Here is a 72,089-nt window from a genome sequence, read left to right as displayed (position 1 = left end):
GCAATCAAACACCACCAAAATAAATCTGTATTTGTGAGAAGAAAAGGAGGTAAAATTCATTTGGGTGCCAAGTTGCATGACCGAGCAATAAACGGTTAAAGTTGTGAAGTGCTGATTTGTAAAAAAAGGGCCTGGTCACTAGGGGGGGTATAAACCTGTGGTCCTTAAGTGGTTAATCAGATCCCAGATCAGATCCCCAATGTGAATGATCCCTAAAAAGACCTCAGATGAGACCCTCAATGTTTCTAAGACCCACATTCAGACCTTAGAACAGACCCCGATGCTAATGAGACCCTTGGGTTAAGCAGACCTCAGAGCAGACAAAAACAAAAAATATCAACTTACCTCTCCTGTGATCTAGTGCTCCTCCTGCCACACTGTGATCCTCTTGTACTAGTGGAAGTGCTCATTAGTATTCACCCCATAAGAGGCACTTACATTTTCTTCCCACTTTGGGGGAGTGGGTCTTATAGGGCGAAAAAAATGGTACTTAAATACATATAATAATAATAATAATAATAATGTAATTATTGGTGAAATATACCTTTAATACCCTGCTGTAATTTATTACTGTTTTATTTTCAGGCCCTGTATTCACAATTGTAATGCTTCTGGGAAACCTGAACAGCTGCGTCAACCCCTGGATATATATGTATTTCTGTGGTCACATTTCACATGGCATTAAAGAGTTAACACGTATCTCCAAATATAGCTCAAATCAACCGGCATTTCCAGTCTCAGGAAGCATCATCAACTGCAGACTTAGATTTTGTGAAGAGCCAGTTACCTATGTATAAGGAGTGCTTCACTCATATATAAGAAATGTATGTTCAGCCGGATGTCTTACGTACCTCTGCTATTAGGAGTTACAGTCATTACTCTAATACTAAGTGTGGTATGAATAGAAAGTCATTATACAGGTCACCTCCTAATGTTACATGTGCAGAGCCATGCAATCACACATTCCTACTGGCTTTCACACCTACTCATCTATTTCTATTTCACTCTGCTATATGCAGATATATAGAAATAGATTATAGGTGTACCTATCTATATATCTGTTTGCACTATTATGGTCTGCATGGATTTTAGAATTTTGAAGATCCAAAGACAGCAGCAGTCCATGCAGTAGGAATCTTCAGATGAAGGTAAACCTATATGATAATGCTAGAACATTGAAAACTTAAAGGGGTTCTCTCACTTTAGCAAACGGAATTTATCATGTCGAGGAAGTTAATACAAGGCACTTACTAATGTCCTGTAATTGTCCATATTGCCTCCTTTGCTGGCTGGATTCATTTTTCCATCACATTATACACTGCTCGTTTCCATGGTTATGACCGCGCTGTAATCCTGTAGTGGTGGCCGTGCTTGCACAATATAGTAAAAGTACGCTTTTTTCCTGTAGTGTGCGAACACGGCCACAGCTGCTGGATTACAGGGTGGCCGTAACCATGGAAACAATAAGGCCTCTTTCACACGGGCGTTGCAGGAAAATGTGCGGGTGCGTTGCGGGAACACACAAGATTTTTCCGCGCGAGTGCAAAACATTGTAATGCGTTTTGCACTTGCGTGAGAAAAATCGTGCATGTTTGGTACCCAAACCCGAACGTCTTCACAGAAGTTCGGGCTTGGGATCGGTGTTCTGTAGATTGTATTATTTTCCCTTATAACATGGTTATAAGAGAAAATAATAGCATTCTGAATACAGAATGCATAGTAAAATAGCACTGGAGGGGTTAAAAAATAATAATAATAATTTAACTCACCTTAATCCACTTGATCGCGCAGCCGGCATCGCCTTCTGTCTTCATCTTAGCTGTGTGCACTAACAGGACCTGTGGTGACGTCACTCCGGTCATCACATGAACCATCACATGATCTTTTACCATGGTGACGGACCATGTGATGACCGGAGTGACATCACCACAGGTCCTGTTACTGCACACAGCTAAGATGAAGACAGAAGAGAAGCCGGGCTGCGCGATCAAGTGGACTAAGGTGAGTTAAATTATTATTATTTTTTTAACCCCTCCATCCCTTTTTTACTATGCATTCTGTATTCAGAATGCTATTATTTTCCCTTATAACCATTTTATAAGGGAAAATAATAATGATCGAGTCTCCATACTGATCGTCTCTTAGCAACCGTGTGTGAGAATCGCACAGCATCCGCACTTGCTTGCGATTTTCACGCAACCCCATTAATTTCTATGGGGCCTGCGTTACGTGAAAACGCAGAATATAGAGCATGCTGCGATTTTTATGCAATGAACAAGTGATGCGTGAAAATCACCGCTCATGTGAACAGCTCCATAGAAATGAATGGGTCGGTATTCAGTGCGGGTGCAATGTGTTCAACTCACGCATCGCATCCGCGCGGAATACTCGCCCGTGTGAAAGGGGCCTAAGTGTATTATCTGAAGGAAAAATGAATCAAGCCAGCAAAGGAGGCAATATGGACAATCACAGTACATTAGTAGGTGCCCTATATTAACGTAGTCTACATGATAAATGGGATTTGCTGAAGTGAGAAAACCCCTTTAACTTTTAGGGTGTGACCACGCAGCATGGTCATGCTTTTATGGTGTGTTTTGCCTGTTATTTGAACTCTTGGGAATTTTTGTGGTTCTTTATCATTCTAGTTAACTTCAAATAATGATACATGTGGTTAGGCCGGGGGGTTACATTGACTGCAGATACTGTTCAATAGGTGCATCACAACTTGGAAGGTGTTGCATGTTAGTCAGTAGAAAATTACAAAATGCCCTACAAGCACTGCAATTTTTGTATTTTTTTTCTTCATAAAATTGCAGCATGCTCTTAATGTGGTGTGTTTTTTTTATTTTTTTTTGCATGAATTGTACAGAGTTGTCGCTTTTTTTTAGGTTTGTAAAAAAAAAAAAAAAAAGATTAAAGTAGTGTGGCAGCACCCCAAGCCTAATTTCACACATGTGAGTTTACCATCCATTCATCTAGATGCTAGACTCATTCATTTCAATGAGTCTGTGCACACGAGCTTTGTTTATCACTGATCATCTGTGTTCAGGAAAAATCTTAGCGCGTTGTGGCCCTGATCCCTTAGAAATTAATGGGGCTGCATGAAAAACGGAAGGTATCCAGATGCAATGCGTTATTCACTGATGGTTTCTAGGAGATGCTTAGTGTTATTCTTCCGCTTTTACTTCTTGTGCGTGCAAGATGAAAAAGAAAATGGAAACACTGCATGCAATCACAGATAACTGATTGAACTTACATGAAAAACCATCAGGTTGTTACCGAGCAGACCCTGACAAATTCTGTATCATATAGTAGAGGCCTAAGGGCACATGCACACAAGCGAGTTTAATGCGCTGAAACTGACCAATTGTCAATTGGTTTATGCACATGAACAGTTTTCTCATACAAGAAGAACCCCATAAATTGAATGGCTCTGCGTGAAAAATCTAACCAAATTCAAGTCAATCGGACACATTTGCTAAGACCGGCTTTTTAAGGCCCCCTGCAGACGAGCGTGTCCGAATAAGGCCTGGATGCATTGCGTCTGCGATCAGGGAAAATCGTGTGAGTAGGTACGCAATTGCAGTCAGTTTTGACTGCGATTGCGTTCTGATGTTCAGTTTTTATCATGCGGGTGCAATGCGTTTTGCACGCGTGTGATAAAAAAAAGACTGTGGTACCCAGACTTCTTCACTGAAGTTCGGGTTTGGGTTAGGTGCTCTGTATATTTTATTATTTTCCCTTATAACATGGGTATAAGGGAAAATAATAGCATTCTGAATACAGAATGCTTACTAAAATGGGGCTTTAGGGGTTACAAAAAATAATAATAATAATAATTACCTCATCCACTTGTTCGCGCAGTCGGCATCATCTTCTTTCTTCTTCTTTCAGGACCCGCAAAAGGACCTTTGATGACGTCAGCGCAGGTCCTGCTGAATGAAGATAGAAATCAAAGGTCCTTTTGCAGGTCCTGAAAGAAGATTATGCCGGCTACGCGAACAAGTGCATTGGATGAGGTAATTATTTTTTAACCCCTAAAGCCACATTTCAGTAAGCATTCTGTATTAAGAATGATATTATTTTCAAATAATACAGTAAATAGATTTTATTATCAATTTACTATCATCATCTCCTAGCAACCATGCATGAAAATCACACCGCATCCGCACTTGCTTGCGATTTTCACGCAGACCCCTTCATTCCTATGGGGCCTGCGTTGTGTTAAAAACGCAGTATATAAAACATGCTGCGATTTTCACGCAATGCACAAGTGATGCGTGAAAACCACCGCTCATCTGTACAGCCCCATTGAAGTGAATGGGTCCGGATTCAGTGCGGGTGCAATGCTTTCACCTCACGCATTGCACCCGCGCGGAAATCTCGCCCGTGTGAACGGGGCCTTACACAGCATCATAGATCACTATGGTATAGTAAGCTCAGGTCAGTTGAGCTGAAGTCAGTCCAGGAAATGCATCCATCACACAGACCGAACATACTTGTCTGAAACTGGCCTGAGGCTGTATCCACTCACAAAGTGTTGCAACGTGCATTTTGGAATGTTTTTTATTTGCACCCAGATTTACTTTACTTTAAAGTCTATGGGGGGAATTTATCATTCCCTCTATTTCTATTTTCTGGTGGAAAAAAGTTGCACACCCACTTTTTTAGACCTGGCGTGAGCAGAGGAAAAAAAAAAAGGACCTACCTAATATAGGCATATTTCTGTTTCATAAATGACCCCCACGGACTGCTGGAGGGTGCATCTAATTTATAATAAGGGGTATGCAGGTCTATAATAAAGTCCTCCCATATAACAAACTGAAAAATGAAATGCACTACATATTTGTGGATCACTGATGGTTTTTTAAAATGCAGAATACTCTAGGTATAGAATATTTCTTGTGTGTTTTTAGGCTTCTCTATAGAACTTGCAAAACACCAGAGTTCGCGGTTTTTCAGGATAAGTCACCAATAAGGGCCCTTGCACACAACCGTATGCCCTCCGAGATATACGGTCCGTGAGCGGGCCTTATGTCCCGGAGCGGCATTGATTGTGCGCACAGCACGTCGGGCCGCCCGCGGGACTATTGTCCCGCACTCATAAGATCGTATGAGTGAGGGACAATAGCACCGTGGGCGGCCCGATGTGCACAACATCATTGTAATCTGCGATGCCGTGTGCTCCTGTGCGCACGATCAATGCCGCTCCGGGACATAAGGCCCGCTCTTGGACCGTATATTTAGGAGGGCATACGGTCGTGTGCAAGGGCCCTAACAGACCAACAGGGACCCAACTCCTGACACCATCACAATCAGCTGTTTCTACTAGTTGCAATTCTGGAACGATTAGGTAATGTTCACATAACGGGTATCCCACCGCAGAAACTGTTGCGGCTTCTGCCATCCGGTTTTCATTTTGAATCAGACGGTCCAGCTCTTGATTTACCACCCTTGAATGGAGCTAAACCACGAGCAGGCTTCTAGAGGTGTCTGTGCCCAAAACAGATGTGTACATGTTTGGCATGGTCTGGAAAAATGCACAGGTAATATCGTCGGCCGCATGAACTGCAGCGCAGCCTCCCATTAAAAACAATGGTGTGTGAATATATCCTCAGGGTGTCTACACATGTAGAAATGTATGACTGAAAATCAGTTCCATTCCCCTGAATGATGAGGGTTACACTGTTGTGTAGAAATCAGTTCTAAAAGTTAGGAACCAGCAATAGGCTGTGTGTAAGCAAAGCTCTATAGATCCCTGAAGGCTGTATTACACAGGCGATTGTGAGGAAGGAATTGATCTGTTGCCTGCAAACGCATATTTTTTAACGTCAAAAGGTTTGGATTGCCCAATCATTGAGCACTGCAAGATCATTGCTAACAAGTGTTCATGCGAACGGTCATTAGTGATTATCTGCCCAAAATTGGGCAGTGTTATACAGGCTTTATGGAGGTTTTCCAGACTTTGTGCTGCGCCCCCTGCTGGCAGAAAGCTACGTGCACTGGTTTTATTGTCTCCTATATACCGCTCCCTGCCTGGGCCTTAGGGCTCTTTCACACCTGCGTTATTGTCTTCCGGCATAGAGTTCCGTCGTCGGGGCTCTATGCCGGAAGAATCCTGATCAGTTTTATCCTAATGCATTCTGAATGAAGTGAAATCCGTTCAGGATGCATCAGGATGTCTTCAGTTCCGGATCCGGAATTAATGCCCATTGAAAGGCATTGATCCGGATCCGGCCTTAAGCTAAACGTCGTTTCGGCGCATTGCCGGATCCGACGTTTAGCTTTTTTAGAGTGGTTACCATGGCTGCCGGGACGCTAAAGTCCTGGCAGCCATGGTAAAGTGTAGCGGGGGAGCAGCATACTTACCGTCCGTGCGGCTCCCGGGGGGCTCCTGAGTGACGTCAGGGCGCCCCAAGCGCATGGATCACGTGATCGCATGGCACGTCATCCATGCGCATGGGGCGCTCTGACGTCACTCTGGAGCGCCCCGGGAGCCGCGCGGACTGTAAGTATACCGCTCCCCGCTCCTACTATGGCAACCAGGACTTTAATAGCGTCCTGGGTGCCATAGTAACACTGAAAGCATTTTGAAGACGGATCCGTCTTCAAATGCTTTCAGTACACTTGCGTGTAATTCCTGCAAGTGGAGTACACGCCGGATCCGGACAACGCAAGTGTGAAAGAGGTCTAAGGCCTCATGCACACAAACTTATTTTCTTTCCCTGGCCGTTCCTTTTTTTTTTTTTTTTTTTGCGGACCGTATACGGAACTATTTCAATGGGTCCGCAAAAAAGGCCTCATGCACATGACCGTTGTGTGCATCCGTGTCCGTTGTTCCGTTTTCCGTGATTTTCTGCGGACCCATTGACTTTCAATGGGTCCGTTGAAAACTCGGAAAATGCACCGTTTGTCATCCGCGTCCGTGTGTTTCCTGTCCGTCAAAAAAATATGACCTGTCTAGGGCTGCAGTAAACGAATATTTTTGTAATCGAGTATTCTATCGATTATATTTCTCGATTCATCGAGTAATCTAATAAGAAAAAGCTACTTAAAATAACGTACGTAATTAGGTATGTATAAAGTTATTGGTTTGAAGGGGTTAATAACTTTATACATGCCTAATGCCAAGGTGCTTCCATTAACCCCTCCAAACCAATAACTTTATACATGCCCATTGGGTTTGGAGGGGTTAATGGAAGCACCTTGGCATTAGGCATGTATAAAGTTATTGGTCTGAAGAGGTTAATGAAAGCACCTTGGAGGTGCCTTCATTAACCCCTCTCTAAACCAATAACTTTATACATGCCAAGGTGGTGCTTGCAGCCTCCATTAACCACTCTCTCTCCATCTGCCTCCCCCCAGCCTCTGATCTGCTTGCCCCCGCCTCTGATCAGGCTCCCCCCCCCCCCAGCCTCTGATCTGGCTCCCCCCCCCCCCAGCCTCTGATCTGGCTTCCCCCCCCCCCCAGCCTCTGATCTGCCTCTGATCTGCCTCCCCCCAGCCTCTGATCTCCCTCCCTCCAGCTTCTGATCTGCCTCCCTCCAGCTTCTGATCTGCCTCCCCCCCCAGCTTCTGATCTGCCTCCCCCCCAGCCTCTGATCTCCCTCCCCCCAGCCTCTGATCTGCCTCCCCCCCAGCCTCTGATCTGCCTCCCCCCCAGCCTCTGATCTGCCTCCCCCCCAGCCTCTGATCTGCCTCCCCCCCCAGCCTCTGATCTGCCTCCCCCCCCCAGCCTCTGATCTGCCTCCCCCCCCAGCCTCTGATCTGCCTCCCCCCCCAGCCTCTGATCTGCCTCCCCCCCCAGCCTCTGATCTGCCTCCCCCCCCAGCCTCTGATCTGCCTCCCCCCCCAGCCTCTGATCTGCCTCCCCCCCCAGCCTCTGATCTGCCTCCCCCCCCAGCCTCTGATCTGCCTCCCCCCCCAGCCTCTGATCTGCCTCCCCCCCCAGCCTCTGATCTGCCTCCCCCCCCAGCCTCTGATCTGCCTCCCCCCCCCAGCCTCTGATCTGCCTCCCCCCCCCAGCCTCTGATCTGCCTCCCCCCCCCAGCCTCTGATCTGCCTCCCCCCCCCAGCCTCTGATCTGCCTCCCCCCCCAGCCTCTGATCTGCCTTCCCCCCCCCCCCCGCCTCTGATCTGCCTTCCCCCCCCCCCCCCGCCTCTGATCTGCCTCCCCCCCCCGCCTCTGATCTGCCTCCCCCCCCCCGCCTCTGATCTGCCTGCCCCCTCTGGTAATGCAACCCCGCCTCCCTCCCTCCCCAGTATTAATCATTGGTGGCAGTGGCCACAGGGTCCCCCCCCCCCATCATTGGTGGCAGTGTCAGTTCCGATCGGAGCCCCAGCAGTGTAATGCTGGGGCTCTGATCGGTTACCATGGGAGCCAGGACGCTGCTTAAGCCCTGGCTGCCATGGTATGTTAGTAGTGAGCAGAGAGCAGCGCATTATACTCACGTGCGCTGTGGCCGCCGGTCGCTCCTTCTTCTGTCTGTGCGGCGGATTGCTAATGCTTACAGCATTAGCAATGCGCCGCACAGACCTATGAGAAGGAGCGACCGCCGGCCACAGCGCACGTGAGTATAATGCGCTGCTCTCTGCTCGCTAACATACCATGGCAGCCAGGACTTAAGCAGCGTCCTGGCTCCCATGGTAACCGATCGGAGCCCCAGCATTACACTGCTGGGGCTCCGATCGGAACTGACACTGCCACCAATGATGGGGGGGAGGAGGGGGACCCTGTGGGATATGGCTGGCACATTCATTGGTGGCGCAGTGGCCACAGTCCCTCCCCTCCCCTCCTCCTCCGTCCCTCCCCTCCTCCTCCTACTTGGTCTTCAGCGGCAGCCGCGCACAGTGGGGAGGGAGAGACTCCCTCCTCCTCCCTCAGCTGTGCCGGCCGCTCAGTCCTGCCTCTCTGGCTCCGGAGGACACGGAAGCGGTGAGTGAGACGCTTAATTTCACTCCCGCTCCGTGATCACGTGATCTGAACGATTCCTCGATGCAGGGAAACTGCATCGATGAATTTTTAGACTCGATTTAATCGAGTTATTCGAATAATCGTTTCAGCCCTAGACCTGTCCTATTTTTTTGACGGACAACGGTTCGCGGACCCATTCAAGTCAATGGGTCTGTGAAAAAACACGGAGGCACACAAGATTGTCATCTGCGTCCGTGTCCGTTTTTTTTCCTATCATTTTCAAGGCAAACTTGACAGATTTTTTTTTCACTTTTCTGGTCTGGTGATCCTCCAAAAATCAAGGAAGACACACGGAAGAGAAAACAGACACAGATCACAGAACAACCGAACCCCGTTTTGCGGGCCGTGAAAAAATACTGTCGTGTGCATGAGGCCTTACTCTGTGTGCATTCCGTTTCCGTATTTCCATTCCGCAAAATAATAGAACAAGTCCTATTATTGTCCGTATTACGGACAAGGATAGGACTGTTCTATCAGGGGCCAGCTGGTCCATTCTGCAAAATACAGAATGAGCACGGACGTCATCCGTATTTTTTGCGGACCGCAAAATACATACAGTCGCGTGCAAGAGGCCTTCACACAAAGAGGGTTGCCATTCGACGCCTGTCACTGGGTGTTTTCTGTGAACACCTTTCTGTGTAGCCTGATGCTTGATGTCAATGACAGGACTCAGCTCCGTATGTTCCTCACTGGTTGGAGGCTCCCAGCCATCGAATGCATGAATGTCAGGGACCAAAAGGTGAATTTTCTAGTAACCATGACTACGGTTATGTCCAGTCTTCCCTAATTTATAATGAAAATGTCTCAACGGTCTATGCAACACCTGCAGTAGACAATTGGGGGAGGTTTATTAGAACTGGTGCAAACGAAAACTGCTTGTAGCAACCAATCAGACTTTACACCTTTCATTTTTCAAAGATCCTTTGGAAAATGAAAGTAACAATCTGATTGGTTGCCACGGACAACTAAGATAGTTTTCCTTTGCAACAACTTTGATAACTCTCCCCCAATGACTTTCAAGAAGACACTGGTGCTTATAGCGGTCTCTGATCTTACAAAAACCCTTTTCCTTAAAATAAGCCAATATTCATGACTTTGGCTTCTCTTATTTTCCAACTTTGCTTTTGTTGCAGATTTTGACTTGTATTACATTACTCTGGTATGAACATGTCTTTTTCTACTAGTATCTTGGTAACATGGCTTTTTTATTTTTTTATTTTTTTTACTTCATTTGGATCTCGCACATAAGAAGCGGGTAGTATGAGTCACAAACAGTAAATATATTTTTCTTACATAAGCACAATGAATAGTAATGTAGAGACTGCAGAATACACATCACTATGTGAGAATGGCTAAACAAATTGGGAACGGCAAATGTTGTGTAAGCAACGTAACCATCATTGGAGCGCCATCTGGTGTGGGTGACATGAAAGTACAGCTAAACCACATCAGTAATTATCAGCATGTAATTAGGTCATTCCAAACCCGCTGACTGTTGTGTAATACTGGGTGGTAACATGGTTTGTAAAAGCCTAAAATAAAGACTGAAGGATTTTTACCTGCGGTTTTGGATGCTGGAATATTGTTGTTTCACATCAGTAATATGATCTGCCCACAATAATTAACTACCTATTATATCAGATGGAATATTCAAAATTATTTTCTACAATTAAAGAGGTTTTTTGGTAATAACTTTTTATCTAATGCTCACAATCTGCCTCCATAAAACAGAAGACTCATACTTACCTGCTGCCCGCGCAATAGTCACCACTGATTGGCTGCAGCACTCACATGATTTATTTATATTTTTTAAATACCATTTCCCGAACCTACAACAATATCTTAAAATCACTGAGATCCCCTTATTCCAGCCTGCAGCTTTTATAACCTATCCACTAAATAGATGATAAATGATAGCTAGCCCTACCTCTGGGACCCAATCTCTTGCCAGAATAAGGGACCTCGGACTTCACAAAAGGAAACTAGAGGCTGGTGATCGGTGGGTAGGTGATGAATGCTTTAGGCTGAAAGGGGTTGGCCACTTTTTGGGTACTGCTAACTAATGTGTTTGTAAGATGATTATATGACACTTATTAATATAGACTTCAAATACTGTGATATTTCCTACACCTCATAAGAAATCTTGTCCATAAAATGGCTGCTGATGGAGGGTCATGTGACCAGCAAATCACCTTCATCACTGCACCTATCATCTGTACTTGCACTGTTGGGAGTTTAGTGCAGGGCAGTGTGTTAGAATGGAGCAGACTGTGATGTGTCTGGTCACGTGACCCATCATCAGCGGCCATCTTATGGGCAGGACCTCTATGCGGACAGCACAGAAGATTTGCCTAACGGGGCATGGCTTATGAAATATAGAGAACGGCACAGAATATCTATAAAGATTATATTAGTAAGTGCCATATAGTCATATTACCTACACATTGGTCACAAGTAGCCAGTAAGTGGCCAACTCCTTAAAATACCTCTTATAGCAGTTAGTAATAAGAGGTATTCTGGTTACAATAAGTGTAAGGTGCTGTGGAATGTTACAAAATAATAATAATATCCACTGGACAGGAAATAAATAAATGATCGGTGGGTATCCGACTGCTGGGACCCCACTAATTGGGGGTCTCTTCCCCTATCTTGACAAGGCAGATGCTCAAGCATGGGTCCTGCTGGAAACTGCTCTGTACTCCAGTGGATAGGAGATAACTTGTAGAAACCAGAACATCCCTTTAAGAGGTAGCATTTTTCCCCTGTTGGAAGCTTTGCTAATTTGAGAATTGGTTCACAATTTGCATGACTTTAGGATGCATTGGATAACTTAAATTATCAGGTGAGAAATTTAGGCCGCGTGCACATGGTAGAGCGGCTGCGGCACATACCGTATGTACAGTAGCTGCAGTGCATTCTGAGGTAAAATGCACAGGTTTTTATAAAGGCAAATTGTCTCCTCTCCGCTGTGAGGGCAGCACTTTAATTGCACCTGACATCCGCCCATGTGGTCATTGTCACGTGTGTGCGTGTAGTTACCTGTGTATATTTATCATGACTTCACACAGGGTTTGGAGCTGGTTGGTTGGTAGCTTCCAGCGCAAGGGTCTGCCATACCAGTCTTTGTGACATAGGAGAAATACATTGCAACTCAGAAGAATATCTATAGTAGTGAACCTGTTCTCCAAAGTCCCTTCCATCTCAGTACAGTATCAGCACTGCTGTAGAGGACCATAGTGGGAACCAGTACAATCTGGGGTATACATCAGGATCACCCTACATCCGTTCTGTCCTATATGGATGCTGTGCACCCGGCTAGAAAAGAACCATACTGCACTTCAGATACCAGAAACCATAAAATGTTATATCCTCTGCTATAACAGATAGTATCTGGTGAGCCACATTCAACCGAAACATGGAGGAGAGGCATTAAAGAGGTATTCCAGTTATAACAAGTTCCTCAGGATAGGGGATAACTATCGGATCAGTGGGAGTCCTACTGCTGGGAACCCAACAGTTCACGAGAATGGAGGTCCCGTACAGCCCCTTGAAATGGACACTGCTGCTTCATCAATTTCAATGGGCATGCTACCTCTGGCGCTCCCATACAAATCAATGGAGCGGCGGCCCCCTTTTCCGACCAGCCACTCCCATTTCTCGTGATTAGTGGGGGTCCCAGCGATAGGACCCACCGATCTGATAGTTATTCCCTATCCTGTGAATAGAGGATAACTTGTCATAACTGGAATACCCCTTTAAATGGGGAGAAACAAGAAATCCTTTTTTCCCCATTTACTGTACATTTCAATGTCAAATCTGACACTAGTGTTATAGCATCCAAATTGGCACTTGGACATGTCTGAAAGGACTCATGCACACACAAAAAAAAAAAAAAAAAGAAGGACATCACACAGATGTCATCCATGTGTCCGTTCAGTAACTTCTAGATCATGTCCTATTCTTGTCCATATTGCAGACAAGAATAGTAATTTCCAGTAATGGCAGAGGGAAAAGTGTGAATTGCACATGGAATAATGTCAATTGCCTATGAATCTGTGTATGCAGTAAGTCAGGAGTTCCATGGACTCTCGGGACTGAGAGCAATGATGTCACAGTGGAGAACTAGCGGGTAGGGGGGGAGCAGCATGTGTTTACCAGATAGAAGACATTCTGTTTTCCAAGCCTGAGGTCCCCCGAGATGTGGCCGAGTGTCAGAATCTGAGGCAACGATTGCATAGGACACTTACTATTCACCAGCTGCTATATTTTTTTTGCTGTATTCTGCATAGTGATCTGTATAGCATGGGTACACCACCAAGTGACAGGTACAAATACCCACGAATGTATACACCTAGAATGGAGAGCAGTCATTTATATATATGTTTAGAATGATTCCGTGTTCATATTCTCCACCTGTATTTTGGCATATAAAATGCTTTTTTTTTAAAAATATATTCCAACAACTTCTAGGGGGCAAATATAGAGCCTAAACAGACACAGAATACGGCATTTTTCAGACTATAAGATGCACCCACAGTTAGAAGGATAAAGGAAGAAAATACAATTTCAGTTGATGCGATACAGTATGAGCCAATGCCTCATCAAATTAGCAATCATAATGCCTTGTGACTAGTGATGGGCGAACATCGGCCGGGACGATTCGCAAACGCGATCGAATGTTTGCGAACCGCAAGTTCGCAGCGGGCCCCATTCACTTTAATGGAAGGCGAACCTGAAAAACCTTCAGGTCATATTTGCAGCCACCAAACACTTACAAGAAGTGCACAAATACTTCCACAACATGGACAGTGACATACCAGAGGGGGATCAATGGCAAAAATTCCCACAAAAAATATGTATTTTAATCAGGGGCCATTTATATGCATCTTAGGCTCCTTTCACACTAGCGTTCGTCGGTCCGCTCGTGAGCTCCGTTTGAAGGAGCTCACGAGCGGACCCGAACGCAGCCGTCCAGCCCTGATGCAGTCTGAATGGAGCGGATCCGCTCAGACTGCATCAGTCTGGCGGCGTTCAGCCTCCGCACGGACAGGCGGACAGCTGAACGCTGCTTGCAGCGTTCGGGTGTCCGCCTGGCCGTGCGGAGGCAAGCGGATCCGTTCAGACTTACAATGTAAGTCAATGGGAACGGATCCGCTTGAAGATGTCACCCTGTGGCTCAATCTTCAAGCGGATCCGTCCCCCATTGACTTTACATTGAAAGTCTGAACGGATCCGTCCGAGGCTATTTTCACACTTAGCTTTTATATGCCAATATAATGCAGACGGATCCGTACTGAACGGAGCCTCCGTCTGCATTAATATGATCGGATCCGTTCAGAACGGATCCGATCAAGCGCAAGTGTAAAAGTAGCCTTAAAGGGAAACTCTCAAAAATGTGCCCTGCTGGAGCCTAGAAGATGTTTATTTTAGGCGACAGGAGTACGGGCCCCAAAAATTAGGCATTCACCTGACAGAAAAGAACAAGTGATTATGTGGCTGGAGGTATATTAGATGGTCATTGGATATCAATTTTACTGCAGGCCAGTGGAGTACAGGCCCCAAACATTAGGCATTCACCGGACAGAAAACATCAAGCGATTATGTGGCTGGAGGTATATAACGCCAGGGCTTGACAAATTTCCTTGGAATCTAGGAGCCAGCTAAAAAAAAAACTTAGGAGCCGTTTTTAGTTTTTTTTAACCTTATAAAGCCTTATTTTCAGCGACAAAAATAACACCTCTTAAATTAACATATAAAGAAGTCTAGAACCAAACAACACGGGCATTGTTTATTATCACTGTACTGTGACGTCACTGTGTGCCGCATCTCTTCAGTGTTTATCAGTGTACTGTGACGTCACTGTGTGCAGCATCTCTTCAGTGTTTATCAGAGTACTGTGACGTCACTGTGTGCCGCATCTCTTCAGTGTTTATCAGTGTACTGTGACGTCACTGTGTGCAGCATCTCTTCAGTGTTTATCAGTGTACTGTGACGTCACTGTGTGCCGCATCTCTTCACATTGTTTATTATCACTGTACTGTGATGTCACTGTGTGCCGCATCTCTTAACATTATTATCACTGTACTGTGATGTCACTGTGTGCCACATCTCTTCAGTGTTTATCAGTGTACTGTGACGTCACTGTGTGCCGCATCTCTTCAGTGTTTATCAGTGTACTGTGACGTCACTGTGTGCAGCATCTCTTCAGTGTTTATCAGTGCACTGTGACGTCACTGTGTGCAGCATCTCTTCAGTGTTTATCAGAGTACTGTGACGTCACTGTGTGCCGCATCTCTTCAGTGTTTATCAGTGTACTGTGACGTCACTGTGTGCCGCATCTCTTCAGTGTTTATCAGTGTACTGTGACGTCACTGTGTGCCGCATCTCTTCAGTGTTTATCAGAGTACTGTGACGTCACTGTGTGCCGCATCTCTTCAGTGTTTATCAGTGTACTGTGACGTCACTGTGTGCAGCATCTCTTCAGTGTTTATCAGAGTACTGTGACGTCACTGTGTGCCGCATCTCTTCAGTGTTTATCAGTGTACTGTGACGTCACTGTGTGCAGCATCTCTTCAGTGTTTATCAGTGTACTGTGACGTCACTGTGTGCCGCATCTCTTCAGTGTTTATCAGTGTACTGTGACGTCACTGTGTGCCGCATCTCTTCAGTGTTTATCAGTGTACTGTGACGTCACTGTGTGCCGCATCTCTTCAGTGTTTATCAGTGCACTGTGACGTCACTGTGTGCAGCATCTCTTCAGTGTTTATCAGAGTACTGTGACGTCACTGTGTGCCGCATCTCTTCAGTGTTTATCAGTGTACTGTGACGTCACTGTGTGCCGCATCTCTTCAGTGTTTATCAGTGTACTGTGACGTCACTGTGTGCCGCATCTCTTCAGTGTTTATCAGAGTACTGTGACGTCACTGTGTGCCGCATCTCTTCAGTGTTTATCAGTGTACTGTGACGTCACTGTGTGCCGCATCTCTTCAGTGTTTATCAGAGTACTGTGACGTCACTGTGTGCCGCATCTCTTCAGTGTTTATCAGTGTACTGTGACGTCACTGTGTGCCGCATCTCTTCAGTGTTTATCAGTGTACTGTGACGTCACTGTGTGCCGAATCTCTTCAGTGTTTATCAGAGTACTGTGACGTCACTGTGTGCCGCATCTCTTCAGTGTTTATCAGTGTACTGTGACGTCACTGTGTGCCGCATCTCTTCAGTGTTTATCAGTGTACTGTGACGTCACTGTGTGCAGCATCTCTTCAGTGTTTATCTGAGTACTGTGACGTCACTGTGTGCAGCATCTCCTCAGTGTTTATCAGTGTACTGTGACGTCACTGTGTGCCACATCTCTTCATTGTTTATCAGTGTACTGTGACGTCACTGTGTGCAGAATCTCTTCAGTGTTTATCAGAGTACTGTGACGTCACTATGTGCAGCATCTCTTCAGTGTTTATCTGAGTACTGTGATGTCACTGTGTGCCGCATCTCCTCAGTGTTTATCAGTGTACTATGATGTCACTGTGTGCCGCATCTCCTCAGTGTTTATCAGTGTACTGTAACGTCACTGTGTGCCGCATCTCTTCAGTGTTTATCAGTGTACTGTGACGTCACTGTGTGCCGCATCTCTTCAGTGTTTATCAGTGTACTGTGACGTCACTGTGTGCAGCATCTCTTCAGTGTTTATCAGTGTACTGTAACGTCACTGTGTGCCACATCTCTTCATTGTTTATCAGTGTACTGTGACGTCACTGTGTGCAGCATCTCTTCAGTGTTTATCAGTGTACTGTGACGTCACTATGTGCAGCATCTCTTCAGTGTTTATCTGAATACTGTGATGTCACTGTGTACCGCATCTCTTCATTGTTTATCAGTGTACTGTGACGTCACTATGTGCAGCATCTCTTCAGTGTTTATCAGTGTACTGTGACGTCACTGTGTGCCGCATCTCTTCAGTGTTTATCAGTGTACTGTGACGTCACTGTGTGCAGCATCTCTTCAGTGTTTATCAGTGTACTTTGACGTCACTGTGTGCAGCATCTCTTCAGTGTTTATCAGTGTACTGTGACGTCACTGTGTGCAGCATCTCTTCAGTGTTTATCAGTGCACTGTGACGTCACTGTGTGCCACATCTCTTCAGTGTTTATCAGTGTACTGTGACGTCACTGTGTGCCGCATCTCTTCAGTGTTTATCAGTGTACTTTGACGTCACTGTGTGCCACATCTCTTCAGTGTTTATCAGTGTACTGTGACGTCACTGTGTGCCACATCTCTTCAGTGTTTATCAGTGTACTGTGAGGTCACTGTGTGCCGCATCTCTTCAGTGTTTATCAGTGTACCGTGACGTCACTATGTGCCACATCTCTTCAGTGTTTATCAGTGTACTGTAACGTCACTGTGTGCAGCATCTCTTCACATTGTTAATTATCACTGTACTGTGACGTCACTGTGTGCCGCATCTCTTCAGTGTTTATCAGTGTACTGTGACGTCACTGTGTGCCGCATCTCTTCAGTGTTTATCAGTGTACTGTGACGTCATTGTGTGCCACATCTCTTCAGTGTTTATCAGTGTACTGTAACGTCACTGTGTGCAGCATCTCTTCACATTGTTAATTATCACTGTACTGTGACGTCATTGTGTGCCGCATCTCTTCAGTGTTTATCAGTGTACTGTGACGTCACTGTGTGCCACATCTCTTCAGTGTTTATCAGAGTACTGTGACGTCACTGTGTGCAGCATCTCTTCAGTGTTTATCAGTGTACTGTAACGTCACTGTGTGCCACATCTCTTCAGTGTTTATCAGAGTACTCTGACGTCACAGTGTGCAGCATTTCTTCAGTGTTTATCAGTGTACTGTGACGTCACTGTGTGCAGCATCTCTTCAGTGTTTATCACTGTACTGTGACGTCACTGTGTGCCACATCTCTTCAGTGTTTATCAGTGTACTGTGACGTCACTGTGTGCAGCATCTCTTCACATTGTTAATTATCACTGTACTGTGACGTCACTGTGTGCCGCATCTCTTCAGTGTTTATCAGTGTACTGTGACGTCACTGTGTGCCACATCTCTTCAGTGTTTATCAGTGTACTGTAACGTCACTGTGTGCAGCATCTCTTCACATTGTTTATTATCACTGTACTGTGACGTCATTGTGTGCCGCATCTCTTCAGTGTTTATCAGTGTACTGTGACGTCACTGTGTGCAGCATCTCTTCAGTGTTTATCAGTGCACTGTGACGTCACTGTGTGCCACATCTCTTCAGTGTTTATCAGTGTACTGTAACATCACTGTGTGCAGCATCTCTTCACATTGTTTATTATCACTGTACTGTGACGTCACTGTGTGCAGCATCTCTTCACATTGTTTATTATCACTGTACTGTGACGTCACTGTGTGCCGCATCTCTTCAGTGTTTATCAGTGTACTGTGACGTCACTGTGTGCCACATCTCTTCAGTGTTTATCAGTGTACTGTAACGTCACTGTGTGCAGCATCTCTTCACATTGTTTATTATCACTGTACTGTGACGTCACTGTGTGCAGCATCTCTTCAGTGTTTATCAGTGTACTGTAACGTCACTGTGTGCAGCATCTCTTCACATTGTTTATTATCACTGTACTGTGACGTCACTGTGTGCAGCATCTCTTCACATTGTTTATTATCACTGTACTGTGATGTCACTGTGTGCAGCATCTCTTCACATTGTTTATTATCACTGTACTGTGATGTCACTGTGTGCCGCATCTCTTCAGTGTTTATCAGTGTACTGTGACGTCACTATGTGCAGCATCTCTTCAGTGTTTATCAGTGTACTGTGATGTCACTGTGGGCAGCATCTCTTCACATTGTTTATTATCACTGTACTGTGATGTCACTGTGTGCCACATCTCTTCAGTGTTTATCAGTGTACTGTGACGTCACTATGTGCAGCATCTCTTCAGTGTTTATCAGTGTACTGTGACGTCACTGTGTGCCGCATCTCTTCAGTGTTTATCAGTGTACTGTGACGTCACTGTGTGCAGCATCTCTTCAGTGTTTATCAGTGTACTTTGACGTCACTGTGTGCAGCATCTCTTCAGTGTTTATCAGTGTACTGTGACGTCACTGTGTGCAGCATCTCTTCAGTGTTTATCAGTGCACTGTGACGTCACTGTGTGCCACATCTCTTCAGTGTTTATCAGTGTACTGTGACGTCACTGTGTGCCGCATCTCTTCAGTGTTTATCAGTGTACTTTGATGTCACTGTGTGCAGCATCTCTTCAGTGTTTATCAGTGTACTGTGACGTCACTGTGTGCAGCATCTCTTCAGTGTTTATCAGAGTACTGTGACGTCACTGTGTGCAGCATCTCCTCAGTGTTTATCAGTGTACTGTGACGTCACTGTGTGCAGCATCTCTTCAGTGTTTATCAGTGCACTGTGACGTCACTGTGTGCAGCATCTCTTCACATTGTTAATTATCACTGTACTGTGACGTCACTGTGTGCCACATCTCTTCAGTGTTTATCAGTGTACTGTGACGTCACTGTGTGCCACATCTCTTCAGTGTTTATCAGTGTACTGTGAGGTCACTGTGTGCCGCATCTCTTCAGTGTTTATCAGTGTACCGTGACGTCACTATGTGCCACATCTCTTCAGTGTTTATCAGTGTACTGTAACGTCACTGTGTGCAGCATCTCTTCACATTGTTAATTATCACTGTACTGTGACGTCACTGTGTGCCGCATCTCTTCAGTGTTTATCAGTGTACTGTGACGTCACTGTGTGCCGCATCTCTTCAGTGTTTATCAGTGTACTGTGACGTCATTGTGTGCCACATCTCTTCAGTGTTTATCAGTGTACTGTAACGTCACTGTGTGCAGCATCTCTTCACATTGTTAATTATCACTGTACTGTGACGTCATTGTGTGCCGCATCTCTTCAGTGTTTATCAGTGTACTGTGACGTCACTGTGTGCCACATCTCTTCAGTGTTTATCAGAGTACTGTGACGTCACTGTGTGCAGCATCTCTTCAGTGTTTATCAGTGTACTGTAACGTCACTGTGTGCCACATCTCTTCAGTGTTTATCAGAGTACTCTGACGTCACAGTGTGCAGCATTTCTTCAGTGTTTATCAGTGTACTGTGACGTCACTGTGTGCAGCATCTCTTCAGTGTTTATCACTGTACTGTGACGTCACTGTGTGCCACATCTCTTCAGTGTTTATCAGTGTACTGTGACGTCACTGTGTGCAGCATCTCTTCACATTGTTAATTATCACTGTACTGTGACGTCACTGTGTGCCGCATCTCTTCAGTGTTTATCAGTGTACTGTGACGTCACTGTGTGCCACATCTCTTCAGTGTTTATCAGTGTACTGTAACGTCACTGTGTGCAGCATCTCTTCACATTGTTTATTATCACTGTACTGTGACGTCATTGTGTGCCGCATCTCTTCAGTGTTTATCAGTGTACTGTGACGTCACTGTGTGCAGCATCTCTTCAGTGTTTATCAGTGCACTGTGACGTCACTGTGTGCCACATCTCTTCAGTGTTTATCAGTGTACTGTAACATCACTGTGTGCAGCATCTCTTCACATTGTTTATTATCACTGTACTGTGACGTCACTGTGTGCAGCATCTCTTCACATTGTTTATTATCACTGTACTGTGACGTCACTGTGTGCCGCATCTCTTCAGTGTTTATCAGTGTACTGTGACGTCACTGTGTGCCACATCTCTTCAGTGTTTATCAGTGTACTGTAACGTCACTGTGTGCAGCATCTCTTCACATTGTTTATTATCACTGTACTGTGACGTCACTGTGTGCAGCATCTCTTCAGTGTACTGTAACGTCACTGTGTGCAGCATCTCTTCACATTGTTTATTATCACTGTACTGTGACGTCACTGTGTGCAGCATCTCTTCACATTGTTTATTATCACTGTACTGTGATGTCACTGTGTGCAGCATCTCTTCACATTGTTTATTATCACTGTACTGTGATGTCACTGTGTGCCGCATCTCTTCAGTGTTTATCAGTGTACTGTGACGTCACTATGTGCAGCATCTCTTCAGTGTTTATCAGTGTACTGTGATGTCACTGTGGGCAGCATCTCTTCACATTGTTTATTATCACTGTACTGTGATGTCACTGTGTGCCACATCTCTTCAGTGTTTATCAGTGTACTGTGACGTCACTGTGTGCAGCATCTCCTCAGTGTTAATCAGTGTACTGTAACGTCACTGTGTGCAGCATCTCTTCACATTGTTTATTATCATTGTACTGTGACGTCACTGTGTGCCGCATGTCTTCAGTGTTTATCAGTGTACTGTGACATCACTGTGTGCAGCATCTCTTCACATTGTTTATTATCACTGTACTGTGACGTCACTGTGTGCCGCATCTCTTCAGTGTTTATCAGTGTACTGTGACGTCACTGTGTGCCACATCTCTTCAGTGTTTATCAGTGTACTGTGATGTCACTGTGTGCCGCATCTCTTCAGTGTTTATCAGTGTACTGTGACGTCACTGTGTGCAGCATCTCTTTAGTGTTTATCAGTGTACTGTGACGTCACTGTGTGCCGCATCTCTTCAGTGTTTATCAAAGTACTGTGACGTCACTGTGTGCTGCATCTCTTCAGTGTTTATCAGTGTACTGTGAAGTCACTGTGTGCAGCATCTCCTCAGTGTTTATCAGTGTACTGTGACGTCACTGTGTGCCGCATCTCTTCAGTGTTTATCAGAGTACTGTGACGTCACTGTGTGCCGCATCTCTTCAGTGTTTATCACTGTACTGTGACGTCACTGTGTGCAGCATCTCTTCACATTGTTTATTATCACTGTACTGTGATGTCACTGTGTGCAGCATCTCTTCACATTGTTTATTATCACTGTACTGTGACGTCACTGTGTGCAGCATCTCTTCACATTGTTTATTATCACTGTACTGTGATGTCACTGTGTGCCGCATCTCTTCAGTGATAAAAGTTTTGGAACCGCGCTGCTTTAGACTAAATTCCCCGGACAATGGTGGATGGCGTTGGGCTCCAGCCCCTTTCCTCAGTGAGTGGTTTGATCTGGTGAGGACAAGGGCAGAAGCGGCGATACTGTCTGTGGAAGACCGGACCTTTTTGGGGTGATAAGGAAAGGGGCTGGAGCCCAACGCCATCCACCATTGTCCGGGGAATTTAGTCTAAAGCAGCGCGGTTCCAAAACTTTTATTACTTGTATCCAGTGTGAACGACCTACCACACTATCCCGGAGCCTGCAGCAGCGCAAGTATTTGCCTTTATTGGGACACAGGACTGACTTTCATTGTGCGCATCTCTTCAGTGTTTATCAGAGTACTGTGACGTCATTGTGTGCCACATCTCTTCAGTGTTTATCTGAGTACTGTGACGTCACTGTGTGCAGCATCTCTTCAGTGTTTATCAGTGTACTGTGATGTCACTGTGTGCCGCATCTCTTCAGTGTTTATCAGTGTACTGTGATGTCACTGTGTGCCGCATCTCTTCAGTGTTTATCAGTGTACTGTGACGTCACTGTGTGCCACATCTCTTCAGTGTTTATCAGTGTACTGTAACGTCACTGTGTGCAGCATCTCTTCACATTGTTTATTATCACTATACTGTGACGTCACTGTGTGCAGCATCTCTTCAGTGTTTATCTGAGTACTGTGACGTCACTGTGTGCCGCATCTCTTCAGTGTTTATCAGTGTACTGTGACGTCACTGTGTGCCACATCTCTTCAGTGTTTATCAGTGTACTGTGATGTCACTATGTGCAGCATCTCTTCAGTGTTTATCAGTGTACTGTAACGTCACTGTGTGCAGCATCTCTTCACATTGTTTATTATCACTATACTGTGACGTCACTGTGTGCAGCATCTCTTCAGTGTTTATCAGTGCACTGTGACGTCACTGTGTGCAGCATCTCTTCAGTGTTTATCAGTGTACTGTGATGTCACTGTGTGCAGCATCTCTTCACATTGTTTATTATCACTGTACTGTGATGTCACTGTGTGCAGCATCTCTTCACATTGTTTATTATCACTATACTGTGACGTCACTGTGTGCAGTATCTCTTTAGTGTTTATCAGTGTACTGTGATGTCACTGTGTGCCGCATCTCTTCAGTGTTTATCAGTGTACTGTGACGTCACTGTGTGCCGCATCTCTTCAGTGTTTATCATTGTACTGTGATGTCACTGTGTGCCGCATCTCTTCAGTGTTTATCAGTGTACTGTGACGTCACTGTGTGCCGCATCTCTTCAGTGTTTATCAGTGTACTGTGACGTCACTGTGTGCAGCATCTCTTCAGTGTTTATCAGTGTACTGTGACGTCACTATGTGCAGCATCTCTTCAGTGTTTATCTGAGTACTGTGACGTCACTATGTGCAGCATCTCTTCAGTGTTTATCTGAGTACTGTGACGTCACTGTGTGCAGCATCTCTTCACATTGTTTATTATCACTGTACTGTGACGTCACTATGTGCAGCATCTCTTCAGTGTTTATCTGAGTACTGTGATGTCACTGTGTGCAGCATCTCTTCAGTGTTTATCAGTGTACTGTGATGTCACTATGTGCAGCATCTCTTCAGTGTTTATCAGTGTACTGTGATGTCACTGTGTGCAGCATCTCTTCAGTGTTTATCAGTGTACTGTGATGTCACTGTGTGCAGCATCTCTTCACATTGTTTATTATCAGTGTACTGTGACGTCACTGTGTGCCGCATCTCTTCAGTGTTTATCAGTGTACTGTGACGTCACTGTGTGCCGCATCTCTTCAGTTTATCAGTGTACTGTGACGTCACTGTGTGCCACATCTCTTCAGTGTTTATCAGTGTACTGTGACGTCACTGTGTGCAGCATCTCCTCAGTGTTAATCAGTGTACTGTGATGTCACTGTGTGCAGCATCTCTTCACATTGTTTATTATCACTGTACTGTGACGTCACTATGTGCAGCATCTCTTCAGTGTTTATCTGAGTACTGTGATGTCACTGTGTGCAGCATCTCTTCAGTGTTTATCAGTGTACTCAGGGCCGATCCTACACGGGGTGCAGTGGGTGCCCCGCACCCCAGCGCTGTCACCCGAAAGGCGCCGAGCGCAGGGCCGGACTGGCCTGCCGGGATAGCGGGAAATTTCCCGGTGGGCCGGCAAGCCTGAGTGCCGCAAGGCCGCGGCCCTGGTGACAAGTGGGGGCGGCCGCGGCCGGCGGCAGGGCAGAGCAGGAGATGAGCGCCTCCATTGCGGAAGCGCTCATCTCCATAGTCATCTGTATTGCCGTCCTCAGGACGGCAATACAGATGCCTGTGCTGCGGCAGAGGAGGGAGAGGTGTGTCCCCTCCTGTTCCTCTGATAGGCTGCCGGCTTAGTGCTGGCAGCCTATCAGAGCTCAGGCCGGTACAGGCGGCGCGATGACGTCATCGCGTCGCCTGAGCCGTATAGCGAGGGACACAGACGGAAGAGGCGGCCTGCATCGCATCGCATTGCTGGAGGTAAGTATAAGTGTATTATTTTTTTTAATTTTTTTATATAGGTACAATACTGGGCTCGCACATGATAAGGGGGGCTACTGGGCTGGCACATAAGGGGGGCTACTGGGCTGGCACATAAGGGGGGACTACTGGGCTGGGCTGGCACATGATAAGGGGGGCTACTGGGCTGGCACATGATAAGGGGGGACTACTGGGCTGGCACATGATAAGGGGGGACTACTGGGCTGGCACATGATAATGGGGGCTACTGGCACATGATATGGGGGGGCTCTGGCTACTGGCATATGATATGGGGGGCTCTGGCTACTGGAACATGATGGTGGGGGGGCTCTTATTTCTGGCACATGATTGGGGGCACTCTGGCTACTGGCACATGATATGGGGGGCTCTGGCTACTGACACATGATATGGGGGGGCTCTGGCTACTGACATGATATGGGGGGGCTCTGGCTACTGGCACATGATGGTGGGGGGGCTCTTATTACTGGCACATGATTGGGGGCATCTATGGGGGCACATCTTACTGCAGATTATTGGGGGGCACTATAGGGGCATCTACTGAGGCTAAAAAAGAAGATATTTTATATGGGGGCTCTGTATAGGGGCATTTTATACTGGGACACATTATGGTGGGTACTATGGGGAAGGGGGGGGCACTATGGGGGTCATCTACGGGGGCACTGAGAAGGGGTATTTTATATTGGCACATTATGGGAACATTAGCTCAACTGGGGGCATTACAAATGTTTTGAATATTATAAGGAGAATTATTACTACTGGGGGGGCATTATGGTGGGCTTTATTACTCCCCCATGGTATGACCCCCTAGTAGCAGCACCAGCCTCTCCCTGCTCTGCTATCCCTCTGCCCCTTCTCCAAATCCTTATTATGAAATCTTTCTCATTAGGTTAAAGCACAACATCAGCTCCGCCGAGCCCCCGGCCAAAGTGTTGAAGTGGCGTCCGAGATCCCCAAGGGCCAAGTCAAGTAACTGTAAGTTTTTATGGGGGTTCTACAAAAGAGCTATCGTGGGGCAAAGTTCATATTCGTGTTTACACACGTGTTTTAAAATGAATGCTTTCTCCTATTATAAACAAGTAAATAATGATGCAATGCTGTGGGGCTGGTGTGCAACTTTTTCCAGGGATGGTTTTTATCCCCAGTCCGGCCCTGGCCGAGCGAGCCGCCGGGACTTTTTTTTTTTTTTTTTAAGCCGAGCCGCCGATTCGTGGGGCTGAAGTTGTTGCCATAGAAACATTGTAAAGGGGAGGAGTTAGTAAGATAACCACGCCCATGTGGGGGCGCCAGAAATATTTCTGCACCCAGGCGCCTGTGACCCTAGGATCGGCCCTGAGTGTACTGTGATGTCACTATGTGCAGCATCTCTTCAGTGTTTATCTGAGTACTGTGATGTCACTGTGTGCAGCATCTCTTCAGTGTTTATCAGTGTACTGTGATGTCACTGTGTGCAGCATCTCTTCAGTGTTTATCAGTGTACTGTGATGTCACTGTGTGCAGCATCTCTTCAGTGTTTATCAGTGTACTGTGATGTCACTGTGTGCAGCATCTCTTCAGTGTTTATCAGTGTACTGTGACATCACTGTGTGCAGCATCTCTTCAGTGTTTATCAGTGTACTGTGATGTCACTGTGTGCAGCATCTCTTCACATTGTTTATTATCACTGTACTGTGATGTCACTGTGTGCCGCATCTCTTCACATTATTATCACTGTACTGTGATGTCACTGTGTGCCACATCTCTTCAGTGTTTATCAGTGTACTGTGACGTCACTGTGTGCAGCATCTCCTCAGTGTTAATCAGTGTACTGTAACGTCACTGTGTGCAGCATCTCTTCACATTGTTTATTATCACTGTACTGTGATGTCACTGTGTGCCGCATCTCTTCAGTGTTTATCAGTGTACTGTGATGTCACTGTGTGCACCATCTCTTCAGTGTTTATCAGTGTACTGTGATGTCACTGTGTGCAGCATCTCTTCACATTGTTTATTATCACTGTACTGTGATGTCACTGTGTGCCGCATCTCTTCACATTATTATCACTGTACTGTGATGTCACTGTGTGCCACATCTCTTCAGTGTTTATCAGTGTACTGTGACGTCACTGTGTGCAGCATCTCCTCAGTGTTAATCAGTGTACTGTAACGTCACTGTGTGCAGCATCTCTTCACATTGTTTATTATCACTGTACTGTGATGTCACTGTGTGCAGCATCTCTTCACATTGTTTATTATCACTGTACTGTGATGTCACTGTGTGCCGCATCTCTTCACATTGTTTATTATCACTGTACTGTGATGTCACTATGTGCAGCATCTCTTCAGTGTTTATCAGAGTACTGTGACGTCACTGTGTGCCGCATCTCTTCAGTGTTTATCACTGTACTGTGACGTCACTGTGTGCAGCATCTCTTGAGTGTTTATCAGTGTACTGTAACGTCACTGTGTGCAGCATCTCTTCACATTGTTTATTATCACTGTACTGTGACGTCACTGTGTGCCGCATCTCTTCAGTGTTTATCAGTGTACTGTGACGTCACTATGTGCAGCATCTCTTCAGTGTTTATCAGTGTACTGTGATGTCACTGTGTGCAGCATCTCTTCACATTGTTTATTATCACTGTACTGTGATGTCACTGTGTGCCGCATCTCTTCAGTGTTTATCAGTGTACTGTGATGTCACTGTGTGCAGCATCTCTTCACATTGTTTATTATCACTGTACTGTGACGTCACTGTGTGCCGCATCTCTTCAGTGTTTATCAGTGTACTGTGATGTCACTGTGTGCAGCATCTCTTCACATTGTTTATTATCAGTGTACTGTGACGTCACTGTGTGCCGCATCTCTTCAGTGTTTATCACTGTACTGTGACGTCACTGTGTGCAGCATCTCTTCACATTGTTTATTATCACTGTACTGTGATGTCACTGTGTGCAGCATCTCCTCAGTGTTTATCAGTGTACTGTAACGTCACTGTGTGCAGCATCTCTTCACATTGTTTATTATCACTGTACTGTGATGTCACTGTGTGCCGCATCTCTTCAGTAATAAAAGTTTTGGAACCGCGCTGCTTTAGACTAAATTCCCCGGACAATGGTGGATGGCGTTGGGCTCCAGCCCCTTTCCTCAGTGAGTGGTTTGATCTGGTGAGGACAAGGGCAGAAGCGGCGATACTGTCTGTGGAAGACCGGACCTTTTTGGGGGGATAAGGAAAGGGGCTGGAGCCCAACGCCATCCACCATTGTCCGGGGAATTTAGTCTAAAGCAGCGCGGTTCCAAAACTTTTATTACTTGTATCCAGTGTGAACGACCTACCACACTATCCCGGAGCCTGCAGCAGCGCAAGTATTTGCCTTTATTGGGACACAGGACTGACTTTCATTGTGCGCATCTCTTCAGTGTTTATCAGTGTACTGTGACGTCACTGTGTGCCACATCTCTTCAGTGTTTATCTGAGTACTGTGACGTCACTGTGTGCAGCATCTCTTCAGTGTTTATCTGAGTACTGTGATGTCACTATGTGCAGCATCTCTTCAGTGTTTATCTGAGTACTGTGACGTCACTGTGTGCAGCATCTCTTCAGTGTTTATCTGAGTACTGTGATGTCACTGTGTGCAGCATCTCTTCACATTGTTTATTATCACTGTACTGTGACGTCACTGTGTGCCGCATCTCTTCAGTGTTTATCAGTGTACTGTGATGTCACTGTGTGCAGCATCTCTTCACATTGTTTATTATCACTGTACTGTGATGTCACTGTGTGCCGCATCTCTTCAGTGTTTATCAGTGTACTGTGACGTCACTATGTGCAGCATCTCTTCAGTGTTTATCAGTGTACTGTGATGTCACTGTGTGCAGCATCTCTTCACATTGTTTATTATCACTGTACTGTGATGTCACTGTGTGCCGCATCTCTTCAGTGTTTATCAGTGTACTGTGACGTCACTATGTGCAGCATCTCTTCAGTGTTTATCAGTGTACTGTGATGTCACTGTGTGCAGCATCTCTTCACATTGTTTATTATCACTGTACTGTGATGTCACTGTGTGCAGCATCTCTTCACATTGTTTATTATCACTGTACTGTGATGTCACTGTGTGCAGCATCTCTTCACATTGTTTATTATCACTGTACTGTGATGTCACTGTGTGCAGCATCTCTTCACATTGTTTATTATGACTGTACTGTGACGTCACTGTGTGCCACATCTCTTCAGTGTTTATCAGTGTACTGTGATGTCACTATGTGCAGCATCTCTTCAGTGTTTATCTGAGTACTGTGATGTCACTGTGTGCAGCATCTCTTCACATTGTTTATTATCACTGTACTGTGACATCACTATGTGCAGCATCTCTTCAGTGTTTATCAGTGTACTGTGATGTCACTGTGTGCAGCATCTCTTCACATTGTTTATTATCACTGTACTGTGACGTCACTGTGTGCAGCATCTCTTCAGTGTTTATCAGTGTACTGTGACGTCACTATGTGCAGCATCTCTTCAGTGTTTATCAGTGTACTGTGATGTCACTGCGTGCAGCATCTCTTCACATTGTTTATTATCACTGTACTGTGATGTCACTGTGTGCAGCATCTCTTCACATTGTTTATTATCACTGTACTGTGACGTCACTGTGTGCAGCATCTCTTCAGTGTTTATCAGTGTACTGTGACGTCACTGTGTGCCACATCTCTCCAGTGTTTATCAGTGTACTGTGACGTCACTGTGTGCAGCATCTCTTCACATTGTTTATTATCACTGTACTGTGACGTCACTGTGTGCCGCATCTCTTCAGTGTTTATCAGTGTACTGTGACGTCACTGTGTGCAGCATCTCCTCAGTGTTTATCAGTGTACTGTAACGTCACTGTGTGCAGCATCTCTTCACATTGTTTATTATCACTGTACTGTGATGTCACTGTGTGCCGCATCTCTTCAGTAATAAAAGTTTTGGAACCGCGCTGCTTTAGACTAAATTCCCCGGACAATGGTGGATGGCGTTGGGCTCCAGCCCCTTTCCTCAGTGAGTGGTTTGATCTGGTGAGGACAAGGGCAGAAGCGGCGATACTGTCTGTGGAAGACCGGACCTTTTTGGGGGGATAAGGAAAGGGGCTGGAGCCCAACGCCATCCACCATTGTCCGGGGAATTTAGTCTAAAGCAGCGCGGTTCCAAAACTTTTATTACTTGTATCCAGTGTGAACGACCTACCACACTATCCCGGAGCCTGCAGCAGCGCAAGTATTTGCCTTTATTGGGACACAGGACTGACTTTCATTGTGCGCATCTCTTCAGTGTTTATCAGTGTACTGTGATGTCACTGTGTGCAGCATCTCTTCAGTGTTTATCAGTGTACTGTGACGTCACTGTGTGCCGCATCTCTTCAGTGTTTATCTGAGTACTGTGACGTCACTGTGTGCAGCATCTCTTCAGTGTTTATCTGAGTACTGTGATGTCACTGTGTGCAGCATCTCTTCACATTGTTTATTATCACTGTACTGTGACGTCACTATGTGCAGCATCTCTTCAGTGTTTATCAGTGTACTGTGATGTCACTGTGTGCAGCATCTCTTCACATTGTTTATTATCACTGTGTGCCGCATCTCTTCAGTGTTTATCAGTGTACTGTGACGTCACATTGTTTATTATCACTGTACTGTGACGTCACTGTGTGCAGCATCTCTTCACATTGTTTATTATCACTGTACTGTGATGTCACTGTGTGCCGCATCTCTTCAGTGTTTATCAGTGTACTGTGACGTCACTGTGTGCAGCATCTCCTCAGTGTTAATCAGTGTACTGTGACGTCACTGTGTGCAGCATCTCTTCAGTGTTTATCAGTGTACTGTGACGTCACTGTGTGCAGCATCTCGTCACATTGTTTATCATCACTGTACTGTGACGTCACTGTGTGCAGCATCTCTTCAGTGTTTATCAGTGTACTGTGATGTCACTGTGTGCCACATCTCTCCAGTGTTTATCAGTGTACTGTGACGTCACTGTGTGCAGCATCTCTTCACATTGTTTATTATCACTGTACTGTGACGTCACTGTGTGCCGTCTCTTCAGTGTTTATCAGTGTACTGTGATGTCACTGTGTGCCACATCTCTCCAGTGTTTATCAGTGTACTGTGACGTCACTGTGTGCAGCATCTCTTCACATTGTTTATTATCACTGTACTGTGACGTCACTATGTGCAGCATCTCTTCAGTGTTTATCTGAGTACTGTGATGTCACTGTGTGCAGCATCTCGTCACATTATTATCACTGTACTGTGATGTCACTGTGTGCAGCATCTCTTCAGTGTTTATCAGTGTACTGTTAAATAAATATGTACTCTGCACACCTTGGATCCAGTGTGGGTGCCTGTGAGAGTGGTTGGAACAGTATAAAGTTAAGCCATGCCACTCCTAAAGATTTTTGTGAAAAATTAATTTTCTACCTCTCTACACTGCCACCAAACCCCGCTGAAGAAGGTCAAAATTGACCGAAACGTCCGGGAATTATGTCTCATGCGGCTATATACTTATGATGTACAAATGATCTACTCTGGATGTATACAAATGATAATCTGCATAAAAGAATAAAATGTGAAAATGTATTTTGCACAAAAGATCTTTTGAGTGACGTGGAATATCAGTGTACTGTGACATCACTGTGTGCCGCATCTCTTCATGTTTTTTTCAGGGTACTGTGACGTCACTGTGTGTATAATCCCTGTGCTGCAGCTGACAGAACTGAGATCCCTTCCCCAGGATGTTTGGTCCGGGCTCATCATTCATCTCATAGTTCTTCTCTTGTAAACTTATTTTATGACTAGATAAAACTGAAGCAGCGCTGGGTTTGAAGAGAAATGTCCCTCGTTGCCGCCTGTATCCGGCGTCACTGCGGGATCACTGCCCTTCTGCTGTCCCGGATTATTTGTCCTGTCCGGGGGATAATGGAGTCACTGTTGTCGGCGTCTCCGGGGCCATCCTTGTGCTCCCTCCGCTGTGGACGCGCACTGAGTCCAGGCCGGGATTTGGTTCCAGCTCTTGCCGGATCTACATCCCGTGCTGTGATGGGGAGGGGATGGGGCTGCGGTCCTGTTTGTCGGAGAAATCTCGGAGTCCTGTGAGCGCGTTAAGCCTCATGCACACGTCCGTGGACTGTGTGATACCGGCCTGGATTTCTTCTGAGTGGAATGATCTATACCAGTGTATTACTGTACTACGGCGGCAGCAGGAAGCGCACGGCGTCATAGCAACCAATGACGCCGTGCGCTTCTGCACTCAGAAGAAATCCAGGCCGGTATCACACGGTCCGTGTTCTAAGAGCGTGTGCATGAGGCTTTACGGTGATGAGACGGCTCCTCTCCGGGAAACGCTGTAAAAGTCTTTGTACAGGAAAACAGAAACCCTGCCGTAGTCACCTGCGCTGCTCCCGGGACATAAGGCGTGCGGTGGAGAGTGCCTAGCGGGCAGGTGAGCGCTGCCATGTACATTTTGTGTGTCATTCCGCGGCCAGCTAACACTGACAGCCAGCGAGGAGAGGAAGTGATGTCACTCGGCTTAACCCGTCATGTGTACCGCCTGTCACATTGTTAGCCTCGCGGTCTTAAAGAGGACCTTTCATCTGGCAAAAAAATTGTGAACTAACGATCATGATCTGTACAGCCCAGGGATCTCACTGCAGTTACTATTATCCCTGGGCGCCGCTCCGTTCTCCTGCCATGTCCTCCGGTATGTTCGGTCACTGGTGTGCTGGGCCTATTTTCAAGCAGGGGCCAATACCCAGACGCCAGGACAAAATTCCTGATCACCATGGCGACCTGGGATTTGTCGAGCCCTGCATTAGGCGTTCACCGTATAACAATTTACTGTTGGCCAGTTAGATTACAGGCCCCAAAAATTATGGATTCACCGTACATAAAAGATCAAGCGATTATGTGGCTGGAGGCATATTAAGACGGTCATTGGATAACAATTTTACTGCAGGCCAGTACAAATACATATGTATAAAAGAACAAAAAATATAAAATTGGATTAAAAACATGGCTAACGAAATAAACCCCAAATGATAATAGTTGAAATTCGATAACACATGGTCGTCACAGGTGTTGAATTCCTCTGAGGTCCCAAACATAAGGCAATCACCAGACAGAAAAGGCCTTTTATCTCGCTGTATTTACATAAGACAGGGACCATTATTTGTTCTGGGTTGTGGCAGATATTTGTGGGCTGGCATGAGGAAATTTAATTAAGCGTGGTCGTCACAGGTGTTGAATTCCTCCAAGATCCATGCCTCATTCATTTTTATAAATGTGAGGTAGTCCTCCACACTGTTGTGAGCTAGACGAGTGCGCTTATCGGTCATGATCCCCCCCTGCTGCGCTGAACGTCCTTTCGGACAGGACACTCGATGAGGGGCAAACCAAGCGTTCCATAGCAAATTATGCCAGCTTTAGACACAGGTCAAGCCTGCACACCCAGTAGTCAAGGGGTTCCTCGCTTCTCAAAGTGTCCACATTGGCCGTTAACCCGATGTAGTCAGACACCTGTCGGTCTAGGTGTTCCCCGAGGCTGGATACGGAGGGCGGCTGTTTATGGGTTGGCTGCAAGAATGATCTCATATCTAAAGTGACCAACACATCTTCAAACTGCCCTCTTCTTGCATGCACTGTAGGATTGGTACTCGCAACTGTTTTGATGGGTTGAAATTCTCCCTGCCAGCACCCGCAACAGCAGAATGCAGCATCTCTTAAAGCAAGGCCTGGAAATGCATTCCGACAGCCCTCTTTGATGCTGGTAACATGTCCGCCATTTTGTGTTTGTACCATCGGTCTAAGTACGTTGCCACCCAGTACTGGTTCTTGCCCTTTATGCTTTTTATACAGGGGTCCCTCTTCAAACACTAGAGCATGAAGGCCCCCCATTTGCACTAAATTGGAAGCAGTGGAGCGGCCTGGCTCCTGCTCATCGCCCAGGAGAATGTCGTCCTTATTCTCCCCCCATCCACGGACAACACCAGGGATCCCAGAAAAGTTTAAAGCCTGCTCTTCTTGCTCCTCCTCCTCCCCCCAGGCACCATCCTCCTCTGACTCCTGCTGACTTGTCTCAGATGGAGTAGCACCCCTGGGAACTCATTCAGCATTGCGACTTTCTCATCTTCCTGCTCCTTGATGGCTTTATCAATGACACAACGCAATGCACGCTCCAGAAAGAAGGTGTAAGGTATAATGTCACTGATGGCGCCCTGGCTGCGACTGACCAGTTTGGTGATCTCATCAATTGACTGCAGAAATCTGCACGCGTCATGCATGAGCAGCCACTGGCGCGGTGAAAAAAAAAAATATGAAAAAAAGCTCCACAGAACCTGTCCTGCCGCAGAGTTCGTACAGGTAGTAGTTAACGTTTCTGCTGGAGCAGCCTATCAAGCATATACAAGGTGGAGTTCCAGCGCGCCCAACAGTGACAAATCAGACGTCTGACGGGCAAGTGGTGTTGCTGCTGAACGTCAGCAAGGCAAGCCATGGCCGTGTAAGATCTTCTAAAATGGCCAGAGATTTTCCTGGCCTGCCGCAAGACATCCTGGACCCCGGGGTATTTGGCAACGAATTGCTGCATGACTAAGTTCAGGACGTGTGCCGTGCACGGCACGTGTGTCATTTTGCCCTGTTTCAGTGCGCTCAGCAGATTGGCACCGTTGTCGCACACCACTTTAACTGTCAAATTGAGCGGGGTTAGCCACTGATCGGCCTGTGACCGCAGAGCTGAAAGAAGTGCAGGACCGGTGTGGCTCATGGCTTCCAAGCACAACAGCCGCAGGACAGCATGGCAACGTCTCACCTGGCACGTCGAATAGGTTCTGGGGAGCTTGGGGGGTGCAGTGGAAGAGGCGGTAGCAGTGGAAAAGGAGTAGTCTGCCGAGGAGGAGATGGAGTAGGAGGAGGAGCAGAAGAGGCAGGCCTGCATGCAATCCGTGGCGGTAACACCAAATCCAAACGGGAGGCACGGGTTACATGCTTGACGGCTGTCAGAAGTTTCACCCAGTGGGCAGTAAAAGTTATGTACCTTCCCTGCCCATGTTTGCTAGACCACGTGTCTGTGGTCAGATGTATCTTGGCACCAACACTGTGTGCCAGAGATACAGTCACTTGCCGCTGAACATGGCCATATAGTTCTGGGATGCCCTTCTGGGAGAAATATTTCCTTCCGGGGACCTTTCATTGTTTGCCAATGGCAACAAATTTTCTAAAGGCCTCCCAGTCCACCAGTTTATAGGGCAGTAGTTGGCGGGCTAGCAATTCCTACCTTTTGCCAGATGAACACGACTACGCATGGTGGAGTGGAGGACAAATGGGAGGAGAGGGGAGAAGAGTCCGGACGTGGAGTGCCGGGAGTGTGGCTTTGTGGGTTCTGACTGTGTTGCTCCCATGGGGCTCGGCGATAGGCCAGGTTTCTTCTTAAGGCGGTTATCCCTAGGTGTTGGGCTTACCGCGACTTATGCGTTGACAACACAGGTCACAGATGGCAACACTATTGTCAGCAGCTGACACGTTAAAAAAAGCCCACATTGCGGAGCCATGTGCCGGTGTCTTGGGAGTGCCAGATGTGACCGTGCGTAGCTCGCTCCAGATACATTTGAAGTCTGCTTTTTGCCTCCTGTGCACTGCGAGTTCTGCCTGCTTCTCTGTCTCTCCCTCTCAACTCCCCTCCTCTTCCTCTCTTGTGGGCACCCACATGACGTCCTTCGACGCGACATCATCGTCACCTTCCCCAACACTGACATTAGAAATCTCGGAGTAGGCAGCAACAGCTGGGACCACCCTCCTTGAGCTGATCAGACAGCTGGGTGGCGGCCTTTGCTACCTCCTCTTCCTTATCCGATGCCAAGAATGGCTGCGCATCAGTAAGGTCTGGAAATTGACAGAAGCAGAAGGCTGAGTGAGCCACTCAACCAAATCTAGTGCGTCCTTTGACGTAACAACCTTCTCCAACTTCCCACTTAGGATCCGGCCTGGTGCACCTGCCCGACCCATACCACACCTGCGGAATGGCCTGCCTCTTCCTCTCCCTGTCAATTTCAAAATGACCGTGTGACAAAGTCCCTATAGAACAGCAGTATTTGCTGGAAGCAGGTATATAGAACCCCTTAATCCGTTTATTTTGGGGCAACAACAGGTATATCACACCAGTTACAATCATTTGTTCCAAATGTGTTTGTTCCTCTGTATAGCTGCAATATCTCAGCAGAACCGCACACAAATGCTGCACATGCACTATATATAAATTATATTATAGGTATATCACACCCTTGCCTCAATAATTTTTTGAGGGGGGGCAACTGGTATATCACACCAGTTGAAATTAGTTGTTCCAGTAGTGTTTGTCCCTCTGTATAGCTGCGGTATCGCAGCAGAACTGCACATGACTGCTGCACAATACAAATGCACTATAATCTACTTTCTATGTTAGAAAGTATATTATAAATTTATCACACCCCTCAGTAAGTCACACCTCTCAATAGCACACCTATACCAGTCCTTAAAAGGACTTTTGTGGCCCTATTAGCTACGTTTGGTGTCCCTAACAGTCTGTCCCTGCTCCACACAGCAACCTCTCCCTACACTGGCAAAACACTGAATGTAAAATGGCAGCCAGATCAGGTTTATTTATAGGGCGCGGGGGGGGGGGGGGGGGGGGGGGGGGTGTCCATGTGCTGAAACATCTCAATTGACTGTCCTGTCCTGTCCCACCTGATTGATGTGTCATGGGTCAAAGTTCGGCACAATGCAAAAGAATATGGCGCCGGCGGACATCGCCGCCTGTTCGGCGACCCGCAAACGAGCAAAGTTTGCTGCGAAACGACCGTAGGGGGAACCGCAAGGCCATCTCTACTTCTGACAATGCCAACCACAGTGCTTTATCACCTTAGCAACCATAATGCCCCTTGACAATGCCAGCCACAACACGTTATCACATTGCCAGTCACAGTGCCTTATAACATTAGCATCCATAATGCCCCCTGACTATACCAGCCACAGTGCCTCATCACATTAACATTCATAATGCTCCCTGACTATGCCAGTCTCAATGCCCCTCGCTATGCCAACCACAGTGTTTCAAAGGTCCTGGCAGGACAGACACTGCGCACATTTACTCTGCTGTATGAATGTGTTAGGTGCACACTAAACAGTCGCAATTTACAGAAATATGTGACGGTTCAGTGAGAGGACGATGTACACAGAGCACAGTCCATGCTGTGTCCTCACACCTGCACTGCCAGGACCTGTCCGTAATGGAGCGCAGTGTCTTGCTTCTAATGCCGGCATTTGGACTATTAGACGCACCAGAAGATGGCAGCACAAGATCGAGGAGAAAAAGTGTATCTAATAGTCTTAAATACTGTATATTGTAAATATGGTCTGTGAAATACTGATATATTAAAACTGGTTGTGTCAGGCGAGGTTTAGATCTTCGGTGAACATTTCCAGCAGAGAACAGCCTACCGAAGTTCACCAGATCCAACATTGCTGGATCCCTATTGACTATAATGTTATTCTGTGGTGGTCATTTTTCACCCCCTATAGAGAGAGATATGTTAATACATCACTTCTACCAAACACAAGGTGCAACAGCACACTACAAACCAAAAGTAGAGTACAAAAGTATATTACATTGCTAATATATACTATGCTAATAACTAAGAGATGCTTAGCAAATACATTTTGTAGAAAATCATTTGAGCCCGTCTGCCAAACGCCAAGACGACCTCTATAAGACGGATCCTAACACTAAAACGCACCTGTTGGGTGCCATAACTGCGACCATGAATCCAGAGAGTGCAGGTCCCAAATGCATGCTGGGCCCCCTTGATTTACGTCTGTGTGGAGCCAAAATGGCCTTCATTGAATCCAGGGGCTACAAGTACCAGCATGCATGCTGAGCAGACTATATACTCAGTCTAATTAAAATCAGCCTGCGAGGCATGGTCGCAGTTATGGACCCCCTTTGTGTTTCTAGTGTTATATATAAGAGTAGTGGCGGACTCCTGTATGCTGGGTCGTGCACTCCCTACTGCCCCTCCCCTGCCTCGCAGGCTGATTTTAATTAGGCTGAGTACATAGTCTGCTCAGCATGCATGCTGGTACTTGTAGCCCCTGGATTCAATGGCCATTTTGGCTCCACACAGACGTAAATCAAGGGGGCTCAGCATGCATGTGGGACCTGCACTCTCTGGATTCATGGTCGCAGTTATGGCACCCAACAGGTGCGTTTTAGTGTTAGGACCCGTCTTATAGAGGTCGCCTTAGCGTTTGGCATACGGGCTCAAATGATTTTGTACAAAATGTATTTGCTAAGCATCTCTAAGTTATTAGCATAGTATTTGCAATGTAATATACTTTTGTACTCTACTTTTGGTTTGTAGTGTGCTGTTGCACCTTGTGTTTGTCAGATGTATATTTGCAGCCACAAGCAACGTGCACCTGCGTATTGGGATGAGCTGACCCCCCCCCCCTTTTGTGTTTTTAATACATCACTTCTACAACATACTGTGATAAAAAAAGTGTGGGTGGTTTAAAGCCTTGGCCCCCTCCGAGAAGGGACATGTCTTTTCTCGGTGCGACCACTGGTTCCCACTGAAATGCATAAGAGGCAAAAATGGAACAGCTATGGCAGGATTTCGGCACAATTTCACAAAAAAATGTTAATTTTTTTTCCTTATATAAAAAGAACTGCCATGTTAATTCTTGCTGTGGTCTCCTCGCTGAAACCCCTGTTGATAGCTACACGCTTATTAGCTCCACTGAATTTTTGCTGCTGGATTCATGGCAAAAATACTGTATTTTTCACTGCATAAGACACTTTCCCGTCTGCCCCCCAAGTGAGGGAAACCGGCAGGATGGCTTATGAAGCAAACACTAATGTGCACTTCCATTATGGAAGCGCTCATAAGCACACAGTAGGACTGAGAAGCGTTGACTATATTGCTCCCTGGTCTTCAGCCCGTGCCACGCTGTGTCCTGACTGCATACAATGTCAGGTCACAATGCAGTGCTGCAGGAATCTGGATCTTTTATTTTTATGTCCGATTATGATTGGTGGTTTGATCTGAGGTCTGTGGGTTTGATGAAGATCGGAGGTCTGATAAACATTTGACATCTGATGAAAAACTTTTGTTTTCCCCCCTCTAAAACCTAGGTACGTCTTATAGAGTGAAAAATACTGTACATCGATTTTTTTCTCACAGTTTAATCATAGCCTTACTCTGAATCCAGCACACCCCTACAGCTGAGTGGATATACACGCACCTGAATGAGGCCATAGTGAGAAACTATTGGGAATTCTGTTTCAAGATGATGTTGCCATCTGCCTGTACAGTGAACGAGACACATGCATCATCCATTACCATATTCATACACAGCAATGACATTCAGAAACAAGTTTATTGTACAATTGCAAAATCAAAGCTGTTCTGACAATTATCAATGATTTTTAACTTTTCATCCGATAACAAGTTTTCTTGCTTTAATTGTCCAAAAAGCGCTTCCAACGATCTTAGACGGGCAAGAGTGACATTTTCCTGCACTTCTAGCAGCGCGACTTTGGACTGGAGTTTCGCAATGGTTTCCCAGAGCTGGTTCCGATCCAAATCAAGCCTGCAGTAGGAATGCTCCATTTCTGAACTCTCCTCAGCCCCGTCTGATTCATAACCGTGTTCCACCTCCAGATTTTCCTCTTCAGTGAACTGATGATCCTGTAGGATGGGCTGATTCGTCAGAAAAGCTTGTTTTCCTGAAAGGTCTTCTGGGACAATGATGGTTATGATGGATTCTTCAGCCGAGCCCAGTTGCTCTATGGCTTGTGTAACTGCGGTGAACACTATCGATTTGTCAGAGGTTTGTGGTTTGTTGCTGAAGTTATCTGCATGAAATCTATGTAGATTTTCTGAAACAATGTCACCTGTCCCTACTAATGGAGCCTCAAAAGACATCTTGGAGACCGATGAGGTGTTAAGTATATTTCCCAGGGAGGCATGATGCAACTCGTAAGTCATTGTCTGGCAGCTTGGCATTTCATGGCCCACGGAATGATGCTCTGCTCCCTGAAATGGTAATGTCATACATTATAGTGATAAGGGCATATTGTCACGCTCAAGAACCACTAGGGTTTTGGTGGGTTGAGGGCATCTACCATTAATATATGCACACTTACAGGTTTAAGATTGGAGCTGCTATGCTAACTTGTGCCAAATTATGAATGGTTGCATGGTTTTTATAAATTCATCGCAAGTCTATGTTGTTGCACCTATTTTCAGAGAAAGTACGCCTGGGGGGGTTACCTGGCTTGTGACATTTTAAAAGGTTAAGCTTTTTATGTGACTTAAAAGTGATCTGCTGGCAAAACCTGACCAACTTCTCACCCAACCTCTGAAAGTGGCATTAGAACAACAAAAGTCACAAAACGTGCAACATCGCTTGAGGCATTTTTAGGCCACAATTGGTATAGCAGATTTGGTAAATGTTCCCCTTAGCATGAAAACATTCATACTACATATTTTTCATGCTGGCATACATTTCCTAGGTTACACAAGATAAAAACTATGGAAATATAGTAGATAAGGACTCAAGTTATTTCAGATTTTATTTGGTCGGAAGTTTACACAGAGTAGGCAATAAGCATCAGATTGCGGGGAGTCCGACTGCCGGAACTCCCTGCAATTCGGAGAATGGCGTGTCCCTGGGTCTTCCATCTGAACAGGAGCTAGTGGACATGGCGGTCAACCACTCCATCCAACACTACTGCTCCAATCAGTTAGTGGACTAGAAGACACTCCATTCTGGGGACTGTGGGGATCCAACAGTCTGACTCATCGTGACACCATACGTATCACCTACCCTTTGGAAAGCGGACATACTTTTTGTTGGATGACCCCCTTTAACCTTCCTTCTGGCACAACAGCCTGTCAGGGCATAGTGACGGGGGGCTCTCTTAAAGGGTCATTCCCATCACAAACGGTGACCGCGTATAACTAGGATGTGCCATTACTTTCTGATTGGTGACCACTCCCTAGATTGCACAGGGACCTGTTAGGGCATACCACTTGTACGTTCCTTGTACAGTGTAACAGCTCCAGGCTTACGCATTTCTACTGCATACTGGCGGTAACTCATAGCATGCATTTAGGCAGTAGAGACACGTAATCGTGGAGCAGTTTTGCTTTTTCCTGGAGGACATTTTAATCTGCCTTGAATAATGTACATATTTCCAAACTCACTGGATCTAAACGGGTTGTCTATGTATTTTGAGTGTCCATATTGTCTCCTTGTAATAACTACATGATGAATGCCACTTGCTGAAGTGACAACCCCTGGAAACTCGAAGTGGATTGGTGCTGGGAGGCTGATACACAAGGCGGAGCGATGAGATGTTTTTTTTGTTTGTTGTGCACCATGCTACTTGTAGTCCAACTCCGCAGTCGTACTGCCTTTCCATCTGTGCCCCTACTATGTATGCTTAGTAGGTAAGTAGGAGTAAGACAGAAGAGAATATGACTGCAGAATCAGTCTACGCAGTCTCCCTGATGGAAGACCAAAAAGAACTAAAAAAACTTAAGCAACCAATTAGAGCTCAGCTTTCAGTCACTGAAATAAAAGCTGCGCAGTGATTGATTGCTATGGGTAACAAGACCATATGGAATTATAGCATAATGCACTAATTGATGGCTTGCGGTTATGATTTTGCAGTAAGGCCAAGATCAAACATCACCCTGCGCCCCGACATCACCCAGCACCCCGACATCACCCAGCAGCCCATCCCTGCGCCCTGACATCACCCAGCACCCCACCCCTGCGCCCCGACATCACCCAGCACCCCATCCCTGCGCCCTGACATCACCCAGCACCCCGCCCCTGCGCCCCGACATCACCCAGAACCCCGCCCCTGCGCCCTGACATCACTGCTGAATATGGTCATGGTGGAGCCCCCCTTGCCACAGTAACGAATCTCCTGTTCACACTATGATGATGTCTGCAGCCGTAATGCTGCGGATTGTATAGGAATCACACGGACTGCTCCTCTCCTGGTGGCAGGGGACACGTAGGATCACCACCACAATCACAGGATCATCGTCACAGATCAACTAGAGTAATAAAAGCGAAGCCTCGCATCCATACACACCTTCGTAAACTACCACTCCCGCTCTCCACTTCCAATAACTCCAGGTATCGGCCTAGGCTCGGAGGTGTCCGGGGCGCAGCAGGGTCATGCACGCTACACGAGGACTGTGGGGGTGTAAATAACCACAGGGCAGTGCGCCTGCTCTTCCGCATCCGAAATGCCAGCGCTCACCTGGCGCAAGCCGTCAGCATGAGCGGAGCGCCGAGCCGCCATTTTTGATGAGGGCAGAGCTGTGGTATATGACGGAGCCATAAACTCCTATTATTAACACCTTCCCCGACGCTCATTGATAAACCAGTGGCCGAGCGGACACACAGACAGGTAACCTCTGTACTGAAGTCACTATACAAAAAATGCTGCCCCACGGCACAGAACAGCTCCGCCCATCCCTTATTCCCGCGCTAATGACGCAGCGAAGCAGCCAGTGCACTTTACAGCGGAAGTGACGTCCACATTTTCTGTAAAACAACAGCATTCCACGTGCGTCTAAAATCACGTGAGGGTTGTGGGCCAATGGTAAAGCGTGTCGTGTAGCAGAGCGGCTGGCAGCGGAGGAGGCGGGGCGCCAGTGGCAGTACAGATAAGTCAGAGCTGCTGGCTGCTGGTTATCGGCGGAAGGCTGGTAAGTGGCTGCACGTGTGGAGGGGCAGTGGGTGAGGAGTGCTCGCCATGTGTGGCCCTGCACGGAGAACCGTCAGTGGTGGGGCATGGGCTTCTAGTTAATGCTGTGCCGGTATGGCCAGAGGATGATAGGGGTAGTAGTGCTCACTGTTCTCGTTCAGAGGGGCTGATGACTGGCAGCATAGGTTGTTAGAGCGCCCCCTGTCGTTAGTGGTTGGCTCAGGACGGTTTGGCTTTAGTTTCCTTATAACGGTTCTATTAGTCTCCCTCATGGGTCTCCTCTGCTGGTGACCTTACATGTCAACCTACTGAAGCCTGTGGGGGAAGGGAGGTGACAGCAGTCCTCAGCCCATCTGACGCAGGTACATAGTTGTCAGAGGACTGAAGTGTTTTTTCAAAAATGAGACCCATGCAGTGTATTTATTTTTATATATATATAGCTAAATACTCATGAAGACGTCTGACTTATTAGTGGGAAGGATGTGCTGTCCTTCATACCGAGTGGATGATGGGTGATGATGGTGTGAACATGCCCTTATATGCCTGCAGCCGTTAGCCCTGTTCATAGTGAAGCCTGTGGTCGGATGCTGGTCATCTCTGACAAGCTGTGAACTTTAGCGGATGATTTCAGTGCCTTTGGGAAGGTGTCGCTCTAATGGGTGGTGTCCCACAGCTTTTCATCGTTTCATTTTATTGTTGTAGGGGTAAGAGAAATATAGAGGTGTGTGTGTGATGCCCCTTTAGACACTTTGGGTAGAAGGAAGTTTGAGCTTGGTGCCCGTTTATCTGGGGTCAGTAAGTTTCCTTCATGCTGTACTGCCCAGAAATTCTGGTGGACGTTGGGTGCAGTGTTAGCGGTCGTTTCTAGCCTAAAGCATGTGGTGTCCTCAAAACTAACCCTTTATTGGTGTATTTAGTGTACTGACGCTTTCAGCTGACCTTTTATTAAAACTTATTCTGAATGTGATAAGACACTTTGAATTTTATTTTTTTTCTACTATACCTTTTTAAAATATTTCTGCTCCTGTGAAATCTGCACCAGGAGATCAGGTCTCTATAGCGCTTTGGACTCTGTACACCGCTGATGCGTACTAGTAGATGGATTCTGCTGGGACAGCAGTGAGCACCATCTCAGCTCGCTAGGGGCTCTGCATGGCACATTGCGTGGACCGCGTCCAAAACACTCTAGACTCCTGAATGGCGGGTGCCCATTTCATAAGAAAACCGTAAATGGTTTTTAAGGTATAGTACGAAAACTTCTTATCACATTCAGAATAAGTCTTAATCACGTTTAGGTAAATTTGAATGCCCCTGTTTAGAATGGCGCTCACTTGCATGTGGCTGTCTCAATGGGATTGAAATGGTTGTGCCATGAGGGATAGTGTTGACTCTGTAGGGCTATAGCACTTGTCGTGTTACACTTGTGCCAAGTTATGCCCGCTGTACTCTGGTACTCGGGGGTAGGACCCCCACGATCCAGTAGCTACCCCTATCCTGTGGACATAGCTCGTCACAACCAGATTATCCGTTTACTATGTTGATTCAGTCCAAAAGGGGCATACCCGTCATTTCATGTGTATACTGGGCTGAAATGGGAGTCTGTCTTGCTCTTCGTAGGCTGCAGATTTTTTCCATGCAGATTTGAAATCTGCGTCAATTAGGCTTGGTCTACACAATGACATGTGTCGTGCAACACATAGGGCACAACTACACTGTAACGTGTTGCACGGCAGGTTTTATAATGGTAGTGTAGGGTGCTGTGACTGCGACGCAACAGTTGTGGAAAAAGCCACCTTGAATTTTTTTTTGTGACATCATACACAGTTATTGTCGCGTGACACCTTTTTATAATGTTAAAAAAAAACTTTTAATCTTGACCTCTGCAAAGCTGTGTGTATGTGTATGTGTGTGTGTGTGTGTATATATATATATATATATATATATATATATATATATATATATATATATATATATATATATATATATATATATATATATATATATATATCTCTCTTTAGCCCCCTGTATACATGCCCTCATAGTGGGCATAATGACGTCCAGTAATGCCCCTCACACCTCTATTGTCTAAATGTGCCAACAAATTAAAACAAACAAAACCTGCCTGGTCCACTTGGCGGCGCAGAGACTCTTTTCACTGGAGGCACCAGGATCTGACGCTCCCAGCTAGGGATGAGCAAATTAACTTGGAACCGAAACAGTTCAGTTAAAGGTTTTTAACAGTAGAAATTAATTTCTGACGTTATTATGCAAGACTTCAAGAAGTAATAATGTCGGCTCCTCAGAGCCAGTACATTCTAATACTGTATGGAGAGCTCACTCCGTACAGTATTCAAAGTATTATCCGAATTGACTTTGGATGTTTCATCGGAAGTAGATTCGATCATCCCTACCCCCATCATAGTGGCGTTACCGCTGAGTGCATCATGTCCTGCTGCCTCTAGTAAGGAGTGTCCCTGCCCGTGCTAGTGGATGAACAGTTTTGTAATGTTTGTTTTTATTACTTTTTACAGTGAGTGTTTTTAAATGGCTGTGAGATGGGCGCAGTCCTGCTGAAACCGGCCCCGTATGGCTGTGTAAACGGTCAAAAATATTAATAAAAAATGGCTATGTGAATGTAGCCTTACTGTCTGCCTGTTATTTTATGTACTTTAGTGGCGTCATGTTACTCCTTTGATGTCCTTGCATCAGCCACAAGCAGGTAGACAAATTGCTGTGAATATAATTTAAGAACCCGTTTGCTAACGCTCTTAGCAATGACTGTCTTCTCCATAAGACCTTGTATTGCCTGTGGGCTTGCAGCAGATCTGATGCAATCCTTCTGACATCCCATAACAAGTTGCTTGTGTTTCTTACAGGGACCTCGGCGATGGCTTCTGCTCAGTCTGTGCTCACATTTGCTGTCTGTATATTATTAATATCTGAAGTCATATTAGCAGCCAAGACATATTATGACATCTTGGGGGTTCCGAAAAATGCCTCAGAGCGACAGATCAAAAAAGCTTTCCACAAGCTTGCCATGAAATATCATCCGGATAAAAATAAAAGTCCTGATGCTGAAGCCAAGTTCAGAGAAATAGCTGAAGGTAAGGGCATTTATCCCCTTAAAGGCTATGGACACCCTTTGTGCACTAAAAATCAATAACCCCATATCTTACCGTAACGCAGCACATAATAAAATTGCACTGTTTGTTTACTGGTATCACCTTTGCTTCACATGCTCTCAGAAATGCTCTTCTTAGAGTCACTCGCTATTCGGATGTCTCATCGGGCTCTGTGGGCGTTCCTCTGGATTTCACATGCACCAGCACAAGCTCTTCTGCCCCGCCCCCACATAGCACAGCTAGCAGCCACTTACATATAGGCTGCTGGAACTTGTAAGATTTCATTCCAATCCACAATATGGTGAGTCTTACATTTTGCTACAGCCTGTAATTGGCAGATCTATTTCTCTTTCCATTCTGTAGAAAGTCTATTTGTAGACAGTGGATATTCCTGCTAACGTCAGTGCAGCGTTCTACAGTCCAAACCATGGTGTTGTTCACAGGATATAGATCTGATTACTGACAGCTCCCACTACAAGCACTCTCTTCTAAACACAGTATTGTGTGCAGTCCGCACAGTGAGCGGTCACTAGTCCCAATCAGATTAGTACAGTGTGACAACACTCAATGCTATGTACACACAACTACACAGTGGGGGATTTTTATCAAAACTAGTGCAAAGGAAAACTGGCACAGTTGCCCATAGCATCCAATCAGATTCTTCCTCTCATGCGTTCTGCTACCATAGACCATAAGGGTCCATTCACACGTCCACAACTGTTTTGGTGTCTGCAAATTGCGTATCCGCAAAACACTGACATCGGCCATGTGCATTCCGCGTTTTGCGGACTGCATATGGCCGGCACTATGTTAGAAATGTCCTATTGGCTGTGGATACGTACCCCTAATGCGGATGTGTGAATGGACCCTTAGTTATGGTCCGTGGTAGCAGAATCCATAACTGAATTCTTACATAACCTGAACCTTGTACGCCAAACTTGAAACACAAGTTCGCTCATCTCTAGTTGCGACCACAGGGGTGAATAAAGTGTTTTTCTCCTCACTTTAAACTTTCATCCCAACCTCTACCAGCCTTCTGTACTGTAGCTTGCAGTACATGGCAGTCTCCCCTCTATGCTGGCTTTTCCACCATGTACTAGTGCTTATTATGGCACATATTTGGCAGAGTTGCATGCTTTATTACAGAAAGCTGACACGACCACAGTCAGACCAGTCCCTTCCATTCATCACTGTGCATGGGAAGCACAGCAGGCTGTAGAACAAAAGAATAATAAAGACAACCAACTGGAGATTTTTTTTTTTTTTTGTAACTGTGTTCATTGCACAGGGATTAATATTTTAATACTTCACAACTTTTCAAATGCGGCAATACCTGTTTTTATTAATATATTTTATGTAAAATTGGGAAAGGTGGTTAACTTTAAAATGTTTATTTGATAACTATTTACGCTGGTCCATACTACACTAACTTTATTTTTTTGTGTTGGGTTATTGTAGCTTTGTCCTATTTATTTGAAAGGGATAAAACTAAAAAGCCGATCAATGTAGTTTTGTGTTTCTGCAATACATAAGGTAGTAAAGGCTGCTTTCCCTGGGTGGTCGCATGGTGACCAAAAAACAGTTAATTTGCTGTGGTAGCCTCAGTCCCTCTGAAGGTTCTGAGGCTACTACAACGATGGTTCCTGTGGCGCCCTAAGTGTCATGCACGCTGGTATTAAGAAACTACTGATCACCCCACAGACAATGAGCTCTCAAACGGCTCTGTGAATGGAAATATGAAAAAGTTATGGAGGTCAGAATCTGGACGTGCATTGAGTTGAAAATGGAAAATCGCCCTGTCCTAAGAGTTAAATGGCACCACTAAAAGGTTGAACTCTCCCATCAAAAATAAAACGAAACAAAGAATCCCACCTACAGCTTTAGTAACAGAAAAATAGTTATGGCTCTTGGAAAGTGTGGACATGAGAATGAAACGCGCTCCTGGGGTTCCAAGGGGTTGTTATATTGTGCCTTTTCTAAACTAGTTTTAATGTGCTGTGCATTCCTTTTCATTACAGCTTATGAGATCCTATCTGATGACAATAAACGGAAGGAATATGATCTATCTGGCCATGATTCTTTCACCACTGGAGGAAGACCAGGCTCCGAAAAACATTTCCACCAGCATTTCAATTTTAACTTTGATGATCTATTCAAAGATTTTGACTTTTTTGGGGAGAGCCAAAATTCTAGATCAAAGAGGCACTTTGACAATACACACTTTAGGAGCCAACAAGACCCTTCTCATAGGCAAAGGCGCCATTTTGATGACTTTGGTTTTGGGGGAAGTTTATTTAATGACATGTTTGAAGATATGGAAAAGATGTTTACATTTGGTAGTTTTGGCAATGCGCAAAGGCACAACGTTGGAAGAGACAGCAGATTCCATGGATCGAGCAAGCACTGTAGAACTGTCACTCAGAGGCGAGGGAACATGGTTACCACCTATACAGATTGTTCCGGACAGTGACAGCCTGACCTACGAAAGCTGAGAGCCAGTGAACTGTACTAACGAAACCTTTCCTCCTAGAATCTAAAAAGAGCACAAAGAGCAGCTAGACAGAACGTTCAGCAAATGGTGGGACAAGCCCTGTCGCATGCATAGTGGCTCCTAGACCATTGTGTGATCTTGTGTAATGGGTGCTATTGAAATCCATTGTCCTACCATTAACTTATTCTAGGTTGTGTGTGAAACTGCTAACCCTGTGTCTAACCTTACTCTGCCGTTAGAACGGTAACCTCGCACTATGCATTGCATGCACTCAGTTTCCTTGGCCATGATTATACACGGCATAATCTGGGCTACAGCATCCTAGTTTTGGCTTTCAAACTGGTTTACACTGATCAAAAGCAATGCTTTCCCTTCCCTCCTAATCCTTGCACTTTGTCCTACTTTGCTTGGCTTACAAAGCATTGCAAGCTGTACTTATAATTTATATTTATTCTTACAGGCTAGTCAGTACATTAATAATTTGGCCCTTAAATTTAGTTACAGCCACCACCAATGATCGCAGCAAGATCTGTCTATGGTGTTCACAAATTTAGCAGAGTAACAACTTAGGCTACTTTCACACGAGCGTTCTGCTGTCCGCTCGTGAGCTCCGTTTAAAGGAGCTCACGAGCGGAGCAGAACGCTTCCGTCCAGCCCTGATGCAGTCTGAATGGATGCGGATCCGCTCAGACTGCATCAGTCTGGCGGCGTTCAGCCTACGCGCCGCTCGCCGCCAGGCGGACAGCTGAACGCTGCTTGCAGCGTTCAGCTGGTCGTGCGGATCCGTCCAGACTTACAATGTAAGTCAATGGGAACGGAGCCGCTTGAAGATGACACCATATGGCTCAATCTTCAAGCGGATCCGTCCCCCATTGACTTTACATTGAAAGTCTGAACGGATCCGCTCAGGCTACTTTCGCACTTAGACATTTTTCTAAGTTATTAATGCAGACGGATCCGTACTGAACGGAGCCTCCGTCTGCATTAATATGATCGGATCCGTTCAGAACGGATCCGATCAAGCGCAAGTGTGAAAGTAGCCTTAGTCTATAAAAAGCCAATTGGCTATCCCTTCAATTACCTGTGTGCCAATGTGACCATCTAAAACTGATTGCTCAGTCTTCCGATGATTAGCTTGTGTTCTACTCCAATTTTATTTTTATAGCAACTTCTTCTTCCTTCAAAAGGATTCCTCCATCTTCCTACGATAGCTTCCATGATTCTACAAGCAATACATCATTGACTTGGCCAGATGCAGCTCTTCAACACTTTTTTAAAATGTGCAATATTTCCAGTTTCCAATGTGTGTAGTTTATTTTGTGTGTGCATTTTCAGATGTTCTATTTTTGTTTTAATATTACTGCACTTTCCTTGGCATATTCCATATGACTATTAATCCTATGGATATTAATACATGCCATGTGTCTTCATTCATGTGATATGAGTGACGAATAAATGATTGCTTATATTGGACTCCTGTGTTCGTGTGTGTTTTAAAAAAAAAAAAGTCTTGGCATAAAAAAAAAAGCCTGTCCTCCAGTCTCATATTTCCCATGGAGCTTCAGCTAACCACTGGACCTGGTGTTCTTAAATTAAAAACACCATAAACGTACCCTTAAAGAGGTTGGCCAGATTATATTTCTAGCTGTACTTGTTCTGGTAACACATGCACAAAGCTAAAGTAAGCATTATTAAATTATCAGCATATTCGGGCCTACATTTTGCTCAGTCCTTTTGTACAACTTCACTTTTATGCATTCCTCAGTATATAAACCTCCTGGAGAAAGTAACTCTTCCGAAACCTTTCTGTCTGTACCCGCAAGTTGCAATATCTTGCCTGCCCTCACTAACGAGAACAAATTATGGTCTGGATGAGTAGGAACTCCATTAACGGGCTTGTGTCACTTCAGCTTTTTTTTTTTTTTTTTTTTTATAATGTAGAGAAAGTTAATACAAGCCAGTTACTAATGTATTGTGATTGTCTATTGCCTTCTTTGGTGGCTGGATTCATCTTTCAGTCACCTTATACGCTGCTTGTTTCCATGGTTACACCTAGGACTGCAGCTATTTGACTTTTTTATAATTGAGTATGCTACTGATTTAATCCAATGATAAAACTGATTAAAGTAATGTTTTCCTTTTTATGTTGTGCCATCAGCTGCCCCTCCAGTGCCATCAGGCTCCCCCCCTCCCAGGGCCATCAGCTGCTCCCTATGTCATAAGTTGCCATCAGACTCCCTTCCCCAGTGCCATCAGCTCCCACTGTGCCATTAGGCTCCCCTCGCCAGTGCAATCAGCTGCCCCCCCCAAGTACCATCAGCTGCACCCTATGTCATAAGCTGCCCCCATAGAGCCATCATCTGCCCCCCAGTGCCTCCATCTCCCCCTTGCCAATAAAATACTTACCTTCCCTGTAGGGGCTCTGCGAACACTCCAGAAATCTTCCATCCTCTTCTTCATGCGCTGCACTGTCGTCCTGATGTCACACGTGCACTACATCCTGAAGATGTGTGTATGTCAGGATACAGTGCAATGTGGTGCGGGCTGGCAGGGGACCACGGAGCAGTGAGTAATAGCAAGCGCTTCACTCACTTTCCATGGTCACAAGACGCAAACGAATCCTCATTGCAAAAAAATTGCATCGAGGATTTTTTTTCGAGGTGCTCTATTTAATCGAGTAATCATTTCAGCCCTTGTTACAACTACCCTGCAATCCAGTAGAGCGGTGGTTGTGCTTGGACACCATAGGAAAGAGCACTAGCCAATATGTGCTGCCCTAGTCCCGTCCACAAGAGAGGCTTTTTCCTATAATGTGCAAGCACTGGATTGCAGGGTGGTCATAACCATGTAAAGTAATGGAAAAATGAATCAAGCCATCAAAGGAAGCAATATGGACAATCATAATACATTAGTAAGTGCCTTGTATTAACTTTCTCTACATAATAAATGGCACTTGCTGAAGTGACACAACCCCTTTAACCCTTTCCTGACTTGTGACATACTATTACCTCACATGTCGCATCTTTAAAGATGGCGCCCGCTCCACTAAGTTTCTTACAGCAGACACACGTGGCTAATGTCCGGGACCGGCGGTAATGCTGGTCAAACCATCAAAGGAAGCAATATGTAAAATATCAAAATAAATTTGTACGTGCATTGTATTCACTTACTCTACGTAATACATTTCTCTTTAATGATAAATGGAGAGCAATCTCTAGTATATGATCTACTGAAATCCACCTTTTATTCCCTTTGTTTTCTCAACCTCTCCCTGAGTGTTATCAGCCTGGCACCATTTAACCAAGTTCACCACTTCCTGCAGATAAGGCCCCTAATATGAATCTGGGCCCCCACCATCACCATGTCATCAGCAAATGTTACCACCCTATTACAATTGCTACAAAGTGTATAGCAACAGGCGAAGTACACAGCTTGTACTTAAGAGTGACTGAGGTCGAAGATGTATTTCCCAATCTCACCACCTGAGGCCATCCAGAAGATCCTGTATCCAATTACAAATTCAAGAATTTATCCCAGGGGCATGGAGTTTTGCAACAAGCAAGTCAGAAACAATGGTATTAATGGAGGAACTATAATCCACAAACGGCATACACATAGGCCCTGATTTATCATGCTTTCAGTCCAGAATTCTGGCTACAAAAAGTAGCAAAATGGGGATTTTGCAACTTTTTGGACTTGCTTTAAAATTATTTTTTTTTTACTTTTTGCAAGGTAATGGGTTGATACCTGCACTCCAAAAAGATGTGGAATCACAGTACTACAAGGAACATACTGTACCATGGCATTTAAGTAAGCTTATTCAACTGTGAATGTTTTGTAGCACATCACTTCATAAAGACCAGAACAAAGCAAAAAAGTATTTGCCAATAATGCTCATATATATTGGATGTTTCTGTCTAAAGAGACCTTCCTCAACAATAGTTACCTAAAGGCCCTGTAGCGTTACATTACCCTACTTCGTGAGATTTCCCTACCTCCTGACTTCCCGTCGCACTGCTAATGACGTGACGAGGCGTTCCTGAGTTTTGACGATCTGCGCATATTTATGGAAAATCTCAGCGGATTTCAGCTTTACACCGCGACACTGCGCATGCGCCGGCCGGAGTTACCCGTGCTTGCGCACTGGGCCGTAATATTTCCCTACTGAGGCTCTCCTGTGCATGCGCAGTGTCCCGGTGTAAAGCTGAACTCCGCTGAGATTTTCCATAAACTGTCGGTTTGCACATGCGCAGATTGTCAAAACTCCAGAACGCCTCCTTACGTCATTAGCAGTGCGACAGGAAGTCAGGAGGTAGTTTATCTCACGAGGTAGGGTAGTATAACGCTACACCCCTTTCAGACGAGCTAGTTCCACACTCCAGACTTGCAGCGTGAGTATGTGGCAGCTCTCGCCCTGACCTCCCAACATTGCCGGGGTTACATAGCATTATATTGCTGTGAAGGTGTTCTCTGTGCCTCTCTGTGACCTCTTTACTACGAAATCACAGTGACAACTTTATCTCGCTGTGATTTTGTAGTAAAGAGATCACAGAGAGGCACGGAGCATTATCAATCATGTTACTGCTCTGTGTCTCTGCAGTCTGCATCGGGTCTTGGCTGTCATTCACGGAGCGGATGTCACGCGCGGCATCCGCTTGTGTGAAACAGCCCTAATAATGATCGGGTCTCCATCCCGATCGTCTCCTAGCAACCGTGCGTGAAAATCGCACTGCATCCGCACTTGCTTGCAGATGCTTGCGTTTTTCACGCAACCCCATTAATTTCTATGGGGCCTACGTTACGTGAAAAACGCACAAAATAGAGCATGCTGCGATTTTCACACAACGCATCCGCGCAGCATACTCACCCGTGTGAAAGGGGCTTTAGAGTTCTGAAATGTATTGGATAACAGTGACATAAGGCTGTAAGGGTTACATAGCACTGTTTGCGAGCTGCAGTATGGACACTTGCCTCACAAATTCGTGTCCATGAGCCCTAAATCTGATTGGTTGCTATGGACAACTATGCCAGTTTTCCCTTACACCAGTTCTGATAAATAATAATCTTATTACACACCCTGGGATCCCATCCGGGCCCCATGCGTTTCTCAGGTTCCCGCCTTTGAACACCCTGCGCACATCGTGTTTTGTAAAAGTAATTATGGCCTTACTATTCCGATCACTCAGCATATTGTTTACAGGACTCACAAATGGTTCTTCAGCCCCATCGTAGAGCCGAAGTCGATTTGTTTGTTTTAACGCTGTACGGAGACCTGCAGTTCAATATTGTGATCGCCATGAACGTTTTATTTTTATGTGTATGGTGCTGTGTGAGGGCTCATTTATTGTGGGACGATCTGTCATTTTAATTTATTCCATTTTGTGGGAGTTGATGCGACCAAAAACCGGCAAATCTGCCATTTTTGCTTCCCCCCCTCCCCCCCCCCCATTTAGCCATTTGCCACTTGCCACATAGAGGATGAATATTTTTATATTTTAATAGTACAGCCATTTTTCATGCGGCAATCCCCATGATGTTCATTTTTTTAAATTATTTATGTATTTTCATATTTGGAAAAGGGGGTGATTTAAATTTTCATATTCTTTTTTTAATATTTCTAAAAACTTTTTTAAAACTTTTTTTTAATAGTTCCCCTAGTTCATTAGCATTGGAGTCTATGGGGATTACACTGTATTCCTATGGAGTCCTGCCACCAGCAGGCCATCCATAGGGACTAATGTGTGACAGCCCTGTACTACTCCTGAGTACAGAGGCTGCCGCACACTACATCCGGCTCCCCAAATTCTCCCTAGGGGTAGTCGGACCACGGCATCTAAGGGGTTAAATGCATGTGCAGTGGCTGGGTTTGGGGTGGCTACGCGGGGTCCCCCAGACACTGTCGAGTTGTCACCACATCGTGTTGCTGCTCTTTGTAAGGGATGATAAGACGTGGTTTACCCTAATAGGAAATAAGTCCAGAGTCAGCGTCTGCAGTTAACCAGTGTGCTTCTTTACTGGAGGAATTCAGGTGCAAAACAATACAGGCAAGGCATAGGGCTGGCTTCTCCAATCTCGTCCCTGGCAGAAGAAGGGTTTGATGTTGAGTAAAGGCCTGAGCTAGCTGTCCCTCTCTCTCTTAATAACGTTGGTATCCAGGTCAAAGGCTGGTGGTCCAGGGTCTGTGGCAGAGTATCCTGGTCTCAGTGACTTCTGGTCACTCAGTAGACTGGCATGGTCTCCTCTTCCAAGCATTGTATGCTAACTGCAGAACACTAGGGGCTCTGACTGCTCTCCTTATATACAATTTCTAGCTAGACTGGAACCTTCTAGTGGAAGGGGTGGAGTGGAGAAACTCAATTCAAACAATTACAAAGTTACCACTCCCGTCTGGCATAAACCTACATTAGAGCTTCAATGATACTCAATGGCAATGATACATAAGTTTTTCCAGACAAAAACAAGTTTCCAGACATAACAACAGAGCTAAAACCAGACATTCAAAAGGTCAGTCTCTCTGGTATTGGTGATAAACAGGTCTGGCTTTTTTCCTCCGAAACATGCTCTTCTGTAAACCCTATGGCAGCTGTGGAAAATTACCAGCTTCTCATTCAAAGTCCCAAAAGTCTTTCAGTATTCCTTAACCCTTTCCACAGAGCCTCACAAATACAATGCAAATGAACAGGATATATATCACAACATACATATAAAATGCAGTGAAACAGTATTAGACAGTGCACGTTAACCCTTTCAAGTGAAGTAAAGTAGGAAGTTTATAACTTTGCATAGGGGAAATAGGCAAATGACCAAACATCAAAATACCCTTGCTTTAGGGCACTAAAGAAATTATGAATTAATTACTGACAGTGTGTAGTGAAGGTCTAGAAAGGTGTAACCAGTTGAGGCGGATGTCCCTGTACAAGATGACATTATTCAATCAATGCTGCGAGGCACATACCCACAACTGGTAACTTCCATCTGGACCTTCATTGCAAACTGCTTGCAAATTAAATAATACCATCTAGCAGAAATATTAAAGGAATTGCACAGCATATAATAATAAGAATAGATGTTCTGGAATTGTTATGACACAGTATATATGCAGGGCCCCCCAAGAGAGACGGAGTCCCAGTGATTTACATACATCACCAGCTAAGTAAGTTTAGTTCAGGCGCAGCCAGGAGAGGGAGTGGTCCCACTCCCATTGTTAGTGTGTGTCAGAGTTGTAAGCCGGACGTGGAGGTGAAGCTGCGCGCGTCTGATGCAGGGAGTGAGTGAGGAGAGACGGCGTGACCAGCAGAGCTCTACAGAGCGATGGTGTCGGGTGGGCAGGAATAGGGACTGACTGGGAGATAGCACAGCAGCCAGCATGAGCTTAAGGTCTCCAGCGCAGCGGAGGCCTGACTGATGTGGAAGGGCCGTCCACTCCTGCTACAGGCTGGTAGGCGGGCAGGACCAGGGGCCCAGGACCTAGTTGCTAGTAGTCTGTGTATAAAGTGGCCAGTTTTTACTGGTTTCCCCAGATTGTGCTGGCCTGGGATGGGGCTGGGTTCTACTGGGACTGGGTATAGTCACTGTGTGAGTGACACTGCTGTAATGTGGCTGTACAGCATGTCACCTCAGTTTGGGGGGTACACTGCCACTACCTTGCCTTTTAAAGTATCCCTGTTTTAGAATTGACTTAAAGTGTCAACTACATTCACATGGCTATGTTGCCGCAGGCACGGCAGCGCCATAGCCATGTGAACGTAGCAGCCTAACTTTAGGTCAATTATCCCTTTAAAGGGCTTGTCTTAAAATAGACAATGGGGGCATATCGCTAGGATATGCCCCAATTGTCTTATATGTGCGGGTCCCACTGCTGGGACCCGCACCTATATCGAGAACGGAGCCCCGCAAGGTGGTGGCTGGAAGACTCCGGTCCAGTCACCACCAAGCCGGCTCAACATAGAAGTGAATGGCAGCGTACTGCGCATGACCCGTTACTGCTCCCATTCACTTCTATGGGCTCGACGGAAATAGACCAGCCAGCGCTCGGCTATTTTCACCTGCCCCATAGAAAATGAATTGGGGGCAGCTGCGTATGCACTTATTGGATTAAAATGTATTTTCTCAGTGAGATTTTAGTTCTGCCATTAAGCATGGTGGGCGTGCAGGGGTCTGGTGATGTTAGGAAACGGTATTGAGGGTAGGGGGGCCGAAACTGAACTCTTGCACCAGGGCCCATGAGCCGATAGCTACGTTCCTGTATATATGGTAAACAGGACAGGATAAAGCCAGCTCCTCAAAGAGACCTGGTGCAAGGAAAGCTCTGAGATGGCGGAAAAAGACAAATGAAGGAATCTCCAGCCACCTGTAAAAAAGACTTTGGATCTTTATTTCTGTTACTTGACTAAAATCAACTGGACAAGACACATCACACACATGTAAGTATCATCTGATGTGTTTTGGATGTTAACCAGCTCAGGACCGCCACACGCAGGATTGCGTCCTGGCGGCGGCCCTGTTGTTCCTCCTAGACGCGCCGATGCGTCTTCTCGCGAGATGCGAGATTTTGGGCAGAGCCAGCCAGCACATGCGCAGTGCGGGCTGGGAATCGTTACATCAGAAGTTTGTCACCAGCCTGCCAGCCAATGATCAGCGCTGGCAGGTTGGTGACTTTAAAAAAATCGAATCAGAAGCCATTTAACACCTTATATTTATGAATATAAGGTGTTAAATGGCTTCTGTGCTCCTCTGCTGGTCCTTTTCGTCAGTTAGACCCAGCAGAGGAGCACACATCACAGTGAGTACACCAAACACTACACTTAGCCCCCAGATCACCCCCCATCATCCCAATTAACCCCTTGATCACCCCAAACAATCACTAGTGAAAGGGAAAAAAGTGATCAGTGTAAACTGTCAAATTTTTTTTTCCACTAGTATTGACGGTTAGGTTTTAGGATAGTTTAGGCCCCTTTGTTAGGTAGTTAGCGTTGGTTAGCGCCCAGGCCACCGCACCACAGTCACTGATTTGCTGATTAGCGTATCGCTAATCAGCATTGGTACTTTTATAGTATCTGTAAGTGATCAGAACTGATCACAGTCAGATCTATAATAGTATTAGCGTCACCTTAGTTCGCCCTCCACCCAATACACAGTGTTTGACCGATCAGGCCTGATCGGTCGCCCACACGTGCGTTCACCCACGCCCGCCCCGCCGCAGTGACAAGACAAATTGTGAGGTCCCTGATACCACCAGGCATACCCGGCCCCATGTTGCTAGACCACAGGTTGCGCAGGATCCGCTTCAAGAGCAGCAGAGTGGGGCTGGCGCTGTCGGATTACGTGGTGAGGCATACACCAGCAGTGCAGCCCATCCTGGACCTAATACCAGCACTGCCGTAGAACATGGTGAAGTGGCGGTCACGAGAAGGGCAGTTGAAGCTGGTACGGTGGCACGTGCAGTAGTTACCCCGTCGCAGCCACCGGTGGAAACCCGTCCAGTTTCCGAATTTAAAACCTTTCTGGGCCTTCTCCTCAACATGGGCCTGACAAAAAAGCATGAATTGCGGTCATATTGGTCCACGAACCCAATTCATCACATGCCCGTGTTCTCTGCTGCCATGTCCAGGACACGATTTGAGACCATCCTGCGTTTCCTGCACTTTAGTGACAACAGCACCTATGGTCCCAGAGGCCACCCAGCTTTTGACCGGCTCCACAAAATTCGGCCCCTCATAGACCACTTTAACACAAAATTTACAGATTTGTATACCCCTGAGCAAAACATCTGCGTAGACGAGTCCCTTATACATTTTACCGGGCGCCTTAGCTTCAAACAATACATCCCAAGCAAGCGCGCCCGGTATGGGGTCAAATTGTATAAGCTCTGTGAAAGGGTCACAGGCTATACGCACAAATTTCGAGTCTACGAGGGTAAAGATCAGACCCTGGAGCCGGTCGGTTGCCCTGACTACCTGGGGAGCAGTGGGAAGACAGTCTGGGACTTGGTGTCACCCTTATTTAGCAAGGGGTACCATCTTTATGTGGACATTTTTACACAAGTGTGCCCCTCTTCAGGCATATGTTTTTAGAACAGATTGGCTGCTGTGGCACCGCGCGACCTAGTCGCCGGGGCTTCCCCCAACGGCTCGTTACCACCCGTCTTGCAAGGGGGGAGAGAGCTGCCTTGTGTAATGAAGAACTGCTCCCGGTGAAATGGAGAGACAAGCGTGATGTTTAGATGCTCTCCTCCATTCACGCAGACACGACAATCGAAAATGAATGAGCAACTGGAGTCATTGAAAAGCCCCTCTGTGTCCACAACTATAATTCACTTATGGAAGGGATGGACTTCAATGACCAGATGTTGGCTCCCTATTTACTTTCCCGCAGGACCATACGCTGTTATAGGAAGGTGTCTGTATATTTAATTCAATTGGCACTGTATAATAGTTTTGTTCTCTACAGTAAGGCTGGGAGAACAAGATCCTTCCTCAAATTTCAGGAAGAGATCATCGAGAACCTCCTGTATCTAGGAGGTTCCGTGGCCCCAACCACCAGTGTAGTGAGCCGTCTACACGAGCGACATTTCCCCAATGTCGTTGCTGGTACCTCAATCCAACCGCCACCCTGAAAAAAATGTGTCTGTAGCAGGAGTGGAATAAGGCGTGACACCCTCTATTTCTGTCCTGACTGCCCTGACCATCCTGCCCTATGCTTAGGGGAGTGTTTCCGGAAGTACCACACACAGGTACACTATTAGCATAGGGATTGCGTCACACAGGGCTCTTAGGGCCATTTCACTCACAGCTGCTGCAAACTTCTCCTTTCACCTGGGACAAAGTGCATAATGCACTTTGACACATCTCTGGGCGATTTGCGCTTTGCACATTGTTCCATGGAGAAGGAGAGGTTTGTCCTATAAAGGTAAAAAAAGCAAAACAAAAAAAAAAAAACACCGGTAAGCAAAAAAGTTAATGTTCTGTTCCAAAAGTTCAATAAAGTTTATATAAGTTAATGTTCTGTTCAAATGTTATATAAAGTTAATGTTAATAAATTTATTGCAACACCGTTTCTCTCTGGTTTCTGAGAAATCCTCCATGACATCTTTTCTGTTTACGCCGCTTTTCAATGCTGGGTCAGAGGTGTCCTTTTTTAAACCTTGGTTTGCCAAGAAAATGTTTAGGTTTGCAGATATGATTGATTATAGGACGCTGCAATTACTGTCTTTAGATGAACTTCGAAGTTCTAGATCACTTACGGAAGTCACTAGGTATCAATACTTGCAAATCCAACATTTGTTTACTGCGTTGTTCCACTCAAGACAAGTATCTATCCCCACGTCTTTTGAGAAGATGTGTAAGCTCTCAGAGTCTACTAAGGGTCTTATATCCGAAATATATGTGCTTCTCTCCTCCCCGGCCTCTCTTGCATCAATCCGTCATTCGTATATGTCTAAATGGGAGTCCCTCCTGCACCGTTCCATTTCAGTAGAGGATTGGAGGATAATCTGGCAGAGGGCTGCGATGACATCTACTTGTGCCATTTATAGAGAGAACACTTATAAAATAATGATGTTCTGGTATCACACTCCACAGTTGTTACATAAGTTTAACCATGACATTTCGGATTGCTGTTGGAGATGCAACACGGAGGAGGGTTCACACATTCACATCTTCTGGGAATGCCAGATTCTAGCCCCATTCTGGACTATGGTACAGGAAATCCTGTATAGTCTGTTTGAGGTGAGGTTCCCCTTAGATCCTTATATATATCTGCTGAATATCCCACACATACCTCTGAAGAAACACCTATTAAAGTTAATGTTATACGTCTTGACTGCAGCTAGGCGTTTGTTAGCAAGATTTTGGAAAAGGACGGATTGCCCAACACGAACTGACCTCATACATAGTGTATTGGAAGTTAGACGCTTCGAGCACATGTCAGCTACACTGCTTGCCTCGGTAGATAAATTTGACCAAGTCTGGAAGCAATGGGACATGGTGTTTGATGTCTCAACTGACTGAGCTTTCACCTTACTCCCTTCATCCTAATCCTAATGTGTCTTGTCTTGTCATTCCCCACTGTACGACTATATCTTTATTACATTACATTTTGTATAACTTTGCATAGTTAATGCGAATACAGTCGCTTTGTTACTATAATAGCCTATAGACACTTCTTATAGTACATACTCATTCATGACTATGGTATATGTATTTTTTCAGTCTTATTCAATGTAAAGGTATGTCATTTTTCTACTCAATTACCATTGATTCTTTTTCTATACCATAAGTAATGTACTCTGAAGTCATGTTCTTTCATGTGTACGTGTTTATTTTTGAAAAAAATGTCAATAAAAAGACAATTGATAAAAATAAATTTATTGCGTTGCGGCCTGTTTTTTTTTTTACCTTCTAGGTGGACCAACCGATGAACCAGCTGCAGCACTGATGTGTATTCTGACAGAAGCATTGCGCTGCTGTCAGATTACACAAAAGTTGGTGTATGCGGCGCTGCAAGACGAGATTTCTCCTCTGCAGTAAAAAAAGATATGTTTGCCAAGGCTTATGAGCTGAGGGGTGGTGTTCATATGCTTTGGCAAACACTTTGTATATAAAAAAATAAAATCCTGGCAATTATTTATTTATCCACATCAATTGATGTGAAGGGAGAAATCGGGTTTGCCAGGGCATACAAGCTGAGTGGGTTTGGATGTTGGGCGGAGCTCCTATGTCCTGGCAGACGCCTTTCCCCTCCTTTTTTTTTTTTGGGCAGAAATTTTTTCATCCACATTGATCGATGCTAATGAAGAAATCTGTGCTGTTAATTTTTTCTTTCAGCCCAAAGGAGAATAGCAGAAACTCCTAATGCTGGCCATACATGTAATGATTGCGGAGACCCTCAAATGCCAGGGAAGTACAAACACCCCACAAATTACCCCATTTTGGAAAGAAGACACCCCAAGGTATTCGCTGAGGGGCATATTGAGTCCATGAAAGATTGAACTTTTTGTCCCAAGTTAGAGGAAAAGGGAGACTGAGAAAAAACAAAAAAAAATCTATTTCCGCTAACTTGTGCGAAAAAAAAAAATCTTCTATGAACTCTCCATTCCCCTCATGGAATACCTTGGGGTGTCTTCTTTCCAAAATGGGGTCAAATGTGGGGTATTTATACTGCCCTGGCATTTTAGGGGCCCTAAAGCGTGAGAAAAAGTCTGGAATCCAAATGTCTAAAAATGCCCTCCTAAAAGGAATTTGGGCCCCTTTGTGCACCTAGGCTGCAAAAAAGTGTCACACATGTGGTATCGCCGTACTCATAAGAAGTAGGGCAATGTGTTTTGGGGTGTATTTTTACATATACCCATGCTGGATGAGAGGAATATCTCTCTAAAAGTCAACTTTTCCCATTTTCTTTATACAAAGTTGTCATTTTAGAGAGATATTTCTCTCACCCAGCATGGGTATATGTAAAAAGACACCGCAAAACACATTGCCCAACTTCTCCTGAGTACGGCGATACCACATGTGTGACACTTTTTTGCAGCCTAGGTGGGCAAAGGGGACCAAATTCTAAAAAGGCACCTTTAGGATTTCACAGGGCAATTTTTACGCATTTGGATTTCAAACTACTTCTCACGCATTAGGGCCCCTAAAATGCCAGGGCAGTATAAATACCCCATTTTGGAGAGAAGACACCCCAAGGTATTTCGTGATGGGCATAGTGAGTTCATGGAAGTTTTTATTTTTTGTCACAAGTTAGTGGAATATGAGACTTTGTAAGAAATAAACAAAAAGAAATCATAATTTTCCGCTAACTTGTGACAAAAAATAAAAACTTCTATGAACTCACTATGCCCAACAGCGAATACCTTAGGGTGTCTACTTTCTGAAATGGGGTCATTTGTGGGTGTTTCTACTGTCTAGGCATTGTAGAACCTCAGGAAACATGACAGGTGCTCAGAAAGTCAGAGCTGCTTAAAAATGCGGAAATTCACATTTTTGTACCATAGTTTGCACAAACCAATAAATATACACTTATTGCATTTTTTTTATCAAAGACATGTAGAACAATAAATTTAGAGAAAAATTTATATAGAAATGTAGTTATATTTGAAAAAATTTACAAGTGAAAGTGAAAAATGTAATTTTTTTGCAAAAAATTCGGTAAATTTCGATTAATAAACAAAAAAGTAAAAATGTCAGCAGCAATGAAATACCACCAAATGAAAGCTCTATTAGTGAGAAGAAAAGGAGGTAAAATTCATTTGGGGGGTAAGTTGTATGACCGAGCAATAAAACGTGAAAGTAGTGTAGTGCAGAATTGTAAAAAGTGGTCTGGTCATTAAGGGGGTTTAAGCTAGGGGAGCTGAGGTGGTTAAACCACTGTTAATCATAGTGCTGCAATGAAGGGTGGTTTAACATCTGAAACACATCAGATGATACTTACATGTGCGTGATGTGTCTTGTCCTGTGGAATTTACTCAAGTGTCAGAAATAAAGATCCAAAGTCATTTTTACCAGTGGCTGGAGATTCCTTCATTTACAATATCCAGTTAGGTAAGTGTTTGGACAGTGACACAATCTTCATGATTTGGGCTCTGCATGCCACCACATTGGATTTGAAATGAAACAACTGAGATGCAATTGAAGTGTAGACTTCCAGGTTTAATTCAAATGGTTGAAAAAAAATATCCTGTGAAATATATGGGAATTGTAACAATTTTTCTACAAAGCCTCCTCATTTCAGGGGCTCAAAAGTAATTGGACAAATTAACATTATCATAAAATAACGATTTTAATACTTGGTAGAGAATTATTTTGGAGGCAATGACTGCCTGAAGTCTGGAATCCATGTACACCACCAAATGCTGGGTTTCCTCCTTGTAATGCTTTGCCAGATGTTTACTGCAGCTGTTTTCAGTTGTTGCTTGTTTGTGGGTCTTTCTGCTTTAAATGGGTTATGCCATGATTAATGTAAAAAATGAAAATCAGACATCATATAATATGTGACAATCTCTTTCTAACAAAGCTCACATGGATCCAGAGATCTCTCCATTCATTGCTCTGCTAGATTTATATCAAGCTGGCAGCTCAAGGGGAGTGTCTTTTCTGCTGCAGCTAAGGGGGCGTGTCCATGCTCTACCTATTACAGCTCAGGAGGCATGTCCATGCTCTCCCTATCACAGCTCAGGAGGCGTGTCAATGCTCTCCCTAATACAGCTCAGGAGCCAGTTGAAGGATGAAACTGAGCATGTGCGGCCTTCTCAGCGAGCCGGACAAAGGAATAAAAAAAAGAATAAAGAACAGGAGGCGCTATACAGATACATTTTATTAAATAACTCAGTGGCTATACAAAATTATTAATTACATGCAATTACAAAAGTATTCCAGAAGCTGGTTTCAAAACTAGAATATTTTTTGTGAGACAACCCCTTTAGGTTTTGTCTTAAGCAAGTGAAATGCATGCTCCATCAGGTTGAGAACTGATGACTGACTGGGCTATTACAGAATATTCAACTTCTTTGCTTTAAAAAAACTCCTGGGTTGTTTTCACAGTATATTTTGGTCATTGTCCATCTGTACTGTGAAACGCCATAAAATCCACCTAGCTGCATTTGGTTGAATCTGAGCAGAAATCATATCCCTGTACACTTCAGATTTCATCCGGCTGCTTCTGTCTTCAGTCACATCATCAATAAACACTAGTGACCCAGTGCCATTGGAAGCCATGCATGCCCATGCCATCACACTGCCTCCATCATGTTTTACAGAGGATGTGGTGTGCTTTTGATCTTGAGCCGTTCCAAAGCTACTCCATACTTTCTTCTTCCCATCATTCTGGTACAGATTGTTCTAAGTTTCATCTGTCCAGAGAATGCTTTTCCACAACTGAGCTGTCTTATTTAGATGTTTTTTTTTGGCAAAGTATAATCTGGCCCTTCTATTTTTGAGGCTGATTAATGGTTTGCACCTTGTAGTGATCCCTCTGTATTTGCTCTCATGAAGTCTTCTCTTAATTGTACTTAGATACTGATACACCTACTTCCTAGAGAGTGTTCTTCACTATAGTAGATGTTGTGAAGGGTGTTTTCTTCACCATGGAAAGGATTATGCGATCATCCCCCACTGTTGTCTTCTGTGGATGTCCAGGCCTTTTTGTTCCTGAGTTCACCAGTGTGCTCTTTGTTTACCAGAATGTACCAAACTTGGTACATTTGTGTACTCCTAGTTGATTTGGCCACTCCTAGCATTTTAGCTATCTCTCTGATGGATTTCTTTGTTTTGTCAACCTAATGATGGTCTGTTTCAGTTCTGTTGAGAGCCCCCTTGACTGCACATTGTGGGTTCACAACAACAGCATCCAAATGCAAATGCCACACCTGTAAACAGAGTTAAATAACCCCAAGACAATGAGCATGCTGCCCAGGAGTTATTATTGTACTACACACTGAAATGGAAATAGGTCTTAAGTAGGTTAGTAGATGGTGGAAGCACAAGCAGGCAGATTTTCTAAGACGTGTTGGTGTTGTGTTAGTTTGAAAAAAATAAATAAAACGCTCTGATAATAGGAGGTACATTTTCTGGCTGTCCCTGCACCAGGAACTGAAATCTACACCAGTTATGAGCTGATGTAGATTTCAGCTCTGATTTGCACCAGTTTCCAGGGTGAGCCAAGCTCCTCCCGCTGAGCAACAGATTTTTTTTATCCCAACTTTTGATAATTGGCAAGAAGTACAAAAAGTCACAAATTATGTGACATGCCATAATATGTGACTTTTTGCACTTCTCAACACATTTGGTAAATACTCTAATAAATCTGCCTCAAGAAGTTTGGGTTTTGAATGATTTTTTCATATAGTGAGCAGATGCTAGAGACTGCGGATCAGTATTATGTTACAAATAGATCAGGATATGTTGGTGGCTTGGCCAGAGAAATGGCAAATTAAGTTTATCACTGATAAAGTTAGGGTTATGCACATGGGTAGGAATAATGCAAGTCACCCGTACATACTAAATGGTAAAACACTGGGTAACACTGACATGGAAAAGGACTTAGGAATTTAGTTGATAATAAACTTAACCAGAGTCAGACAGCTAGAAAAAAGAATTGTGATGGCACACTCGCATTTGGTTTCAATTAAAAGGTATTTAATATTGTTAGTTAAAGTATTTGGTTGAAAATGTTATTTGTTTAGAAATGAATCATAAGAATAAATAAAAAATGAAAATGAAAAAGGGAAATGATAATTGCATTGGCAGCTGAATGATCTTTTGTTAACATTATTTATTTTGGGATGTAATGGAGGAAATAATGTATTGGAATTGTTTCATGCTGCAGATATAGATAAAATATGTTCCTATGTTGTGAGACTCAACAGTGAGTTGTAAGAGCTATTTCTATTATATTGAATGCAACGTGTAGTACTTGTGGTTTGTTGTGCGGTTTCAGTGCGTTTAAAAAAAAAAAAAAACGTTAGTTTGGGGTTAAATGCTTTATGTTACAGGTATAGGTATTACCAGTACTTGAAAGTATTTAAATTGTGCAAAAATGCATTATGCAGTGATTGCAACATTGTTATAAGATTTCTATGTGATTTTTTGGAATTAAAAATATAAAGTGCATATTTCATATTTTACTGTGAATTTCTTGGTTCCCATCTTGATTTGTTTGATGATGTACCTAACTTGTGTTTTTAGTCATCTCTCACTTCAAATTTTTAATCTCTCACTTCAGATTTTGGTTAGGTGAATCCCGTTATTTAGGAGTATATATACACTCACCTAAAGAATTATTAGGAACACCATACTAATACGGTGTTGGACCCCCTTTTGCCTTCAGAACTGCCTTAATTCTACGTGGCATTGATTCAACAAGGTGCTGATATCATTCTTTAGAAATGTTGGCCCATATTGATAGGATAGCATCTTGCAGTTGATGGAGATTTGAGGGATGCACATTCAGGGCGCGAAGCTCCCGTTCCACTATATCCCAAAGATGCTCTATTGGGTTCAGATCTGGTGACTGTGGGGGCCATTTTAGTACAGTGAGCTCATTGTCATGTTCAAGAAACCAATTTGAAATGATTCGAGCTTTGTGACATGGTGCATTATCCTGCTGGAAGTAGCCATCAGAGGATGGGTACATGGTGGTCATGAAGGGATGGACATGGTCAGGAACAATGCTCAGGTAGCCCGTGGCATTTAAACGATGGCCAATTGGCACTAAAGTGTGCCCAGAAAACATCCCCCACACCATTACACCATCACCACCAACCTGCACAGTGGTAACAAGGCATGATGGATACATGTTCTGATTCTGTTTACGCCAAATTTGGACTCTACCATTTTAATGTCTCAACAGAAATCGAGACTCATCAGACCAGGCAACATTTTCCCAGTCTTCAACAGTCAAATTTTGGTGAGCTCGTGCAAATTGTAGCCTCTTTTTCCTATTTGTAGTGGAGATGAGTGGTACCCGGTGGGGTCTTCTGCTGTTGTAGCCCATCCACCTCAAGGTTGTGCGTGTTGTGGCTTCACAAATGCATTGCTGCATACCTCGGTTGTAACGAGTGGTTATTTCAGTCAACGTTGCTCTTCTATCAGCTTGAATCAGTCGGCCCATTTTTCTCTGACCTCTAGCATCAACAAGGCATTTTCGCCCACAGGACTGCCGCATACTGGATGTTTTTCTCTTTTCACACCATTCTTTGTAAACCCTAGAAATGGTTGTGCGTGAAAATCCCAGTAACTGAGCAGATTGTGAAATACTCAGACCGGCCCGTCTGGCACCAACAACCATGCCACGCTCAAAATTGCTTAAATCACCTTTCTTTCCCATTCTGACATTCAGTTAGGAGTTCAGGAGATTGTCTTGACCAGGACCACAACCCTACACGCATTGAAGCAACTGCCATGTGATTGGTTGACTAGATAATCGCATTAATGAGAAATAGAACAGATGTTCCTAAAAAAATTTTAGGTGAGTGTATATCTGTGTGCATTACGTGCTTCATTGTTGGTATTTAAACATTCCATGCATTTGTTGTGCGGTTTCCGTAATTTTTTTTTATTATGAATTTTTTATGAAGACGGGGTTGTTTTAGAGGTTTTTTTTTAGAGAAATTTCTTTTCTTTCTTATTCTAGATTTGGGTGTTTGTCATTCTGTTGGTATTTGGTGTTAACTTCAGATTTTGGTTTTTAATTTTTATTAGCCTGATAGATAGTGTGTGACATTTGTTTTTATTCATTAGCGGAGTCCCATTGTTTAAGAATATGTATGTATCTGTGCACACTACGTGCTTCATTGTTGATATTTAAACGGTCCATGCGTTTGTTGTGCGGTTTCCATGCGTTTTAAAAAATATATAAATTTTAATGGGTTGTTTCAGGGTTAGAATTTCCTTTTCCTTCTTATTCTAGATTTGGGTGTTTGTCAGTCTGTTGGTACTTGGTGTTATATTGATATTTTGCTTGGGAGTTTTCTTGTTTACTAATGAATGGGATGAGAGGGATGCATATGTGTGTAAGGGAGAGGGGCCTTAATAGGAGAGGAGATAGAGGTGCTGGTAAAACAGCCGGACCTCTATTTCTCTTTCCCAAAAAGGCACCACCCCATATTATAAAAATCCAAAAATTTCTAATTCTGCTTTTAAACCTGCAGGTAATAGGGTGTCGAGTTCATAGATTCTCTTGGATTTGTTTCATGACATGTTGTTTATATGGTTTCCTCCTCTCCAGGTTTTGTTGATTTTTTTCGAAAGCTATGAATTTCAAGGATGAGGGGTCATTGTTATGGTGGATTTTGTAATGTTTAGATAATGTATGTTGTTCATATCCTTTTTTGATGTTGGCTATGTGTTCCGATACTCTTTTTTTCAGTTGTCTTTTTGTTCTTCCGATGTATTGATTGCGGCATGGGCATTCCAGTAAATATATGACATCGGTTGTATCACATGTTAGGCATTCCTCTATTTGTAATTTGAACGTATTGTGTGTTGAACAGACTTGTGTTGTTTTTTTAGGAAAATTTGTCAGTCTACAGTTGCTGCATCGCCCACAACAAAAGAAGCCCTTCAGGGAAAGCCAGTTCTTATGTGTGTTTTTTATTTTTTGTTTTATTGTGGGAGCTACTTTTAGTCCTAAATTAGGGGCTTTGGTGTAGACTATTGATGGTGTGATATTGAGTAATGGGCCTATGGTTTTGTCTTTAATCAGGTGATGCCAATGTTTATTGATGGTTTTGGCAATGATTTTATGTTGAGCATTATAAGGAAGGATCAATCTCGCTTCCTCATTTTGTTGTCTGTTTATTTCTTATTTTTCCCTGAAAAATTTCTCTTTCATTTGAGTGGCTTCTTCTTCAAATTTGGTGTTGATAGTACAAGTTCTTTTTAGTCTTCTAAATTGATTGATTAACCAGAGTCAGACAGCTGCTTCAAATACTAATAAAATCATTGGGTACATCAAAAGTGTCATATGTGAAAGGTGTGCACATGACAAGAACACAGGGGGGAATTTATCATCCCCCATCCAACACCAGTCTTCTGGCGTCAAAAAGGTGCAAAACCTGGTTATAAAACTTTTTAAAATGCCATTGCAACTTTTTTGTTGTTGTTGTTGTTGGAACTGGCATTTTTATGTTGCCCTTGCCAGGTTTCCAAAAAGGGGGTGTGGTGAGGGTGGCGTGTGGACTGGCCCGTCGGCCCCTGCACATTTATCATTATTAATGCCAGAAACTGGCCTAGATAATAAGTGGAATCTATGGCAGTTCCGAGTACAGACTGCTGGAGGAGACATTTAAATTATGACAAGACCTACACCTCATCATACATTAAATGCCTTCTCTGGTGGCACAGGCCCTATCAATACCAGCATAGTGCACGTTGGTATAAATCAGGACATAGTACTTCCACTTTCAAAATATCACTATTTAGACCACACATGGAGTATTCTGTACAGTTTGTGCACCAGTGGACAAAAAAGGCTTAATAAAGCTTTAGGGGGTTCAAAGGTGGACTCCCAAAGCAATAACTGGAATAGATGGACTGCAGTACCCAGAAAGATTATCAAAATTAGGGTTACTGTAAACACAGTAGGCAGGAATACACAGACACGGAGCCCTAACTGCAATGCCCGCCCACTTTCCCTGCCTTCTTGCAGTGCAAGCCCTAGATGGCAAGTCCGCAACTGGTCGGCGTTCCCTACTCTGCTAAAGTGCAAGACATACACGCAAAGAGACAGAACAACACAGGCATGGAGTCATACCGAAATTGGTCAGAACCCGAGTGGACAATAAAGTACCAAATCGCAAGACGGGGGGAAGTGAAATAGCCAAGCCGAAGTCAGAACCAGATGAGAAACATAGTACCAAAATACGAGACAGAGAATGGTCAAAAGCAAGCCAAGGTCAATATTAGAAGCAATCCAAATGCACACAGAACCGCAACAAGGATCGCAACAAGGGAGTCAATGACTATCACTGGCACTGTTATAAGGCCAAGAAGGGGTTTAAATAGAGCATCGAGTCCCAGGATCAGACCCTGATAGGTTATGACTCGGCCCTCCATTAGTCAGAACACTAGCACATGGGAATAGATTGTACTTATGATTGTATTATATCAACAAGAAAGTTAAACATTTTTTAAACTGGAATACCCCTTTAAATCAGAGCCCCTGCTACTACAGCTACAACAAGCCTTTATTAGCCATTGAGTTCTCTCTGCAGACAGCTTGTTATTAAATACAGTATATAAGATATTCAAGGTATTTCAGATACATCTCTTGTTCTTTATCTAATTATATTTTCCTCTCAGCAAGAAGTAAAGGTGATTGGCAGATACCCAGCTTCCATAAGGCTTACTTGGCTGTCAAGAATATGTAGCAACAAGCAAAGGCTGAACAAAACAGTCTGTATAAGTGTATTGCATAGGACTGATGCAAATGCAGTTGTTGACATGGGTTATCATCATGAGTAGTGCTTAAAATTGTTTTCAAAGCTTAGGGCTAGGGATGAGCGAATCGACTTCGGTATTAGAATGTATTGGCTTCGATGAGCCGAAGTTATTACCACTTGGAACCGAACCCGAGTTCGGGAAATGTTTCTTTACAGTAGAAATCAATTTATGAAGTTATGAAGTAATAACTTCAGCTCATCGGAGCCAATACATTCTAATACTGTACAGAGCGCTCGCTCTTTACAGTAGAAATCAATTTATGAAGTTATGAAGTAATAACTTCAGCTCATTGGAGCCAATACATTCTAACACTGTACGGAGCGCTCGCTCCATACAGTATTGAAACAAAGTTTTACGTGAATCGACTTAGGATGTTTCATCCAAAGTCAATTCGCTCATCCCTACTTAGGGCTATATAATTTAACTAAAGGGAACCTGTCACCTAGAAAATGCATATTAAACCTCCAGCAGTACCTTATTGCAGCCTGTAGCATGATTATAAAGGTGTCTGTGTCTTTTCTGCACAATGCGCCAAAAGTCTGAAAAAATAATTTTATTCAACTGGCCACACTATGTAAGCGATAGTCTTGAAGTCAAGGGGGCAGCGGCTTTCTCGCCTGAGGTCAAGCGTGCCCCTCCCCCTTTCCATCCCCTTAGCATTTAATTGATAGGAATTCCAATTCCTTCACCACTGGACGCTCAAACGTAGTCTTGCGCGTGCGCTGTGTCCCTGCAGTGCCGGCACCTGCGCACTGTTCCACTCCGCTGTGAGGTAGGCTCAATGATAAGGTACTCACTCATGAGAGCCTGCGCATGCGCGAGACTACGCTCAAGCGCCCAGCAGTGAAGGAATTGGACATCCTATCAATCAAATACTAAGGGCCGAGCAAGGGGGCGTGGCACGCTTGACTTCAAGACTATCGTTTACATAGTGTGGCCTGTTGAATAAAAATCTTTTTTCAGACTTTTGGCGCATTGTACACAAAAGACACAGACACCTTTATAATCATGCTACAGGCTGCAAAAAGGTACTGCTGGAGGTTTAATATGCATGTTCTAGGTTCACACGTCTGCAAATGGGTCTGCATCCGTTCCGCAATTTTGTAGAAGTATATTTTAAAGTTGTCGATTTTATTTCATGATTTAGGTGTCACCGCCAGACATCTGAGAAGCTCTGACAGACGTTCTTCAGAACCTCCTGCTTGAGGTTCTTTTGTTTTGATTTTGTTTTGTCATCTTGTTTCCCTCTCTCAGCTGTCATCCAGTTGCACTGATTGCATCCCTTTAAATCCCCTCCCATACTGCATCACTTTACGGTTTATGCAACTTCCTGGAGTGTATGCATGCTGGATGCTACAACTGATGCTTCTACAGATGTCTGTTTATTTATTTGTGTTTTCCTGTTTGCTTGATCCTAGGTGACCCTGACTCCCTCCGTATTAAGTGTATAGAGCCGGTGGTCGTGTCCCCTCACTATTATAGGGTGTTCAGGTGTCATACAGTCGACGAACGAGGGTATGCAATTATCTGCCATAGAGATTTTTGCATAGGCTGAGCAGTAAGGGAGAGAGCTAGGGCTGTTACAGGGCTTACCCTTTCCTTAGTTTTGGATCAAGTCAGTCGGATCTTTATTTGTGTCTTCTAGTTTTCTGTAACACCTTCCGTGACATTATAAACCGCCAAAACCGTCTCTAGCATGGATCCGGTTTTACTTTTGCCTGAACACATGCAGGGTCTTTCATTGGAGGTAGCAGATCTCCGTAAAACTGTATCTCAGTTTCAGGTGACCGGTTCAGCTTGCGTTCATGGAGTTTGTTCTGAGCCTAAGATCTCGCTCCCGGATACGTTCTCCGGGGGTAGTGAGAATTTTGTTCGTTTTAGAGAGGCTTGCATTCCATTTTTGCCTACTTCCCCATTCCTCTGGTGATGAGGAGCAGAGGGTGGGGATCATCATCTCGCTGCTCAGGCATAACGCTCAGTCTTGGGCCTTTATTCTCTGCCGATGGGGGCAGATATATGATGATCCGGATCGTATTGCTCAGGCTAGTCTAGACTACGTCTTTTATGCCAGGGTAAACAGTCTGCAGATATATACTGTTCAGAATTTCGGAGATGGGCAGCTGATACTGGTTGGAATGATGCTGCACTCCGAAGTCAATTTTGCCATGGTCTTTCAGAGGGATTGAAAGATGCATTTGCCTTTCATGAGAGACCTACCTCCTTGGACTCTGCCATGTCTCGGGCCGTTCGTATTGACAGGCGTCTTAGAGAGAAAGGAGAGATC

At 44.8% G+C, this 72,089-nt stretch overlaps 3 protein-coding genes across 3 annotated transcripts in view; 2 read left to right on the top strand and 1 right to left on the bottom strand.

Moving 5' to 3' along the window:
• LOC122925841 (isotocin receptor-like) overlaps positions 1-797 on the top strand; it is a 6,465-nt gene extending 5,668 nt beyond the window's left edge. Inside the window, exon 2 of the mRNA XM_044277195.1 lies at positions 586-797. Within this exon, the coding sequence (XP_044133130.1) occupies positions 586-797 (212 nt within the window). The remainder of the gene's footprint in view (positions 1-585) is intronic.
• Positions 798-38,880: 38,083 nt separating this feature from the next.
• On the bottom strand, positions 38,881-42,039 carry THAP5 (THAP domain containing 5). The gene is made up of 2 exons (XM_044277037.1): positions 41,634-42,039; positions 38,881-39,558 (listed from the first exon to the last, which is right to left on the bottom strand). The coding sequence occupies exon 2, from the start codon at positions 39,526-39,528 to the stop codon at positions 38,899-38,901; it is 630 nt and encodes a 209-aa protein (XP_044132972.1). The 5' UTR covers positions 39,529-39,558; positions 41,634-42,039; the 3' UTR covers positions 38,881-38,898.
• Positions 42,040-42,141: 102 nt separating this feature from the next.
• On the top strand, positions 42,142-47,900 carry DNAJB9 (DnaJ heat shock protein family (Hsp40) member B9). The gene is made up of 3 exons (XM_044277036.1): positions 42,142-42,255; positions 45,131-45,358; positions 47,395-47,900. The coding sequence occupies exons 2-3, from the start codon at positions 45,142-45,144 to the stop codon at positions 47,844-47,846; spliced, it is 669 nt and encodes a 222-aa protein (XP_044132971.1). The 5' UTR covers positions 42,142-42,255; positions 45,131-45,141; the 3' UTR covers positions 47,847-47,900.
• Positions 47,901-72,089: the final 24,189 nt, after the last annotated feature.

Source organism: Bufo gargarizans, chromosome 2, assembly GCF_014858855.1.
Source record: "Bufo gargarizans isolate SCDJY-AF-19 chromosome 2, ASM1485885v1, whole genome shotgun sequence".
Lineage (NCBI taxonomy): Eukaryota > Metazoa > Chordata > Amphibia > Anura > Bufonidae > Bufo > Bufo gargarizans.
This window is presented reverse-complemented; position numbering and strand designations above follow the sequence as displayed.

What these genes read in the sequence shown, in the direction of transcription:
- THAP5 (XM_044277037.1), bottom strand. Translation starts at nt 39,528, where the DNA reads ATGCCAAGCTGCCAGACAATGACTTACGAGTTGCATCATGCCTCCCTG.
- DNAJB9 (XM_044277036.1), top strand. Translation starts at nt 45,142, where the DNA reads ATGGCTTCTGCTCAGTCTGTGCTCACATTTGCTGTCTGTATATTATTA. An exon ending in GTTCAGAGAAATAGCTGAAG is followed by an intron (nt 45,359 to 47,394) that starts GTAAGGGCATTT and finishes TTTTCATTACAG; the next exon opens with CTTATGAGATCCTATCTGAT.